This window comes from Eptatretus burgeri, chromosome 14, assembly GCF_056783735.1.
Source record: "Eptatretus burgeri isolate ZD-2024b chromosome 14, Ebu_testis_v1, whole genome shotgun sequence".
NCBI classification, from domain to species: domain Eukaryota; kingdom Metazoa; phylum Chordata; class Myxini; order Myxiniformes; family Myxinidae; genus Eptatretus; species Eptatretus burgeri.
The window spans coordinates 18332634-18404722 of NC_140974.1; the positions used below are offsets into that span (position 1 = coordinate 18332634).

The window sequence follows — 72089 nt, forward strand, 5'->3', positions numbered from 1 at the left end:
TCTTGATACGATAAGCCATCCTCAGGACCAGCATAGATATCAACATTGTAGGTATTAACATCCAACACAATAGCATTTGTTATTGGAGACCAGAGCACGAGGAAGTACAGGGTGTCCCAAAAAAGAGTGGAGCGATTTTGATTTTGAATACTTTATAAATGCTAATGCCAAACAATATTTTTATTCAATTTTTTTTTCCACATTGATGCTCTAACCCTGAAGATTTACCATCAATAGATGGACAGATCAAGAACGTGCTGCAATTGTTGAGCTGTACTTCACAAATGCAAATGCAATTGTTCAAGCACAGCAAGCCTACAGACAGATCACGACACTACTTTTAGGACACCCTGTACTTGCTGGTTGGAAGTGAGATATTCTGATTAAGATGCAACTTGATCTGTTACAGAGAGTTTGTGCTACTGAAGTTTCTTCAAAAGGGTTATACCAGGTGGTTTGCAATTGCCTTTCCAGCACAGTAGTTTGGACAACAATTTGTGATTTGTTCATGGTACCTTCGATAGCTCACCGACTCTTCACGAAGGACACGGTTGTATCTATAACCTCCACAAACGAATGCCAGCAGACAGGATGCCAGTTCAACTCCCATTGGAGGGCGGGCACACATCGATGAATCACCCTGCCTGTAAAACACCAGGATGACTTTATAACTGGGTCAGGATTCAAACCCAGGCGAGGGGATGCGTGATTGTCGTAATCTCCAGAGGTAGTGAATCTCCATTGTTTCTGGGTGTCCAATTATCTTGTATAGCAACATTGATGAGAAAAAAAAAATCTCGGCACGAAACATTACCAGACTCCGACAAGAGTTTTTGCTCTGAGTCTGGGAGGTCGGTGGTCCAATTCCAACCCCAGCCATGTCGTATCATATACTTGTTTTTAAATGGTATGTGCTCCTTCTTTGGTTGGTGCTCAGCATTTAACCTTGCCTGTAAATCACCAACCCGACAGTTTTATAGTTGTTTGAGGAATCGAAGTTAAACTAGGCAGCTCAAAGATAAGTGGAACCACTGCATCATACAGTTGGACAATAACATCTATATAACTAGAAGGGCACTCGGTAGAGTGCATACCTCCTACCCGTAATGCCTTATCCACGTCCACGAGAACTTATCGGGCCCAATACATTTTTGAAATATCATGCTATATATCGTTTTTGGCCCTTTCTCTCAATGGTGAAGAATCACTTTAAATATTAAATAATTCTCATTTTCAGATTTGGATCTTCAGCAAAATTGAATCAGTTCGTCCTCGTCACACACCGAACGTGCCCACAAAATTTCATCTGGATCCGTCCACAACTTTTTGAGATATCCTGCACAAAAACAGACAGATAAACAGACCAAAAGAGGTGAAAGCATAACCTCCTTCACCTTCGGTGGCGGAGGTAATAAAGCAGGAGTGTCTGTCTGTCTGTCTGTCTGTCCATCCCCGAATTACTCCATCAGTTTTGGTGCCAGCCCACCAAACTTTCTGTGGAACCTTTTGGAGTCCCAGTGGATGTCCGAAGTTTCATAAATAAATTCCTCAATACAATTATGATTTTAATTTTACACCTGTACAGAATTCTCTCAGTCTCCCTCTCCGTCTCCGTCTCCCTCTCTACCTCTCCCCACTTAAACACATTCATGGGTTCAGCATTCACAGTTTTTCCATTTATTGCATATGTAAGCATTCTCTCCCTGGTTTGGTAATATCTCAATACAATTGAGATTTTGCAGTTCCACCCATACGACACCAATCTTTCTCCCAAATTTGGAGAAAAAAAAGATGAGGAATCCAATTTATCAAGAAGTTTTGCAGTGAATTGAATTGTCCACGTGTAGAAACATTGGGGGATTCAGCATTGACCGTTTCCATATTGTATCCGTGTGTAGACTTTTCTGTCAACATCACACCACGTTCACTTTCGACTTGTTGCTTTTTTCTGAAATAACCCATTTCCTTCATTATGGCACATAAGAGCCAATCTTCCTTCCCCAATGAACCATCATCATGATCAGCTTCATCATTAAAGGTACAGTATATTGAATTTACACAGTACCACTCCCACATTTTTGGGGCAAACCACACCAAGTTTTCTGTGCAGCCTTTGGAGTCTGTGCACATGTCTGAAAGTGGGTGGGAGTTTTGATCAAAAATATTCAAACCATTTAAAAAAAAAAATTGAGATTTTGGGCTCCCACCTAGGTGTGTCATGGATACCTCACTTATATATGTATATCTTCTTCTTCTTTCGGCTGCTCCCGTTAGGGGTCGCCACAGCGGATCATCCGTATGATCCACATAGTGATTTGGCACATGTTTTACGCCGGATGCCCTTCCTGACACAACCCTGGTCGCCTCTTACGACACAGGGATATGGTACAGCTATTTTCACCGGGGTATACACCGGCCCAGTATACTGGTACTCATTTCGCCGACCTCGGAAGGATGACAGGCTGAGTCAACCCCCTGGTGTATTAATTCAGTGGTCCAACGGGGCTTGAACTCAGGACCTTTTGGATCCCAAGCCACTGCGCCAACACCAGGCTTATATATGTGTGTATATATATATATATATATATATATATATATATATATATATATATATATATATATATATATATATATATATATATATATATATGGAGAGAGATCAGACTGGAGTCCCCATGGACTATGATGTTCGTGGATGACATCATGATCTGAAGGGAGCAGGCTGAGGTGAGCCTCGAGCGGTGGTGGTACCCACTGGAGAGAAGGGGAATGATAGTCAGTAGGAGTAAGACGGAGTACATGTGCGTAAATGAGAGGGAGGGTGGTGGTATGGTGCGGTTGCAAGGAGTTGAGGTGGGGAAGGTGGATGGGTTTAAATACTTGGGATCAACTGTCCAAAGTAATGGAGAGTGTGGTAAAGAAGTGAAAAAGAGTGCAGCAAGGATGGAGTGGGTGGAGAAGAGTTGCAGGAGTGATTTGTGACAGAAGGGTAGCTGCAAGAGTGAAGGGGAAAGTACATAAGACGGTAGTGAGACCAGCTATGTTGTATGGTTTGGAGGCGGTGGCGCTAACAAAAAGACAGGAAGCGGAGCTGGAGGTGGCAGAGTTAAAGATGCTGCGATTCTCGTTGGGAGTGATGAGGATGGATAGGATAAGGAATGAGTACATTAGAGGAACAGCGCAGGTAGGACGGTTTGGAGATAACGTGAGAGAGATGAGATTGAGATAGTTTGGACATGTGCACAGGAGGGAAGCGGAGTATATTGGGAGAAGGATGCTGAGGATGGAGCCGCCAGGTAGGAGGAGAAGAGGAAGGCCAAAGAAAAGGTTCATGGATGCAGTGAGGGCGGACATGTGGGTGGTTGGAGTGTCAATGGAAGATGTGGAGGATAGAGCGAAATGGAGACGGATGATCCGCTGTGGCGACCCCTAACAGGAGCAGCCGAAAGAAGAAGATATGTATGTATATATGTATATGTATATGTATATATATATATATATATATATATATATATTCTTTTGGGGGAGGGGTGCTGGGATTTGGTTGGCAAAGTTTGGTTTAAGAAACAAATTTTCGATCCAATGACAAGTCCCGAAAACGCATTTGTTCATTGTGAGGAGACTTGGGTCAGAAACACTGCTAATGCAGAAGATGGCATGGCGAGCTGGCTTTAAGCTCTCCGAAGGGGTAACATCCTTCAAGATGCACACGAGGATGCAGCACATCCATGAACGGATGTGCATGATGCAGGAAAAGCGAATGAGTTATAAAGAAAGCCACATATGCTTATTTTCTGTCTTAAATAATACATTTAAAGACCCTCCAAGGAAGGAAATGCTCGGAGTGATACTCAGAAAATGCAATTTGTAAACGTCTGCTTAATACGCAATGGGAATCCACAGCACAGCAAAAATAGCCTGAACATCCACCATTCAATCCAATGCCTCCCAAATGAAGGAAGGTGAAAGGAGCCACAGTGAGCATAACATTTAGCCTTTCAAAAAGCCAGGCATTCTCATCCATTTAATACATATTTAAAAGGATTTGAGATACAAACATGACAGCAATCCTGCTGAGTGCACAATTTAGAAACCACAATGCCTGCTGATCTGGCTACCTGAGCACTTAGAGGTTCACCTGTCAGTAGGATATTTGATGCCTCGGCCGAGTGGGACTGGGAACCCGTCTGGCGTCATCGTTAATGTTCCCACCATTCGCTGCGAAAGGTGTTGCTGAAGCGATGTGAGAGAGATAGAGATAGAGATAGAGATAGAGAGAGAGATAGATCACCTGTTTTCTTAAAACATCAGATTGTTTAAAAAAAAAAAAATTAAATCACTGTTCACACTTCCATGAAGTTTCTACACTGGCCACAAAAATATCTCTCAAAATCGAGACAGAAATGTTGAAGTACATAGATATTGTGATGGTTTTGGAAATGCACCCAGGTGAGAACAATCATGGACATGGAGGAGACCTGAGGATGAGTTATTTCAAGAGTTTATGTGTTGGTAGACCTTTGCCCCTTGTCCAAGGGTTTGGGGTAGCATGGCTTGGGGTAAATTTGTATTTTCCCGGTTTTAATATATATATATATATATATATATATATATATATATATATATATATATATATATATATATATATATATATATATATATATATATATATATATTACAAACCGGGAAAATTTGAGATACAATGTAAGGATTCTCTCCCTGGTTCGGTAATATCTCAATACAATTGAGATTTTGCAGTTCCATCCTTACGACGCCAATCTTTCTCCCAAATTTGGAGAAAAAAAAAGATGAGGAATCCAATTTATCAAGAAGTTTTGCGTCTCCCTCTCCAATCACTGTTCAGAAAATGGAAATGGTAAGTCATTAGCAGTTCAGCCGCTAATGGAAATCACCTATACCATTATCTCCGAAACTCAGCAAGCTGTTTGAATTTTGTAGATGTGTACACATATATCTACACATTTGTAAAAATGCAGGTGAGCAACCCGAGACAATGAGGAAGCATGGTAATTTTGCATGCCGATAGACATCAAAGCCGATACACCAGGAAAAAATCATAGAACCATCCAAAAGCATCCATAAATGAAATTATAAATACATGAAAAAATTAATTGAAAATAAATAAATGAAAAATGAAATGCAGGTGTGCGACCCGAGACAATGGGGAAGCACTGTTAGTCTGTGTAAGCATATCCCGCTAGTATATATAAAGCTCATTCTAACCACTCACTGACTGCCTGACTCACTGATATTAATGTTCTATACCTTCGGGGTGACATAGAAAGTTGCAATTTAACGTGCCAATGAACATCGAAGCCAAAACACTGGGAAAAAGTCACAAAACTGTTGGAACGTGTCCGCAAATTAAAATATAAATAAATGGGGAAAAAAAAAATTGAAAATAAATAAATGAAAAATTAAATGCAGTTGAGAGATCCGAGACAATGGGGAAGCACGGTTTTTAGATCCTTGTGGAGGATCTCTATGTCTTACTCACGTTGTTGTTCTTCATCTTCTTCTTGTGGACTTTTTTGTTTCACAGCCTTCAGTTTTCATCGAAACTTCCTGAAACGTGGCATATATATGTAAAAACTCCCTGCGCAGACAGTAACCATCTCCGATTTTAAAAATTCCTCCGAGAAGAAAAAGTTATGACGTCAAAACATCTCCGCTAATGGAAATCGCCGAAAAATTATGTCCGAAACTAGGCAAGCTTTTTGAATTCTGTTTGCGGGAATCGAACAGGGCATTAGCAGAGATGAATTACCGCACATATGATACATCACTATGATGTCATATCAATTTTTATGACGTCATTCCTATTTTTTGTATCACAACACAGAGTTTTCATTGGATCTTCGTGAAACTTGCCATGTATATGCAGAAAGCCCACGCGCAGGCAGAAACCATCTCTGATTTTGGAAATTCTTCCGAGAAAAAAAGTTGACGTCATAATATCACCGCTAATGGAAATCACCGAAACCATTATCTCCGAAACTAGGCAAGCTGTTTGAATTTTGTTTGCAGGAATCAAGCCGGGCATTAGCACAGATAATGTATGGCAAACCTGATACATCACAATGACGTCATATTCGTTTTTATGACATCATCATTAAGAGGACGAGGATCTTAGCTCATTTGAGCTTGTTATGAAGAAGCATACCCCAGTAGTATTATTAAAGCTCATTCTAACCACTCACTGATATGCTGGAATTAATGTTCGATACCTTCTGGGTGACATAGAAAGCTGAAATTTATTGTGCCAACAGACATTGAAGTCAAAACACCAGGGAAAGAAAAGTCACAGAACTGTTGGAAAGTGTCTGTAAATGAAAATAAATAAAATATGTGCAGCCTTGTTGTGCTCACTGCAGGTGAACAATCTGAGATAATGGTATATCCAACAGGTAGTCGGAAATGCTTGCTGATAATCATAGAGCTCCAATTTATTCTGAACCATCGCACAAAGCATGGTTTGTTGTTGCTTGCAATGTGCAAGCATACCCCATGAGTGTATATCATATCCATCTACACTAATAAATGTGTGCGTGTGTGTGTGTGTGTGTGTGTGTGTGTGTGTGTGTGTGTGTATTATCTTTGACCATGGGCGTCGATTGCTTTTGAAAAGTGGGGGGGGGGGCATTGCAAGTCCAGACCACGAAGCCCACTTCGTGCCGGCGTGGACGCAGCAAGTCTACCCTTGCAAATTCTTGATTTTTTACGCTCGTTGACATGCTGCCTTCTGATCACACAAATCCCTTAAATTAATCTGACCATCTATCGACCATCCTTCTATCAAATGTATGCAGACGGAGCAAAATTAATTACACATTAACCATACACATTTCAAAGTTTCAAGTGTCATCAAAGAAATATATATATATATATATATATATATATATATATATATATATATATATATATATAATTGTTTATCAAGCCTCCTTCTTACGACCCTTGAACTGATTCACTAAACATAAACATAAAACTAGACTGACATACAAATTGATATTACACGAGTACAGTCAACTTACCTTAAAACTTGCCAAAAATATGAACCCTCTTGTCTGCTGATCCAGTTAAAAACTTTGTAGCAATGTCTTGGGGGTCAAGTGCAGTCAGACGATCTCGGTGAACATGACAGATCATGAGATGGTTGAGGCGTTGTTGGGTCATTGTGGAACGTAACCAAGTCTTCATACGTCTGAGTGCACTGAATGACCGTTCAACTTCGCATGAACTTGCTGGGGAAACCAATAGAAGCCTAGGCAAACGTTCTACCTGTGGGAACATTCGACGGACTTCCGGCACCATGTCCACAAATATGTTAAGGTAATCCTCAACAGATGAACCACTGAACTGGTTACGGAAGAAGCCAAGTTCTTGCTCTAGGGAATCCGACAGTTCGGGATATCTGTGGACTATTTGTGGTTTGAATGACCCAGACAGGAGCATTTCACCCAAGTCCCTGTACGCCATGAGGTCGGTTGATGTGAAGTACTCGTTCAAGTTCTCGGATGCGCTGTCGATGACTTTGAAAAATTAAACTCTGTATACCTCCTCTGCAGAATTGGCAGTGTATTCCTGCGTGCCTCCATCAAGTCTCTTCGGAAGCTTGCGCTTACGAGGGAGGGTCACTGGATCTAGTTGGCACTGCTGGAGCTTCTGTTGTGCTGCTTCGAAAACCTCCTTAAACGTCTGGTCGGTACAGAGAGATTGGAGATTCTGTGCAATTACCTTTGCAGCAGTAAGCATACCAGAGACGGTAACTTGTGAACCCTGAAGTGCCTTATTGAGGTATTCAAGGGATTCGAGAACGGGCGATGTTGCAAACAGACCGAGAGCACACTTTCCTGATGAAAGACAGCTTCAAATACCGTTGGCTCGCGATGCCGTGTTCGTACCAAAGTCATCATTTGCATGTTGAAGGGCATCCAGTACCGCTTCATAGTTATCCAATATCGATTTCATGGCAGGAGAACGAGTTAACCAACGCGTCGGGCAAATTGGCCTCAGGCGTGTAGGGCAAGGAGTGTCAGCATCGTCAGCGTGGATATTCAAGTACAGATGCTTGAATTTTCCAAGTTGTTGTAGATGTTGCTGAGTACCTGGACATAATCAAGGGCGTCTCTTATGAACGGTACAGATTGTAGGGCTTTGGGTGTAATGAGTTGGTGACATGAGCTCCACAGTGAACATAATTGGCCAGCGGTTGGAGTTTTTTTAGCTGTGCTTGACAGCCCTTGTACTTTCCGGACATGTTGCTTGCCCCATCGTAAGTCTGTGCTCTAAGGTGTTCAATAGGGAGTTGACACCGAATTAGGACATCCTGAAGCATCTTACAAAGTGAAACTCCCGTTATTGACGATACTTGGTCGAGGCCGATGAGATCTTCTTGAACATCAAAGGAATCCGTCACATAGCGCACACACACCGACTCCTGCTCATTACCCTGAATATCTTGCGTTCCATCAGTTACGAGTCCGAACTGAGTGGACATTTCATTCATGTTACTGCAGATATTTCTGAGGATGGCATGACTCATAAATTGTAGAATTTCGTTCTGAATTTCTCCACTTGTGAACGTCGTCTTCCTTGACAGCCATGTCTTGAGGTTTACATCATCCTCGTCCCGCAACTGTAAGAGCATTTTGAAACTCCCTTCAGAGGCATCCTTCCCACAAATTGCAAAACCTTGTCAGGCTAAATATTGCAGTGAGGTGATAATCTTCAGAAGGGCTGACCGTGTAGATCTTTGCTCTTCTAGCAGTTTGCTGCTCAGCTGCACATGGACACCAGGTTGACTTCTGCGACATTTCAGATTTTCAAAGGCAAGCCTGTGTGTGTTTGATCGTTTGTGTTGTCTGAATTTTTCTGTAGCCTTTTTCCAGTTCCAAAAGCCCTTTGAGACAAATGCGTCTTCTGCACAGCGGGAAAGTTGGGTAAGTTTTTCATGAGAAGCATCCGTGTAGGTGTGACAGAGTACACCGCCGATGCTCTGATCAAAATGAAGCCACGGAAAATCTTTGAACCACTGTTGTTGAAACTTCAACTTTCGGTTTGGCAGTATTTGGACTGGGATACAATTGACATCATGAGGTTGAAAAGGCTGATCTGGGAAATTAGGCCGAGTACTTGCACATGCACCCTTTTCTGCTATCTTCTCCTTTAAATCGTCCACCTCTTTCTGGGAACTTGATTGCTCCAGGAGAGTGGTCGAGGATGTGCTTCTTGATGCTGTCGCGAAAAACTCTCTGATATCCATATCCTCTATGAAACGAGAAGGGAATTACATTTCAGTTGAATAAATTTTGACATGTGAATTATAAGGGTTATTTTTGCGTAACAGGGCATTTTTAAGGTCAACATACTTTCGGCTACGTCACTATACCTCCAGGCACAATGTTGACATGTGATAAGCTTTGCGTAGCACATGTATTCCGAAAAGAGTGCCGATATGAGTTCAGTTCTTAATTTAGCATCTGAGCTCCCAATTTAGCATTCCATTACTCGCTTAGTTCCCGGCTACGTGCTTATTACTTTTATTACGTTTGGTTAGGGTCAGATACCCTTGTATTTTATTACCTGGGATTATTAATATTCATCATTTTATTAAATCTGCATTTAATTAACCAATGAGCTAAAGTTGAGTGAGATGATTATGATATTATTGGTTCTTAGTTAGCGTAGTCGTTAAAGATTGTGTTCTTGATTTGCATGCTATCAAAAGGGTTCACCAAAAGAATGAGCTAAAATCAGTTGTAATGTGAACATTTATGTAATTCTTCACCTCTCACAAACCACGAGACCAGGAGACGAGGGATTAAGATCTGTTGCCGTCCGGATGTGCACTCTCTTCTTTCCAATTATTTACATAGTTTGTTGATTTGTAAATAAGTTCATCATTTCCACTAGTGCGTGCCCGTACGTGCAAAAAAAAACAAAAAAAAACACAAAACTTTGAAACCGCGTGCCTTTGTTTAAGTATAGTGCGTGCCCGTACGTTTTGTTTAAGTATAGTGCGTGCCCGTACGTTTTGTTTAAGTATAGTGTGTGCCCGTACGTTTTGTTTAAGTATAGTACGTGCCCGTACATTTTGTTTAAGTATACTGCGTGCCCGTACGTTTTGTTTAAGTATACTGCGTGCCCGTACGTTTTGTTCAAGCTTTAAGTATACTGTGTGCCCGTACGTTTTGTTTAAGTATAGTGCGTGCCCGTACGTTTTGTTTAAGTATAGTGCGTGCCCGTACGTTTTGTTTAAGTATAGTGCGTGCCCGTACGTTTTGTTTAAGTATAGTGCGTGCCCATACGTTTTGTTTAAGTATAGTGCGTGCCCGTACGTTTTGTTTAAGTATAGTGCGTGCCCGTACATTTTGTTTAAGTATGCTGCGTGCCCGTACGTTTTGTTTAAGTATAGTGCGTACTTGTACGTTTTGTTTAAGTATAGTGCGTACCCGTACGTTTTGTTTAAGTATAGTGCGTACTTGTACGTTTTGTTTAAGTATAGTGCGTGCCCGTACGTTTTGTTTAAGTATAGTGCGTGCCCGTACGTTTTGTTTAAGTATAGTGCGTGCCCGTACGTTTTGTTTAAGTATAGTGCGTGCCTGTACGTTTTGTTTAAGTATAGTGCGTGCCCGTACGTGTTGTTTAAGTATAGTGTGATATAAGTTAGAAAGGTGAAATAATCCATTTTGTTCGCTAAAGGGGCCCAGAACCGTTGTGGGGCCGACACGGTGAAGAAGAAGCTGACAATCCTCTATTTTATTTTCAACGCTGCATTTAAAATCTCAAATTTAATCATTCTGAATCACACAGTTTAATGAGACACCTTATTCTGTCGGTCTATCCATCGTCTTTGTCCTCGTGCAAACGGAAAATTATTCGGATGATGGCGGAAGAGAAATTCCTTCCGGAACGTTATTTTTCCTCGTAAAAATTGCAAGCCGCGGCTAAGCTACGAAGCCTAAGCCTTTTTAAATCGGATTTTCGAGGTAATCTCATTACTACCCTGTAGATACTGTATAATCCGAGAACAGAATTCAAAAATAATTTTCCGTTCGTTTGTCCGAACCGCTTAGGTGAATTTTGCATATTTTTCAACAGCTACCTTTTAAAATCTATAATTTAATCCTCATAAGTCCGACGACCGAATGATACCTCTCGTTTTGTAGGTCTATACCTCCCCTAAGTCCAAGTACCGATGAAAAAAATATTTGCATTAACCGCCGCAAAAGCGAGTGAATCAGCGCATTTTATTTTATGTTTTCCAAGTATTCAAAGCTAATTTAGTCGCTAAAATACCAAAAATCCTTCGATTTTCACCCGGTTTTCAACAAAATATCTTTCCGTTGGTTCGTGCGAGCCGGGAGAGTGAAACCGCGTCATCCTGCACAAGCTTCACCATCTCAATCAGCATACCAGGCCGCGAAATCTTTTATTGGCTTATAACTCAACGGTGCAAAGTCACAAAAATTAAACACACACATCATCGTGCAGGTAATAACATCAGGCGATATAAGTTAGAAAGGTGAAAGAAACTATTTTGGTCGCTAAAGGGGCCCCGAGCCATTGCGGCCTAACACTATCCGAGGCGTGGCGCTCCGGGCCATGAAGCCGCGATTTTTTAAACACTCATAAAATGACGATACAAAGTCCGAAAACGTCCCGACATACCTCAAAATGTCCAGGTCACGTTCCCTGTTAGTGGGTGAACAATCCAACGCTTGGCGAATTCTGCTTCGCAATGATAGGAAGAGCCGACATCGAAGGATCAAAAAGCGACGTCGCTATGGACGCTTGGCCGGTGGGAGACCATGGCTTGGGAAGCACGGATTCTCAATGTTGAATTGTTAACCTATCATCTTCAATAGAACTATAAAAGACCAATAAAACTTTAATAGAGATTTAAAATTTTATTCTTGTATTTGAGGAGCATCTCGGCCTGGTTGTACTAGAGCAGCTCGTTTTGTGTTACGTAACTCACGTTCAATGAAAAAAGTGGGGGGGGGGACAATCGATATGTTTCCCCCCCCTTGATAAAAAGTGGGAGGGGGATATGTCCCCCCCGTCCCCCACCAATCGACGCCCATATCTTTGACTCCCCCCTCCCACTCCCTCACTCTCTCGGCTGTCCCTTTCCTGGACCCCCACCCCTCTTCGCTCCTCCTCCTCACTCTCACACCCCAACTCGCTCCCCGTCCATCCTTTCTATCAACTTTCTATCTCTTCTCTTCTCTTCTCTCTCCCATCCCTCTCCTCACACCCCCTTCTCCTGGAGTGTTTAACGATGTGTGGTGAGGTATGGCTCTCCATCCCTCCCCCCTGCTTCCTCACTCTCCCTCTCTTCGTTGCTCGCGGCTTTCCATCCACTGCTCCTTGCTCCCCCGCCCCTTCTCGCTTCCTCCTAACTCTCTCCCCACCCCCTCCTCTCTCCCCCATCCTCCTCGCTCCCACCCCTCCAACCTCCCAGAGTGTATAGCAGCATTTGCTGAGGCATCACTCCCCCACTGCCCTTCCTCGCTCTTCACCTCCTTTCCAAGCTCCCCCATTGCTAAGCTCCCCTCAACCTCCCCTCTCCCCTCCCTTCCCTTCCCACCCTTCCCCTCCCTCCCTTCCTCTTCCTCCCACTCTGCTCTCTCTCCCCTCCCCCTCCATCCCCTCCCTCCCTTCCCCTTTCCTCCTTCCCTCCTCCTCCTCTCTCCTCTCTCTCCCTCCCCTCCTATCTCTCAATAGTGATTCTTCATCATTGAGAGATGGTGCTAAAGTAATATATAGCACGGTGTCTCAAAAAGTTCTGGACTGATTCAGATGAAACTTGATGGACAGTTTGGGTGTGTGACCACAACAAATTGTTTCGATTTTGGTGAAGCTCCAAATCCAGATCTGGTTACGAGAATTGTTTAATCAATCTTAAGTGTTTCTTCACCATTATGTAGAACCAAAAACGAAATGTGGCATGATATTTCAAAAATTTATTGGGCCCGATATATTCTCGTGGATCAGGCATTAAGTGGCGGAGGTATACGCTCTACCGAGTGTCCTTCTAGTGTATAAATTGAATGCTATGCTCTTCCAGCCGAATAATTGGCATAACACAACCATTAAAAGCTACCCTTAGGTAAGCCTTTTGCTGTTTCAAACTGTACCAGAGTTCCTCTACAGATATAAAGACATCCACAAATAGTACACATATGAGAATCACAATACTACACCCCCCCCCCCCCCCCACTCAGGCACCAGACCAATTTCATCGCTTATTGGTGAATCATCAGCGACATCATAGACAGAAACATGCAACACTGAGGCTCCCAAGCATGAACCACATGCAATGGCATTTATTGGGCAAGAAGACCATCAGTCAAGAAGTTCTTTCAGAGGTAATTTCCACCTATTTATGATGTAAGCTGGTATCTTTCAATTCCAAAGCCTTCTATTAAGCCTGTAAGCCTTTTCTTGTGCCTCAAGAGGAGCAACTTCCTCCCTGCTTGGTTTACCTTCCCTGACCGAATTGTGCACACAACTCGCTGAGTCATGTTCCAAACCAAAGTACCAAATTTGTCCTTCGCGGTTAGTGGACAGGTTGGCTTCACCACTCGGGCTGCACGGACGAGGATCTTAAAGGTGGTGTATCACCTACCATATAAATAGGAGTGGAAATGACTCATTGCAGAGAGCATAGCCGATAGCTCTTTACGAATCATGCAATAATTTCTCTCGGGCCGCCTAATGGCCCGGCTGAAAAATGTGATCACTTTCTACACCCTCCTGCGCCTGAGACAAAACCGGTCCCAAGCCATCCTGGTTTGCATCTGTGTCCATGCTAAAGATCCTATTATCTGTGGGGTATGCTGATATGGGTGTGGATGTCAAACACCTCTTCAATTTAAGGAATGCTTCATGGTATTCTCTTGTCCAATTAAACCAGGCTCCCTTCTCCATAAGCCGATGAAGAGGTCTGGCAATTGATGTGAACTTTGGCAAAAATTGTCCAGTAGTTAGAGCAGAGCTCCAAAAACCCCTGCACCTCTGATTTTACCTGGTATGGGCTACTCTTCTGCCACTATTACCGAAACTGGGTCAATCCTCACTCTTTCGCGGCTGATCACGTAACTTAGATATGCCACCTCTTTCACGAACAAAGTGCACTTACTGGGACTCAACTTCAAACCTGCCTACCTATGGTGCCCAAACACTTGGTCCAAATTAGTGATGGCTTGGTAAAATGTTTTAGTGTATTTCACGACGTCATCCAGGCATACCAGGCATGATTTCCATGGCATGCCGCTCAGTACATGAAAGTGGCGAGGTTATTACATAAGCCAATCAGCATCACAGTGAATTCATACAGTCCCTTACCTGTGTTATACACCGTTTTATCCTTCCCTGCCTAGTTCATCTCCACATGTCAATACCCTCTCTTAAAGTCCAAAGAAATGTGTGGTCCCATCCTCCTTTTTAACCAGCAGAACGTGTGACAGCCAAGGAATTACCAAGGCCTCGATGATTCCTGCATTGATCATTTTTCTCACCTGCTCATCATCTACCTCCCCTTTGGCTCACGGGAGCTTCCTTGTGGGCTGACAAACAGGCCTCTCCAGTGTTGATCTGATGTTTCACCAAGCCCACGCACCCAACCTCCTCAGAGGACAAGGAGAAGATATCTAAATTGCCACCGGTTAACTTGTATAAGGCTTCCCATTGGGCCTCCTCCAAATCTACGCCACTACGATCAACCATTTTACAAATGGGATCTGGTCAATTCCTACTAGAATCTCGAGGTTCCCTCTGAGGTCAGTTTGACTGGATGTTCTGTCCCTCATCTCCATGACATCAATAACTGGAGTGTAATCAGCTACTTTTTTCACCCCGGCCTATAATACGTGGTTCCGTACTGACATTAATTACTCTGATGGCCACAACAGGCCCATCAGTTTTTTTATGAGGGTGTGACATGACTAAGCCCTTGATTGGTTGCCCTGCCAGCAGCGCGCACAAGCCACAAGGCTTCCACAAGGTTGAGTGAGCCCACCACTGCACCAGGGACTATTGCTTTGGTGCATCGGGAGGGATAGTCACAGAGTCTGGAGCCTCCAGCTAAATTTCGTCCTCGGTGCACGAGTGCAATTGTAGATGTTTATCATATTGCAAGATTCACGTTAGTTCTTCAAGTGTAATATAAGGTGATCCTGTAATGGAGGTTCAGAAGTTTCTAATTTTATGTGCAAAGGCAAGGCTGTTTATTTTATTTCTTTTGTTATGCAGGACAATAACAATGCGTTTTTTGAATCAAATTTTTGTCAAAGATGCTGGTCGTTTACGTCGTATAAATGTAACTACATAAGATAAAACTTCTAACAATTAAGGCATTTGTTTGTTTAGTTTTTTTATGAAAAAAAAATGTGCAAAACTGTACTGAGCAAGTTATTTTAGTAACAAAGGACAGATGCATCACTAGGTATTGCAAAAGGACATTCACCTATACCACAGGTGTTGTCAATTGTACACTTAATCCCTTGTCGGGAATTTGGCAAGGGTGGGGTTTTTCGGATAGCTCAGGGGGAGCACACTCACTTTTGAATTGTTGAATCTGGATTTGAACCCTGTCCTGACTGTAAACCATCATCAAGGTGCTTTGTTGACAGAGTGTTGGACCAATGATTGACATGACGTTTGACTCGCTGTTCCGTCTCTTAGTATCTGCTTGTAGACGGTAAAAGTCTCAAGGACCCTTCAATCAGAATAGGCCATTGTGTGCCCTGACAGCATTCTAAATTTGTTCCCTTTGGTTGAGTGCTCGTTTGGTGGAAACCCTGATTATGGAGTAGCAACCTGGTCAGGGGAAATGCTGAGCTATGGAAACCTTCAAGATCAGTTGTGGGTGTTCAGACAACCTCAGAAAGGTTTGAATGATTACACCGAAAGGTACACAATGGCCTAATCTTTCTGAAAGACAACGGACAATATTTGAGGGTCACAATATAAATGCAACGGCTAGCTTCACGTCCATATCCGAAGGATTCTCCAAGATCCATCATCCCATGCGAGCATCGCGTCACAACGGCAGGTTTTGGTGAAGTTGAACTCCGTTGAGAGATCAAACCCCGACTAGACAACTACGTGTTGAGTAACCTCATACCTTGCAAATTACAAACTGCCTTTTTAACCTCAATGTTTCAATGAGCAAAGTTTATTTATAAAGTAAATCGCTATGTGGTTTGTTTTGTTGTAATGTGTTAATTTTTCACAATTGTACATATAAAAATGCAAAATAGCTTTTTCAAAATCTGAGATCTCTAAATAAGTTGGAAAGATTTCTAAATAAGAAAAAAAGGTCCCCACCCTCCCCCTGCCCAACTCCCTCACAAGGAGATGCATTGCTCGAACAAATTTAAAACTGATTTGCGAAAGATGGATTCAACAGTTAAAGGCCTGGTGTCGGCTTAGTGGTTAGGGTGGCCGGCTTTGCATCTTGGGGTCCTGAGTTCGAGCCCTGTTGGCCACTGAATTTAACACCAGGTGGGGTCAGGGAAATGAGTACCAGTGAACTCGTTATCAATGGTTGTATTGGCACTGTTCCATGCCTGCAACTGCAGTGTGGTAATCTTCATCCTGATGAAGCAGCACTCATATGGAAGGAAGTAACGAATTGTGTTGATAACCCGAGTTAATTGGAGTGATTTATTATGGTTCAGCAGATTAATGGGGCTTAGGGATTTCCTAGATATTTGAATGTAGTGTTGTGAATGAGTGAGGCTGCAGGCAACCTTTCCGAACGAAAATGCTTCATCAGAGGAATGAAACACATTGAAACGGTTGTCTCTTTGTCTTCCACCCCCGTTCTGGTCTTGCACCATCTACCCTCTCCATGCTTTGTCCCACCATCTTCCCCCCATGTTTCTACAGGGTGCACGTGGTCCATCAACAACCCCCTTCTCGAGAAACTCCCAAAAATGCAGAATTACTGCTCACTTCCGATCATCCGTTCCTCTTCTCTCCCTGCCTATGGAACCAACTTCCACATTCTCTTCAATCTCATTCCTTCCTCCAGGTCTTCAAGAGACGATTCAGACCCTTTCTACACCTGTTAAACCATCTCCCCACCACACAGATTTTGCGTCTGTATCCATCTTATCCACCCCCTGTATTCCCTTCTCCCATTCAACCTTACCGACGCATCCCTTATTGTCCATCTTCATTTCTTTTCTCCCTTGGCCCTGCTGTTGGCATTTCCCTCTTTCTCTTCATGCTGCTCCTAATTTTGTTACGTTGCGTCCTGATCCATTTTGTGTTCTAGCTCTTTCACTCGCCTCAACACTGTATACAAAACAAACAAACTCAGCTCAGCATTTGAGATTATGAAAAGGAAGTGAAACAAATTAATGGATAGGCTTGGAGAGACAATGTTCGCTAAAACAAAGTGTAGACTGTAGTTCGTATCAAATTGAACGAATACATTTACTGTCAGATTAATTAGGATGAAGGCTCCTAAAAGACCTTTAATGAGCAAACTGAAGGAGCAGGAAAGCAAGATGTTTTTTTTCTTCACATTATGGTTTGGTCCTATTTAGTCCCTACGATACTATTCAGTTGGAGGATTTGGGATAGCACTTCCTTTCAATAAGTAGCTATGTCCTTCCCAGTTGCCTTCAGAGCAATAGTGTGATCCGCTAATGGACTGCAGTCTCCTGTCTGCCAGTACAGGCACGGCAGGGGGGGGTTAGACCCTCCCCGAAGGTTATGGATGAGCCAGCTTGATTATCACCAAAACTCCATTGGCAACATGGTAATTTTCCTGAGAATCAGGCAACTTCAGGAATTTGGATGATACGAGTCTTCAAAACTTGGTACCTCGAGAAATTTAGATGATGGGAGTCTTTGACATGTTAGTAACTTAGTAATTCTCCTGTAAGCAATGTGAGACATAAAGAAAACCCAATTAAAAATAGCAATCGTGAAAAAAAATGTCTTCTGATAAATCAAAGCAACATTTCAAATATTTTCATATCCAACAACGTATGAATCACGGCATTGTGGTTTCACTGGCAAGTGATATCTTGCACTTTATAATATGGTAATGTCACATTTCTATTCAAATTTTAATGCTTCTTCGATAGACATCCTGGATAGTGCATAACGTACATTGATTACGGTACATCAATAGAAAAATGAAAATCACAAAATCATGACTGAGGACAGTGGGATGACAAATTAGCTATGTGTGCAAATTTACGTCATCCTGGTTTCACTCCCAGAAGGACAATGTGCTCTGTGATCTCAAAAGATAACAAGTGCTATAAAGCAGACGTGAACTTGCAGTGCTGTTTATTTTAAAATTACATCATCGCCATCAACGCCTGTTAGAGTATAAATTTTACAAATGTTCAGGCTACAGCAATATAGGCTCAGCCTCCAGCAATCTAAATCCAAGCTATTAGAGTAATCTCGGCCCATGCTACAGCAATCTAAATCCAGGCTACATGCAGCAATATAGGCCCAGACTAGAGCAATCTAAATCCAGGCTATAGCTCTGTAGGCTCAGGGTACAGCAATCTAAATCCAGGCTACATGCAGCAATATAGGCCCAGACTAGAGCAATCTAAATCCAGGCTATAGCTCTGTAGGCTCAGGCTACAGTAATTTAGGCCCATGTGACATTGCTGTGCTAATGATATAGTTCTCTAAACCTTTCAATTATTATATTGTTGCATCTGGAATTGTGTTGGCTTATTCCTGAATGAATATTCAAAAGCACACAAAGCATAAAGGCAGGATTACAAAATGTTTTCAAGAACCAGATATTACATTAAATGTAAGCAATTCCCCCATAGTTTGACGTATAGCAGTTATTTTCTGAAATATTGAGTTCCAAGTATGGCAGCACACATTGATATCTCTCTCCCAGGTCCATACTCTTCCTCCACCACAAGAGCCCATCATGTGCTCTCCACGTAGAGACCTTTGGAATCAGAAGATCAGAAACTTTATTTTTTCACCAAACTACTTACATACACTTGTGTTCGCAAACCATTGAATGCAAAACTTCCTTTTAGAAGAGCACAACAATTGTCTGCTTTGATTAAGGGATGTACTTCAATCTATGGAGTACAGGTAAACAACTTGCAGAAAGAAGAACGAATAATAGATCGAGTTGAAAAGAAAGATTCGGTGTTATAAGAGGAAGCACGATGTTAGTATCAAGAGAGGAGAAAAAAAAATATATCAAAAGAGATTAAGTTAATCCCACGTGAATTTCATTGATTTGGAGAACTGAATGTAATGAACTTTGAAGTGTGTTTGAGCTCACAATGCTTTCTGGCGTTATGACCACAATCCAATAATCCTCATGTATTTATATTTTCCCAACTAAATAGCTTGTGGGTCAGTGCAAAAGGGCTGCCTTCAGATGTCGTGTACAAACTGTCGCATTTGATGTTTCCCAGGAATCCCATAATGAGACCCTTTCGGGGGTGCAATAGGACTAATTAATTTTCATGAAAGTGCTAATGATCAAAGAGAAGGAGGAAGAATCATGCATAAACATCATTGCATTATTGTAGCTGATCTTCATGTAAATTGTTCCAGAAGAGTTGAAAACACATTTTATGCTGCGGGGGGGGGGGGGGGGGTTATAAATAACGTGGAATAGGTCTGTGTGTGTTGTTCCATGGCCATTTGTTGTATAAATGAGCTTTCGAGTCGTTAGAAATGAAACATTTTGCTTTCATTGGGCCACATATATTGCACCGAGACACTGGGAGCAGGTGTCCGGGGCACCCGTATGCCTAATGTCGGATTGCTGGTAATTTGGCAGAAAAAAAAAATCAAGGGAAGAAACAGTCACATCAGGAATGTTTCCTCGGCATGCTTTTACTTCATGCTTGCTGGGCTGTGAAATTGGCTTATTGTTTGGTTGCTTTAAAAATCCCACTGAAAAGGCCCAATTTGAGATTGGTGGCTTGGTACAGTCGGTGATGTGGATCCCGTTATGGATATAACTTTTTCTCCTTAAAAGGGTTCTGCCATGCAATGGCACGTTGATGTGATTAGGCATCCCAGAGCCAGTGTGTGCTCTTTCATAAAGTGATAAAAGTTTTACTGGTGATCGTTGTTGCATCTTCCGAATGTTGAGGTTCACAGCCTCTCTCGACTTAAGGCCATTGTCCACCACCTCTACCTAAAGCTACCCAGCCATTATATTCTTGTATCTGCCCATGGTTTCCACAGAAGACAGTGTATATATCAACGGTTCTTAGGCTATCACTCAACCAACTGATCACATCGCAATACATGGAACTACAAGGAACTTGGACACCTGGGAGGATGCTTCAAGAATATCACATTAAATCAAGGCATCAATTTAATTACTTAACTACACTGGTTGCAATGAGGGGGGTAGAGGACTGAGAAGGAGAATGGTGGGACATGCACAGGGACATCACCAGGATTTGGGGTGGGGTAGGGGGTGAGCGGGGTTGCTGGGTGAGGGATGAACAAACACCGACAGTACGGTAACTTTTTGACAAGACCCTCCTTTTTATCTCTCCACAAGAGCGAGGCTCATGGGAGAGCAAATACATCTCAATCACTACACCTGTATCCAATGAGAGAGTTCATAGAACACATTACCCCACGCTGTGTTGAGAAACAAGGACACGGGCAGGGTCTACGAGCGGCAAATTTGATTGGTCCTCATAAAGTAAAATGCTGTATTTTGCACAGGTCCTGCGTAACAGAAAGGTTTTGAAAGTGCCAAAAGGTGATTTCTGTTCTACAGTGTTCAAGTATATATTTCAATCGAAATAGAATAATGATTTTAAAGTTTAGAGAAAATGAAATTCCAGAAGCTTACCACTGTTGATGCAGTGTCTAATACACTACCTAATTGAACACGTTACATGAATTATTCATGACTGTTGCTTGACCTTTATGATGTTCTCAAAAACAATGTTTCCTGTTTGGAATGATTTTCAATATTGTTTCACTGCCAGACAGGCGGACAGAGTAGAAAATATTCTCACACTTCTCTCTGTGCATACATGATCGAGAGTAATTCAGAACCAAAGTACACAAGGATACACAAGGAAGCTAAAACACAGTAGGAGACTATTTTGCCCATTGTGCATGCGCCACATCACACCAGACCAATTTTATCCGTTAAAATGATGAAATTTAATTAGGGGAATGAGGGGAGGAATGTAGATGGAACAATGTGCTACACCCTGGGATAGCCAAACGGTGGCAAAATAAAAAGGGGAAATATAATAATAATAATATGAAAAGATAAAAGCAATTTTTAATGTTTTTTTTTTATTTATTTCCGGTGGGCGAAGGCGGTTCTTGGGTGAGAAGAATTGCTGAACTACAGGTTTGTTTTCCGATTTGTGTTCAAAATAAAACATTCAATTTAAATTTAGTTGTTCCTCGATCATAAACTGACTTTTGAAGACAGGACAGACAGAAATGAACCAATTGCTTCACCCCACTTTGTGCTTGGCATGCATGGGGTAATCACTCATCCATACACAAGCTACCTACCAGTCCTGCCATGCACCCCTATATCTGCAATGCATTTCAAGGTTTCATTGTCTGACTTTTTCACTTTAACCACTTTCATCATTAATTTCAAGCATGGTGGACAGAAAGTCACGTTGCCCCTTTGATTGATAAACCCAAGGGTTTGTTGATTGCATCGCTGTTATCCTGGCAGGAAATGATGTCTCCACATTCTGTGCAATGTCTTTCTAATCATTCCACGGTATTGGCCTAGAACACTGTGATAATAACGCCTTTCCATTTTTCTTCTTATCCAGACTACTACAGTAAATCAATTCTTCTTCTCCTCCTCCTCTTCCCTTTATAAGGGATGATGTCCAATGGCAGTAAGCTTCTGCCCCATCTTGATGATGATGATACACCTCCTCCTTCCTCTGTCCTCAACCGACTCCCTCCATTCTCCAACCACCCCTACCTTACGGATGTCCCTCCTCACACAACCCTCCCATCTCAACCACAGACTACCTCTTTTCCTCCTACCTTGCTCCCTCAACATATCCGCTCTCTTTGCCATTTTCTCTTTCCACATCCACCCCAAGTATCCAGCCCATCTCATTTCACTCATTGGCATTTCATCAATCTCCCCATCAAGCTCATCTGCACACCAATCTTCTCTCTCAATTCATCCATCCTTCTATTCACTCCCGCAATCCTGACCCAGTTGTTCTTGCAAACTTGCAGTCTCTGTTGTCTCTCTGTCAGTGCCCCTGTCTCCAGATCGTAAAGGTAGGCCAGCGTTCGTTACACACGACATCATAACTTTCCCTTTCAATTTCCTTGATATCTTCCTGGCTGCCATTAATCCCTCCACCTTCCTCCATGCATTTGTACCCATCTGAATCCTCCTTCGCTCCTATGCTTCAAACTTACCATCCCGGTCACTGTTCCTCCCAGATAAGCAAACCAAATTCCCTGTCTGATCTCCTTCCCATCGAATATGACTGTGTGAGAGGAGGAAGATATTAATTTATTTTTTCTGCTGCCAGACCCACATAACCTCAGTTTTCTCCATACTCATCTTTAGCCGATGTTTTTCAAAAGCCTACGTCCACTCCTCTCGTACTTCCTGCATCTCCTGCCCACTCTCCTCACTGAGTGGTCTGAGAGTGTTTCCCTGCCTCAAACTGATGTTGAAACTGAACTCCTCAGACATCCCAAGACCAACCAAAACTCTTCCCTTCATTCCCTTATAAATCCTTTTCACCAACATGACTTCTGCTTCTGGCACTCCCATCAATCTCATTGCTGCCATCACCATCTCTCTTGGAACGGTGTCATAGGCCTTCTCCAGGTCCACAAATCCCAATACCATCTCACCTTGCATCTCCATCCTCTTTTGCACCAGCTGTCTCAGCGTGAACATCCAATCTGCCATCCCCCTACCCTTTCTAAACCCTTGCTGCTCTTCTCCAATCTCAATCTCCACACTCTTCATTATCCTCCTGTGCAGAATCCTCTCCAGAACCTTCATGACATGACTGAGGAGCGTAATGCCCCTGTACTTCACCAGATCTTGAACATCACCATTCCCCTTCAATATCGACACAATTAATCCTGTCCTCCACTCTTCTGGAATTGAATCCTCCCTCATACATATGTTCAACAGCCTCTTCCTCCAACTGACTCCGACTACTGCTGTTGCAATTATCATCTCAGTACACACCTCAGCAATGCTTGGCGTTCTTCCCTTCTTCATCCTCTTCATTGCCGTCTGCACTTCCTCCTCTGTGATCTCAACCAACTCCATTTTCACCTCCACATAAACGGAAGCTCCAGCTTGCTGCTGCTTCCTTCCTGGTTCAACAGCTCTTTGACCTATCCTTCCCACACCTACAATACTGCCCCCTTCTCTGTCACTAGCCTCGGGTCACCGTCCTTAATCACTGCCCCCCTTCATGTCCTTACCATCCACATCCCTGTCACGAGCCAATTTATACATCATGTTCCTCCCACCATCCATTTCCAACTCCTTGTACTCCTCCATTTCCATATAATTCATTGCCTTATCCACAGCTCTCCTTGCTGCTTTCTTCTTCTGCCCATAAAGGTGCAGCAACCCTGCATCCGGCTGCCTCTCCCTATCATTGATCTTCTCTATCCTCTTCCAAAACTCCTACTTTTCATCAACTGCGTTCACGACCTCCTCCATCCATCATACCTGTACTGGTTTCTATCCCCCAACGATGCAACCTTTTCCTGACATCCTTCCACACAAAACTTCTGCAATTCCCCTAAACCCCTCTCCATACTTCTTCCACTCCTCCTCCAAACCTTCCGCTTCTTCACTAAGTTGATCATATCTAGCGCTCAACCTCTCCTTGTAGTCGATGAAGATGTTTCCCCTTCACTTCCCCCACCTCATAATCTTCTGAGCCCAGCTTATCAATCAATGCTGTACTTATAATATTTCTTGCTTTGGGAAACGACTAACGATTCAACATCATGGTTTGGATGAGGAAATCCCTATGATTAGGACATTAATATTACAACTTCTGCACGACAAGCTCTGGGCGACACAACTTTGTCGATCCGGTGGAACGTAGAGTAACACATGTCGATGGCGTTGCCTTGGTGAGTGTTGACCTTTCTCCCTTTATTTTTATACTCGTGTGGTGACTCACTAATTTTCTCAATAATTCATTAATTTTTCTAAACACGTGAACTCTGGTAGCCAATCAGTCGCATCTTTCCCAAGAGCCAATCGATTCACGGGATGTTCAAAAGGACGAGGGCTCATGGGAGTCAGTTGTTTGGTGACGACACCTTGGAAGCTCGCCCGCCTTCACGAACAAGCTTTTCTCATCCCGTCATGAGAGTCACGCAACTCGTCATTATTTTTCATGGTGACTTTTGGTTCGACTTTATCAAGACGATTGAGCGAAGTGCATTTCGTTTGTTTGGTTACACAACCACGACTGCTACGAACGAGTTTTCCTCTTCTGCTTGCCATTTTTCGACGCTATTCTGAAGCCGCAACGGCTCAGCGCCATTAAATCTTCCCTTCTTTACCAACCGCTGGAGAGACGCCGAAGGAGTAATCATTAGCCGGACTTCATCTACCATACGTCATTGCATTGTTAATACGAGTGTGGACCTGTACGTGCAAAAGAAAAAAAAAGAGGAACAATTGTGACGTCAATCGTAACGTCATAGCACCATGTACTGTCATTGGTTTGGTAAATAAATAGCCATAACTTGGGAACCACTTGTCCGATTAACATCAAACCTTGAAAAGGCACAACCACAGGGTCCCAGCAATATACCTGGCAAGTTTCAATTAGATCAGACCAGTGGTTGTCGAGAAACAGCGGTCACTCACACAGACACAGACACAGACACAGACACACACACTGCTGGAATTATAGATAAACGAGTACGTGCCCGTACGTGCAAAAAAAAAAAACTTTCAAACCGCGAGCCATAAACAACCATACAGCCGTATATTCGCTCTCGTATAACGACTGGATTGGGGCATTGTGTTTATCTATAAATGCACATAAGAAATCGAGAAATTATTAGAATACTGTTGTGGTTGACGAAATTCGCAAACCACCATTCAGGTCCCGTAGGTGAGATATCTCTGGAAGTATATGTGTAGTTAGCCCAAACCCGTTGTTTAGAGGGAATAAATGTCATTCATTCGGGCTGCAACCCTTTTAGATAGCCGTTTTTCTTTTACTATCTTTATTTTGGACCAACCGCCATTACTACCACCACAACCACCACCAACCGCATCTCGACAACCACAGCCACCTTCTCCAGAACCGCCTTCACAACATCCACCTTCTCCACAACCGCTTTCACACACCAACCACCAACCGCAACGCCGCTTCACAACAACCGCAACGCCGCTTCACAACAACAGCCACGACCCTTGCCGTCACATCTCGCTCTCGCAACCATCGCATCACCGCCATTCCCGCGCCGCTTGTGGGCACCGATCCTGGACTCGTACAGGGCGCGCACCGAGCAGCGGGTGCAAAAACACCAGCCTTTCCGAGAAATCGGATCAAGAACGATTCACGCCCACTTCTGTTCCGTCCTATCAGCGAGCGTGGGGCGATTTGGCCCCGCCTCCAGGTGCGTCGGAGTATAATCGCTATATGCAGATTCGCGGATCAAGGATCATTCACGCCCACTTTTCCTCTGTCCAATGGGGAGCGTGGCTCCGCCCCCGAGCGATTCCTGATCCAAAAATCTGCATATGATTTCTCCTCTCGCACTATAAAGCGCCGAGCACGGAGTAAATCGAGGCAGTTGGGGGGAGTTGGAGAGGTGTGGCAGCGGCAGTTGAGAAGAGTCAGTGAGTTGAGAGAGTCGAGCAGTTGGACGGAGTTGAGAAGAGTGGAGAGTTGGAGAGTTGTGGCGGCGGCGAAGGCAGTTGAGAGAGTGTCTGTCGGGGTCCGGGGAGGCTGGAGAAGCCAAGGATCTTTGTGGAGGTCGGCGCTCGTGTCAGAGTCGGGGAGCTGCGGAGAGGGGAGGCCGGTAACGCGACCGAGGTCGCGGTGGAGTCGCTCGTCGCGGGACCCAAGCCAGTGAGATATCCTCATTCCCCCGAGCATCAACAACCCCCTCCTGTTTCCCCCCGCGCTGAGATAGTGTGAGAAGGGGGCCCCGTTCCCACCCCATTCCAGGCAGTGCCAGCGAGGCCCGCGGAGTCGGGGCGCCGCCGCCATTTTGCGGCTCATTACCAGACGGGTTGGCTCGACGCGGTCTCGGCCCCAGGCCCGTCTGCCCCCCTTATCGATGAGGGTGGCCCCTTCCTTTTTCTTTTGCTTTGAGTATATGTGTTGTCGGCGCCGTCTGTGAAGTAAAACTGTATAAGTGTTGCCGTGTGCTCGGTAGTCGGTAGTAGATCTGCATTGTGTTTCTCTTTTACATTTGCTTCTTGTGCATTATTGTGGTGTTTCTTCTGTTGTTACATTTGCTTTTGTTGCATAATTGTGGTAATTGTATATGTGTGCTTTCCGTTTGCCGCGGAATAAATGTGCTTTATGTTGAACTGCTTTTTCCCGTTTCGCTTCGTCTTTTCTTTTATTGAATCTCCATCTTACTTCACGTAAAGGGTTGGTCGTGGGCTAAATACGCCCAATAATTAATCGAACCGTCGAGGTTGACGATAACACCGCTCGGTTATCCCGATAGTACGGAACGGGTCGCTTAAAGTAGCCCGTGTCCGAAGTCGACCTGCGGCGAGGTGCGATCGCCCGGTCTACCCTCCGTGTGGGTACTTAGGTAGGTCGAATTTGGCGAGCAACCCTATCCCACGCGGGGGGCCGATTGGCACGATCGTGGTGAGGCCGAAAGGCCCACCCGTGACTAGTTCCCGGCGTTAGTCCGAGAGGGTCACGACGGGATTGTCCGTCCGGTGGTGGGCGACGTGTCGCGATTCGAGTTACGTGGCCGCTCGCACGCCGGCGGGCGCGAATCAGCAACACTGGTGTCAGGAGTGGGATACAAACCCATCCCCCTCCTCGCGTCACTGGTGTCGGAGAGCGGGAAAACGGGCTCTCCTGTCTCCAGCTAAATTCACGGGAATCGGTCCAGGGGTGAGAGGAGCGACCCCCGATTCCCTCCAAATTACGAGCGATTCAAATTAACCCTTTACGAGAAATAAGATGACGTCTCAAGGCGAGCGGGAGCCGGGGGTATTAGAAATGTATATGTGTAGTAATGTAGGATCCATGGTCCAGGATGAAAACCCCGTGCAGGAAATGTTGGTTGTGCAGGAACACGAACATCCCCAACTGAACCCAGAGCCCGAAATAGGTGCGGCGGCGGCCGCGGTGTATGACACCTCCCCTCCCCCTCTCCACCAAAACCCCCGATCCTTGCCGAATCGGCTCAGCTGAGTGCACCCGACATGGCCCAGCTATACGCCATGCTGGCAGGAATCAGTGGGGACATGCACGAAATGAAAACAAAAATGGATACAAACACAAACGAAATAAAAGGCATGAACGAAAAGATGGATACAAACACAAACGAAATAAAAGGCATGAACAAGCAAATGAATGAAATGGAAACAAACATGAAGGAAGAAATGAAAGAGCTGCGGGGTGAGACGCAGAACATGGGCCGGAGCCTGCAGGCGGGCATGAAGGCCGTTACCAGGGAGTTTAAAATGGCGACTCCACGTGTGGGAGCGAACGAGCTGGGAGGGAGCGCAACGGCTGTCAGGCCCGCGGTGGAGGCGGGTGACAAAGTAATTCGGGAGACGTGTTGGGCGAGGGTCGTGACGGAAAAAGTGACGGTGACCGAGAGGGAAAAACTAATTGGGGTGACGGAGACGTGCACGAGGGAGATACCAAGGGAAGAGACGGAAATAATAGTTGAGACAAGAGATAGTAAAAGGGAAGAGGTGACTGAGTTGGCAGAGACACGGGAGATGGGAACGATAGAGGGAAGACTACACGATGAAGACAAGGTTAGAGACGCGCACACACACACACGGAGGTAGTGGAGGACAATGGGGGTGAGCTGGCGGACTGGGTCGAGACCCAGTGCGAGCAGCTGGATGGCCTCCTCCAGGAACGAGGGGAGGGAGTATGCCCCCTTGAAGCGAGTCATGACCAGGTGGGTTCGGTCGTGCTTTGCGAGGTTGAGAGGAGGAGTGCTGCGAACAGGTGCATGGAGAGCTTGGGGGGTATAGAGGCCCCGGAGACCCTTGTGGGGACACGAATCCCCAGTGTGGTTGTCCCGGTGTGTGTGGTGTCGAGGTGTGTGCCCACGAGTGTGGCGAAATGCGTGCTGCAACGCACGCATAGCGCGGGTGCAAGGGCGTGTGTGAGAGCGACCGGGTGGGTGACAAAGACCCCGTGTGTGGAAGCGACCCCGTGTGTGAGTGGTGTGGTGGTAAGTGTGCAGAAGATCGTGCTTTCCAGCATGCCGTGTGTGGATGAGGCACCGCGAGCGAGTGCCCCCGCGTGTGTGAGTAGTATGGTTTGTGTGAGGGAAATGGTACGAGTGAGTGAAAGGCCGCGAGTGAGTGGAGCCACGTGTGCAAGGGTAATGGCATGCGTGAGTGAGCGGCCGAGTGTGAGAGAGACAGCGTGTGCAAGGTCGCTGTGTGTAAGGGAGATGTCGGTGGGCATGTGAGAACATGCAGCCGCCTCTCCCGGGGCGAGTGCAATGGAATGGTGTGTGAGCGTTGTGACACGCAGGAGTGCGTGTGTTGAATGGAGACGACAACGGCGACAGAGGGACAAAAGCCGAGTAGCGGCTGTAGTTGTTTCGGGGACCGTGCCGGGTTCACCCAGCAGCGAGCGCGAGGTCCGTGCTGTGCAACGCACGAGCCCCCCACGTGCTCGCTTGCGAGAGTGAAGTCCCGGTCCGGAAACGCACGCGGTGAATTTGCCGATCCCGCGGACGGACAAATTTAGGCAGGATTATGGATTTGGACCGGACGGGTTCTCCACGCGGGCGTGTGTGTTGCGCTCCAACGGGCAGAGCATGTGTTCGCGTGGGGAACCCCTCGAGACGTGGGGCTTGTGTTTTTTTTTATGCGCACGGTGATGTCATGGCTGCACGTGGGGTTGGAATCCGGCAGGAGGGGTATCCCTGCCGGATGGTACCGTCCAAGGAGGGACGAGGTACACGTGCAGCTGCATGACGTCACGGGCAGGTGCAAAGTGCGCGAGCTGTGAATTGCGCGCTGGTGCTGCGCATGTGGGAAAAAAAAAAAGCAAGCCTCACTTTCGGGTGCACAGGATTCCCGGGCAAGGGGTGGAAGACCCCTTTACCAGGGCACAGGATGGAAACTAGTTAGGGGGAAGGGTTAGCATAGCTAGACCGGCTCCATGGGGCAGGGGTAAGTCCTCATGGGGCCCGTGGAATGGATTAGTTAGAGGGATTGTAGCGAGATTTAGGTTGGGAAATTGATTAATGGGATTATTTGGAGACAGTGACTGACAGTGAGTGTGTAGAGGGGACGTAGTTTAGCTACGTAGTGTTAAATGGAACGTGCTTTAGTGTAAGGGATGACGTGGGAGCACGAGTTAGTTAGGGGATGTAGATAGAAGGATGGCAGAGTTCAGCGGTGAGTGTGTCGAAGAGTTGGTGAGTGAAGTGGAAGCATGTGCTTGGTGAGTGAGTGAGGCCAGCGGGTCTGTGTGAGTGGAGCGAATGGGGAATGCATGGTGCGATGAGTGATTGGGGGGAGGAGTGACTCCCGCCCAAGGGACCCCGGGGTCAGTGTAGAGTGAGTTAGGGGGTTAGTTAAATTGAAAAATGGAGGTCGTTTTGTTGTTGGTGGGAAAGTAGGCTCAAAACCCATTTGGAGGGGTGCAGGAGCCCTGTTGACGGGCTCGGAGCGTGGCTGCGAAAAGTGAGTATCACTGAGTGGGTACCCCGGGCACCAGGCTAGTCGGCCGTGGTAGGCCAAGGGCCCATGGGGGGCCGGGATAGCGTAGTGGGCACGGGTGCGCCTGTTTGGTGCGGGGCCCGGGGCGCCATTAGCCGGGTGGGCAGTGTTGTGGGCACGGGTGACCCTCGGAAAGGGGCCCGGGAAGCCAGCCTGCCACGTGTGCGTTTCAGGGGAGGTGCCATGGGGGGCACTCCCGGTGTTAGGGAGCTGGTAGGCTCGGAGGCAGTGCAGTGCCCGGGGGTGCCATAGCTGGAGATTCAGCAGAGGGTCGTGCCTGCCAAGGGGAGCCACACGTCCCAGCCATGAGACCGTGTGAGGGCACGGAGAGAAAATTGGGGGGCGAGGCCTGAAATTGTGAGGACACCAACACGGGCGACGGGAATCTGGGTTGTTAGAACCAATAGTTTAAGCGAGAGGCGCTTGTTGAAGCCCCGGGGTAGTTTAACAGTTAAATGGTTAGGGTAGATTAGGAGATGTACCCCTCCGCACCATCCATCCCCTCGCTCTCGTTGTGGGCCGCTGGACCCACTTTGTGTTATAGATCGCTGAACTCTGGGGAGGCCATCCTGAGGCTTCGTTGGGCCTCGACACAGGACGCTAGCTCCCCCTTATTCCCCTCCGGGAAGGGAACGTAGGGGTTGGGAGTAGGCTAGGAGACAGGATAGGTTAGTCGAACAAGGACAGTAAAGGGGGTTAGGGGACGATTTATAGTGGAGAAGTAAACATAAAAACAACAACAAAAAAAAGTTGGGGCTAAATTGGTTTTGGACAAATTAAGGGAGTGGGTATAGACAGTGACAGGCAAAGGCGATAGGTTGGGAGGGACACCGTAGGGTAGGTCCGAGCCCGCCTTCCAAGTGGCCAGCACCACCGCACTCCCTCCACCAACCTCCACTGAACGGCGAAGGCTGGCCAGCTTCATCGGCAGCTGTTGTTTTGCTGCAAGGCCTGTGCCGGCTGGATCGGCTGCAGCTGCTGTGCTGCAAGGCCTGTACCGGCCGGATCGTCTGCAGCTGTTTTCTGCAAGGCCTGTGCCGGCCAGTTCATCTGCCGGCTGTGTTTGCCTGCAGCGGCCTTGTTCTGCAGGCTGTGTTTGCCTGATCACCTTTGCCATGCCATGCCCACTGCCCCTGTTCACCAGCCCTGTTCAATTTTTGCTTTCCCCCCCCCTGTTCATTGCCATGTGCGCCAGGATCAGAAAGCAACAGTTTGCAAGCTGCGAGAACTGCCCTGTTGGCAGCTGCAACACGAGGCTGCAGTGGCGGCCCGTGCACCGTGTTTGCGTCCATCCATTCATCCATCCATTCGTTGTGTTCATTGCGTGTGCCACTTGAGCTGGCACGGAGACTGCGTTTGTGCAGCCCATGCACCGTTGTGGTTCACTGCGTTCAGTTCAAAAGGGAAGGCCTTGGACTGCGAGTGAGCAGCCGGCCACATTCCCCGTCACCTGCATTGTTTGAGCCAGAGACTGCATGCGAGCAGCCTGGCTCCCTGCTAACTGCTTTCTTTTTGCAGAGTTCATTGATCCTGGGCCATGGTTTAGTGTAAAATTTGTAAGTTAAGGTTAAGATGTACTGTAAATATGAGTGCGCCCCCGGCATGTCTGTCCTAGCGCGGCAATTTTATTTAAGTCGTCTGTGTGAGTGAGTTTGTTTAGGTAGTTACTCAGCCCTCAGGTTATTTATTTTGGGGACACGAATACCATGAATGTCGCACTCAGGGATCCGTAGGTAAAATGTACTAGGGGAGAACTACACATGATGGCACACGAAAATTTGACGACTCGGGACGAGTCTGTAAAAAGGGGAGGGGGTAGTGTTGTGGTTGACGAAATTCGCAAACCACCATTCAGGTCCCGAAGGTGAGATATCTCTGTAAGTATATGTGTAGTTAGGCCCAAACCCGTTGTTTAGAGGGAATAAATGTCATTCATTCGGGCTGCGACCCTTTTAGATAGCCGTTTTTCTTTTACTATCTTTATTTTTGACCAACCGCCATTACTACCACCACAACCACCACCAACTGCATCTCCACAACCACAGCCACCTTCTCCAGAACCGCCTTCACAACATCCACCTTCTCCACAACCGCTTTCACACACCAACCACCAACCGCAACGCCGCTTCACAACAACCGCAACGCCGCTGCACAACAACAGCCACGACCCTTGCCGTCACATCTCGCTCTCGCAACCATCGCATCACCGCCATTTCCGCGCCGCTTGTGGGCACCGATCCTGGACTCGTACAGGGCGCGCACCGAGCAGCGGGTGCAAAAACACCAGCCTTTCCGAGAAATCAGATCAAGAACGATTCACGCCCACTTCTGTTCCGTCCTATCAGCGAGCGTGGGGAGATTTGGCCCCGCCTCCAGGTGCGTCGGAGTATAATCGCTATATGCAGATTCGCGGATCAAGAATCATTCACGCCCACTTTTCCTCTGTCCAATGGGGAGCGTGGCTCCGCCCCCGAGCGATTCCTGATCCAAAAATCTGCATATGATTTCTCCTGTCGCACTATAAAGCGCCGAGCGCGGAGTAAATCGAGGCAGTTGGGGGGAGTTGGAGAGGTGTGGCAGCGGCAGTTGAGAAGAGTCAGTGAGTTGAGAGAGTCGAGCAGTTGGACGGAGTTGAGAAGAGTGGAGAGTGGGAGAGTTGAAGAGTTGTGGCGGCGGCGAAGGCAGTCGAGAGAGTGTCTGTCGGGGTCCGGGGAGGCTGGAGAAGCCAAGGATCTTTGTGGAGGTCGGCGCTCGTGTCAGAGTCGGGGAGCTGCGGAGAGGGGAGGCCGGTAACGCGACCGAGGTCGCGGTGGAGTCGCTCGTCGCGGGACCCAAGCCAGCGAGATATCCTCATTCCCCCGAGCATCAACAACCCCCTCCTGTTTCCCCCCGCGCTGAGATAGTGTGAGAAGGGGGCCCCGTTCCCACCCCATTCCAGGCACTGCCAGCGAGGCCCGCGGAGTCGGGGCGCCGCTGCCATTTTGCGGCTCATCACCAGACGGGTAGGCTCGACGCGGTCTCGGCCCCAGGCCCGTCTGCCCCCCTTGTCGATGAGGGTGGCCCCTTCCTTTTTCTTTTGCTTTGAGTATATGTGTTGTCGGCGCCGTCTGTGAAGTAAAACTATAAGGGTTGCCGTGTGCTCGGTAGTCGGTAGTAGATCTGCATGTGTTTCTCTTTTACATTTGCTTCTTGTGCATTATTGTGGTGTTTCTTCTGTTGTTACATTTGCTTTTGTTGCATAATTGTGGTAATTGTATATGTGTGCTTTCCGTTTGCCGCGGAATAAATGTGCTTTATGTTGAACTGTTTTTCCCGTTTCGCTTCGTCTTTTCTTTTATTGAATCTCCATCTTACTTCACGTAAAGGGTTGGTCGTGGGCTAAATACGCCCAATAATTAATCAAACCCTCGAGGTTGACGATAACACCGCTCGGTTATCCCGATAGTACGGAACGGGTCGCTTAAAGTGGCCCGTGTCCGAAGTCGACCTGCGGCGAGGTGTGATCGCCCGGTCTACCCTCCGTGTGGGTACTTAGGTAGGTCGAATTTGGCGAGAAACCCTATCCCACGCAGGGGGCAGATTGGCACGATCGTGGTGAGGCCGAAAGGCCCACCCGTGACTAGTTCCCGGCGTTAGTCCGAGAGGGTCACGACGGGATTGTCCGTCCGGTGGGCGACATGTCGCGATTCGAGTTACGTGGCCGCTCGCACGCCGGCGGGCGCGAATCAGCAACAATACATTAAGTCATCACTATCCGGAAGTGGTGCGTGCCCGTACGGAATGTTCACATGCATTCCACGAATTATCACTTATATTGAAGTGACAACTGTTGTGATACTTCCACACACAGAGTTAATTAAAATCCAAATTAAAATCAAGTTTACCTTCCTGTCTTTGCTTGCCATGACATTTGCTGCCATTGACCATTGCCACTCCTACGCCACGGGAACTAAGGTGCCGATCCCCATCGTAACCGGCACGGCACGTGACGTCATCATAGGCCGGCCGCGCATCGGCCTACGCGAAGTTTAGTCCTCACTGTCCGGAAGTTCGCATATCGCAGTTACGATTATTGGCAATTAAGTTTTAATGGCCAATTATTCAATTAGCGCCAACGTATTTTGCCTTTTTGCAATGCCATCGCAAGGGAAAATACAAAGAGAAGAGAAGAGAGAGAGAAAAAACATACGTACAAAAAAAAACGTACGTACAAAAAATAAATTACTTTCAAACAAATACACAGCCTGTTCTTTCGCTCTCATAAACGACGACTGGATTGGGGCATTGTGTTTATACATAAATGGGCATAAGAAATCGAGAAATTATGAGAATACAATCATCTCTATCCAGAAGTCCGTACGTTGTAACCTGTAGTGGGGAATGTGGCTGAGGTTCTCCTTCCCATCGGCCACGCCCACGCAGCAACGTGTCTTCTCATTGGTTGGTAAATAAATGGCCGCATCAACGTGTCTTGTCATTGGTTGGTAAATAAATGGCCATAACTTGGGAAGCACTTGTCCGATTAATATCAAACCTTGAAAAGGCACATCGTCAGGGCCCCAGCAATATACCTGGCAAGTTTCAATTAGATCGGACTTGTGGTTGTCGAGAAACAGCGGTCACAGACACACACACACACACACACACACACACACACACACACACACACACACACACACACACACACACACACACACTGCTGGAATTATAGATAGATGAAAGAGATTTCTCTTATTCTGGTTTAAGCATCATCATCATCATCTTAACCAACATGCTGAAAGGGTATACTCACCACACTCACTTTATGTCCACATGGATCTCATTTCAACAAGCTTATTTATACTGAGACGTCCGGGCATCAGACGGTCTTAAGGAGATCGTGCTTTGGACATTCTACTTGTTACATATGCAAAACTAGAACAGCACTCGGTAGAGCGCATACTTCCGACAGGTTCAACAGTTTACATTTTGCATCCCACTGAATTGTTGGATCAGCATTCGAACCTCAACCAAAATCGAATCGGCTTGTTCTGGTCACTTACCCCATTCATCCACCAAGTTTCGTCCGAATCCATCCACAACTTTTTGAGATATCGTGCTACATATCGTTTTTGGCCCTCTCTCTCAATGATGAAGAATCACTGAAAACATTCTAGTATCTGGATCCGGATCTACTCCGAAATCGAATCGATTCGTCCTTGTCACACATCCAACCTGCCTGTCAAGTTTTGTCCAACTCTGTCCATAACTTTTTGAGATATCCTGCTCACAGACAGACAGGGGCGAAAATATCCATCTTCGGTGGAAGAGGTAACGAGGAAGAGTAGTTGGGAGAAATGTGGGAGGGCTGATGAGAAATAAATAATATAATTTATAGAAATAATGGTCAGTAAGGAAAGGAATTGAAGTTGGAGCATATGGAGAAGGGGGAGAAAATGGAATGAAGTTTGAGAGGAAGATGGATATGGACAATTTATGGGACATATAGATGGAGATTCCTTCATTTATCAGACATAATATGTAGATTTTTGCCAACTCCTGCTTTATGTTCACATATAAACTGTGGTATCCTGTGGTATTGCAATAGCACAAAGTAGAAAAGATTTTGTGTGTGTATTGATGTTGTGGATACAGCTACAGGTAGTCAGACAGGATGGTGGAGAGGTCTATTCTGCGTTCCACTCTCGAACCGACTATGAAACCGTCAGATCGGTGCTTCGCAGGTAAGGCGTTGCATCACAAAGAACGCCATACCTCGGACAGACGTTAAACCGGGTGTCTCACTCGCTCGCATCAGTTGATGTATTTTAACATCTCACAGTATCCCTTGCGAAGAGGAGAGTTATCTCTTTGGAATCAATCTAATGCTACTCTTACCCTTTAGCAATGGTCGGAGACCCTAAATCTCATATGAGAAGTTGACACCATATCCGTGGACTAGGGCGTAGCCAGGCTGAGGCAGACGAGGCGGTTTCCTCGTCGCTCATTTCCTGAAATATGATCTGGCCTGAGCCCTCTGGCCATCTGAGCTCCCTGGGGAGTAAACTCTCAAAGCTACCCGGCAGTGCTCTGAATACTCTTATCTCCACTCCTATGACAACACCAAAGTAGGACAGTTCACCTCTTTTCGCCTCATCGCCGTTGGACCTCTGGCTACACCCTTGCAGTGGACGTATCTCAAGCATTGAACACAGTTTAGCATCCTACTCTGTTTGTCAAGCTTGCAGACTGGCACACAAGACCGCCTTCATACCCATCTCTGTGACTTCCTCCTCTCACAAGTCATCCATGTGTCAATTCAGCACTCTCCTATTTCAGAGGAGGCATGAGTGCATCAACGTAGTGACTGCCGGGGCACTGTCTTGTTCCTCAACCACATGAAGGACCTCTCCGATGCTCTGGGAGAATCCTTTCCTTTTTGTGGATAACTCCACAATGTGTTAAACAAAACCCTATCCCACTGACAGGCAGAGGGTAACTGCATCATTCTTTGCTGATCTGGATTCGATTCAATGTTCGTCTGACAATTGGAACAGCTTTCAATCATGGCAAACGTCAGCGTCACCCTGGAAGGACTGCTAAACTAACCCACCTAACTATTTACGTGGTCAGCCACTGGAAGAAGTTCAGTCTTTTGAATTGCTCGGCCTCACCATCAGCCATGACCCCACTTGGGCTGACCATATTGCAAAGCTGGCATCCATCGCCAGTCACAGACTGCTCCCGTGCCATCTACCACCCTACCCACAATCTTTTCCCCCCATTAACCCAGCCGCCACTGCCTCACTGTCAGTTCGTTGCCTTCATATGCTATGTCACCTTTCTCTTCCATGTGTCTCATTCTTGTTTCGTTTTTATTTTCCAAATCTTCTTTGTTGCAGCTCTACTCAAAGGGCTCTTCTCTTTTTTTGATGTCCGCTAAACCTCGGACAACCTCCAATTGTCGCTCATATGTCGTGACATTTCCAGTAGGTGTCAATTTCTCTGCAACTTCTTTCCCACTCTTGTTGCTCCGACGATATCACTGGTGGGATGTTGATTTTATTCAGATCCCAGGCAATCTTCCTTTCATATTTCTAGGTATTTTACCACTTTAAATGTAGTTCTAAATTACTTAGATCAAAGTCATTCGATACTGACCCTTCAACTAGCAATGCCATATTTTCCTTCATAGAAACTTTCTGATTACTGTCTGGTTGGAATATTCTTTCTTGGTTTTTTTTGTTTGTTTGTTTGGATAAAAAGTCGAGGCTCGTGGAGGAGCAAAAATATAGACCAGACCAAGGACGCAACAGAACAAAAGGAAAAGAGAGAGAGGGGAAAACACCAACAGTCGCATTGAGGGACAAAATGGAGGGAGACTTGGACAAAAATATGAGATGTGGGGAAGATTTGAGGGGTAGGGGAGGATGCATGTGGTGGACAAGTTGAATAAAACGAAAGTAATTTTCCCATGAGAAACCATGTAATCGGTGGAGGTTGTGCGTCAGGACTTGGGTGGATGGGAAACACTGACAGAGGGGGAGAGAGAGAGAGAGAGAGAGGGGAGAGAGAGAGAGAGAGAGAGAGAGAGAGAGAGGGAGGGAGAGGGGGGGAGAGGGGGAAGGAGAGGGGGAGAGTGAGGGGAGAGAGAGGGGGAGAGAGAGGGAGAGAGAGAGGGAGAGAGAGAGGGAGAGAGAGGGGGAGAGAGAGAGAGGAGAGAGAGGGGAGAGAGAGGGGAGAGAGAAGGGTGGGAGAGAGGGGGGATAGAGGGGGAGAGAGAGAGGGGAGAGAGAGAGGAAGAGGGAGAGGGAGAGGGGGAGAGAGAGGGGGAGAGAGAGGGGGAGAGAGAGGGGAGAGAGAGAGAGAGAGGGAGAGGGAGAGGGAGAGGGAGAGGGAGAGGGAGAGGGAGAGGGAGAGGGAGAGGGAGAGGGAGAGGGAGAGGGAGAGGGAGAGGGAGAGGGAGAGGGAGAGGGAGAGAGAGAGAGAGAGAGAGAGAGAGAGAGAGAGAGAGAGAGAGAGAGAGAGAGAGAGAGAGAGAGAGAGAGAGAGAGAGAGAGAGTCACTTATACATTCAAAGAAAATAAAATTAAACCGTAAGATGGTGATATAGCTCGCTTACTTTTCACAAAATAAAATTAAACCTTGAACCGTAAGAGCCATTGTAAGGAGGAATGGTCAGTTCGAACCAAAAATTTCCTCCCGTACAAGTATGGGTGGAAATGGCTCACAGCAGACAGCATGGCCAATAGCTCCTTGCGGGTGATGTAATAATTTTGTTCGGGCCTACTCATGGTCCGAATGTAATTCGTGATCACTCTTTCCACGCCCCCTGTGTCTGAGACAAGACTGCACCCAATCCTTCCTGGCTTGTATCCGTGTCCAGGGTATACATCCCGTCATCGGTGGGGTACGCTAACAAGGGTGTGGATGTCAAACACCCCTTTAATTTGAGGAAGGCCTGATGGCATTCCCCCGTCCAATTAAATCTCGACCCCCTCTCTGTAAGCCGGTGAAGGGGTCTGGCTATGTCCGCAAATTTCGCCACAAAGCGCCGGTAGTAGGAGCAGAGACCCAAAAACCCCCGTACCTGCTTGACATTACGAGGTACGGGCCACTCCTCTACCGCTGTAATTTTACCTGGGTCGGTTTTTACTCCATCGCGGCCTATCACGTGTCCGAGATAGGCCACTTCCTTTGCGAACAAAGTACATTTCCCCGGGCTCAACTTCAACCCTGCCTGCCTGAGGCGCCCAAACACCTGGTCCAAATTAGCTATTGCCTGGGAAAATGTTTTAGCATGTACCATGACGTCATCCAGGTACACCAGGCATGATTGCCATGGCATGCCGCCCAGCACATGCTCCATCAATCTCTCAAAGGTGGCGGAGGCGTTGCACAAACCGAACGGCATCACAGTGAACTGATACAGTCCCTTCCCTGTAGAAAATGCCGTTTTATCCCTCCCCGTCTTATCCATCTCCACCTGCCAATACCCACTCTTGAGGTCCAAAGTTGAGAACCATTTAGAGCCTGCAACGGCGTCGAGGATATCGTCAATTCTAGGCAGGGGATAGGAGTCTTTGAGTGTCACGTTGTTAAGCTGGCGATAGTCCATGCAGAAACGCGTGGTCCCATCCTTCTTTTTTCCAACATAACCGGTGACATCCAAGGACTTCCCGCGGGCTCAATGACACCAGCATTGAGCATCTTTTCTACCTGTTCGTCAGTTTCCTCTCTCTTGCTCCAAGGGAGCCTTCGAGCGGGTTGACGGACAGGCCGAGCCCCATCGGTGTGAATCTGATGTTTCACCAGGCCCGACGTCCAATATCCTCGGTTGACAAGGAGAAGATTTCTATCTGTCGGTTGACCAGTTTGTGTAAGGCTTCCCACTGGGCGTCCTCCAAATGTACACTACTCCGATTTACCATCTCGCAAATGGAATCGGGCCAATTCCTATCAGACTCTGGAGACCCCCTCTGGGGCCGGTCCGACTCGATGTTATTGTCCCCCAGCTCTGCGACTCGTTCCACTGGGGTGCAATCTGCCACCTTCGTGCCCCGTCCAATAGTGCATGGTTCCGTGCTTACATTTATTACCCTGACGGGCACAATAGGCCCGGGATAACGTTGTGGAAATGCACAGATCAGGGGATGGGTATAAAAAATATTTCAATGGACTTGAATATCCCTTGGAGCACAGTCAAGACAATCATTAAGAAGTGGAAGGCGTATAGTACCACCAAGACCCTGCCTCAATCAGGCCATCCATCAGAAGGCGTATGGTACCACCAAGACCCTGCCTCGATGAGGCCGTCCATCAAAATTAGATGAGAAAGCAAGGAGGAGACTGGTCAGAGAGGTCACCAAGAGGCCAATGGAAACTTTGAGCTGCAGGCCTTTTAATATGGTAAAGACTGGTCACTGTGCATGTGGCAATAAGATTCCAAGCACTCCACAAGTCTGGCCTGTGTGGTAGGGTGGCAAGAAGGAAGACATTACTCAAAAACGCCCACCTAGAGTCCCGTTTGAGGAATGCATAAAACCTCTCCAGAGATTCTGAAGCCATGTGACAAAAAGTTTTGTGGTCTAACGAAACCAAGATGTAACTTTTTGGCCTAAATGCAAAATGTTACGTTTGATGCAAACCCAACACAGCACATCATCCAAAGAACACCATCGCTCCTGTGAAGCATGGTGGTGGCAGCATCATGTTATGGGGATGTTTCTCATCAGCAGGGACTGGGGCACTTGTCAGGATAGAAGGGAAAATGGATGGAGCAAAATACAGAAAAATCCTCTGAAAACTGCTGCCTTCTGCAAGAAAGCTGAAATTGTAATGGAAATTCACCTTTCAGCACGACAATGACACAAAGCACACAGCCAAAGCTACACTGGAGTGACGAAGGAACAAAAAGATCAATGTCCTTGAGTGGCCCAGTCAGAGCCCCGACCTAAATCCAATCCAAAAGCTGTGGCACGACTTTAAGATCGCTGTCCATAAATGCTCCCCACATAACTTGACTGAACTTGAAAATATTTTGTCCAGAAGAATGGGCAAATATTGCCCAATCAAGGTGTGCAAAGTTGGTAGAGACCGATCCCAACAGATTCACAGCTCTAATTGCTGTCAACCTTGCTTCCACCAAGTATGAACTCAGAGGGCTGGACACTGATACTACCAAGATATTCTCGTTTTATATTTTTAATTAATTTTCTGAAATTTGTAGAATTTGTGTTTCACTTGGAAGTTGTGGGTTATGATGTGTCAAAGTTTAAAAAATTCTGATTTCATGCAATTAATTCCAGGCGATCAGGCAACAAAATGGTGAAAATTTTGAAAGGGGGTCAGGTCAGGTCAGGTATGGGAGCATGTGCCAGAACAGCGCGTCGCTGCGTCCACTTTCCGCCGGTACTCCAGGGGCCTCCGTCTGGCCATCCCCCAGGCAGATGCCAGGCCCATCCCCATCTCCTTGAGATGATGGTCAACCTGTTGCAACCAAGAGGCACGTGGTCGACCCACTGGCCTCCTCCACTCATGAGACTCCCTCGCTGAGAGAATCTGGTGAGCAGGATCAGAGTCAGGAAAACGAGCCACATGTCCATACAGCCGCAACTGACGCTCACGGACTATGCAGGTAACAAATCTGATCCGAGTCTCTCTCAGCAACCGCTCGTTGGACACAAAATCCGACCAGCGACAGCCAAGGATTCTCCGAAGAGACCTGGTACCAAAGGAATTAAGTCTCCGTCTCAGATCCTTGGTCAGAGTCCAAGTCTCGCACCCATAGAGCAAGACTGGAAGTACCAAGGACCTGAAGACTCGGACTTTCATCCTCCCGCACAGGTACCGGCAGCGCCACACCCCATGATCCAGTGAATCCATGACTCCCCAGGCCCGACCCAGACGTCTATTGACCTCTGACTCGCAGCCAGCAGAGACATGAATATCACTGCCAAGGTAAGTGAATCTCTCCACGACCTCAACATCCTCACCACAAACAGACACAGACAGGACAGCAGCATCCAAGATGTCACCGAAAGCCTGGATCTTAGTTTTGACCCAAGAAACCCGTAATCCCAACAGCTCCGACTCCTCATTCAGCACCTCGAGGGCCCCCAAGAGGATGTCTAAAGTCTCCGCAAAGATGACTGCATCATCTGCAAAGTCAAGGTCCGAGATCTTGACATTCCCAAATGACGCACCGCAACTTGATCTCTCCGACATCCTCCCTAGAATCCAGTCCATACAAGTGCTGAAAAGTGTGGGGGCAAGTACACATCCCTGACAAACTCCAGTAACAACTGGAAATAAGTCAGAGATGGTACCACCACACTTCACAGCACTCTCAGTACCAGAGTAGAGTTCAGACATCAGATCGATCAGTTTTGGTGGCACCCCACGAAGACCAAGAATCCTCCAGAGGACATCCCGAATTCACTGAATCGAACGCTTTACAGAGATCAACATAGGCTGCAAGCAGCCCCTGCCGAAACTCTCGTCTGCGTTCGGTGAGGACATGAAGTGCAAGGATACGGTCAATCGTTGACCTCTTTGGTGTAAAGCCTGACTGCTCTGGACGCTGGTGCTCAAGCAGATGGTGGCGAACCCTATCGAGAATTATCCGAGCAAAGACCTTGCCCGGCACTGAGAGCAGCGTCACCCCTTGGTAGTTGTTGCAGTCTTGGCGATCACCCTTCCCTTTCCAGAGGGGGACAACAAGGCCCCTCTTCCAGTCAGTTGGGATTATGCCTGTGTTCCAGGCAGAGTAGAAAACTGCATGCAACGACACGAGTGCAGCATTTCCACCAGCCTTGAGAAGTTCGGCATGGATGCCACAGATCCCTGGAGCTTTGCCCCGTTTCAACTGGTTCACCGCAGCCCGTGTTTCCACAAGCGTAGGTGGACTACAGTTGATTCGAGGGTCAGCAACAGGGATTGTAACACCCTTGACGTCCAACTCGACAGTTGAGGGATCAGCCTGGTACAACCGCTCAAAGTAACCGGCCCAGCAGGCCTTCACTTCAGACTCCTCTGTCAAGAGCTTACCACTCTCTGCTCGAACTGTAGTGCTCCGAGGGATGAGCTTGGATGAACGTAATGCGCGAATTCCCCTGTCATCCACAGGTGATGCTCTACCCCCTCACAGATTCCTCGCACATAGGCCCCCTTGTCCACCCTCAGTGCACGTACAGTTTTACGCCTCAGCTCCCTGAACAGCTCAGCTCTGCCATTCAGCCTGGCCCTGCGACTCTGGTCAATGGTATTCAGTGTCCCTTGAGAGACAAAATTCTTCTTTGCCCTGCGGTGAGCTCCAAGGCATCCACCGGCAACATCAAGGACGGTGGTCTTGAAGGCGCTCCACAACTCTTCAGGACCCCCCAAAGCACCCAGACCCCCCAAGTGTCCACTCAGCCTGTTCGCAAACTCCTCAGCTACTCTCTCATCCCTGAGCTTGGCAACATCCAGCCTCGGCTGGGATGGTACCATTCTCCAGGATTTAAGGTGCAGCTTTAGAGTTGGTACAACAAGCCTGTGGTCAGTATTGAGGAACCGGTAGACCCTGCAGTTCTGGATCATCCTCCAACGACCGTCAATGAGGACATGGTCAATCTCCTTTGCCACACTGCCAGCGTTGGAATACCAAGTCCAGCGATGAGCTTGTGGGCGCTGAAACCATGAACCAGCCACCCTAAGTCCATGACTTCTTGCAAAGTCAAGGAACTTAGTGCTATTCTGGTTCATAGTTCCTGACCCATGGGGACCAACACACACCTCATAACCGTCCCTATCAGTTCCAGTCGATGCATTGAAATCCCCCAAGACTAGAAGTGTATCTCGTCTGGGGCACTGATCAACCACAGACTCGAGTGTGGCGTAGAATGCATCCTTCACGGTGAGATCACTTGCCTCAGTCGGAGCATAAACAGAGACCAGGGAAATGACACCTAAGGAGTGACGAATCCTTAATCTCATAATACGCTCGTTGACCGGTGTTACCTCAATTATCATTGGGGTAAGCTTATTGGACACAGCTACAGCAACTCCTTGGGTATGGTAACCATCAGAGCGACCAGACCAATAGTAGGTGTAACCACCCACCATTATCTCGCCGCAATCCGGTTTCCGAACCTCAGAGAGAGCTGCAATCCCGATGTCCAAACGCTTGAGCTCAGATGATAACAGAGACAGGTGATCATCCTCTCTTAGGGATAGGAAATTCCAGGCACCCACCCGAAGGGACCGCCTCAGGTTAACCCAAGGAGACCGCCGTCTGGTGGACGACACCTCAGCACCACTCCGACACACTCTCCCGCAATCTGACCCAGGGATGTTACCCCATGGTTTCCCTCCTATCAAAGATTGGGGGTCCCGAAGGCTTTGCCCCAATCCCGTCATCCGGTGAGCTGCCCTGCGAAGGGAAGCTGCACAGGAGGTACTCCCACTGAGTGGGTTTTCAGATTTTTTTGCGTTTTTGCGTTTTGCGGAATGAAGGGTTTTACGGTGGCCGGAGTGCAAATCCTGCCACCAACCTCCTAATAAGAAGTGACCCAACTGCAGGAGGACGTCCGCAGACACAGTTGGGCACTAGATATGGATGGCCGTTAGCTCACAAGGAGCTCCTCCGCCCTTTGACAGGTTTTGTTTTTAATCCTGCTGGGTGTCCATATCCAAACACCCTCCTCACCAGAAAACCTGGTGGGGGAGACGGTTTAGTCGCCGACAACCCGACCATGGAACAGGTTAGTACAGGTTTACATGGTACCTGTAGCAGGTCACAGATCGAACCTGACCTGACAGAATTTGTAGAATTTGTGTTTCACTTGGAAGTTGTGGGTTATGATGTGTCAAAGTTTAAAAAAATTCTGATTTCATGCAATTAATTCCAGGCGATCAGGCAACAAAATGGTGAAAATTTTGAAAGGGGGTGTAGACTTTCTATCGACATGTCACCCCCACCTTACTCTATTGTTTCCCTAATGTGCCATATTTGATAAGTTGGCCCATGTTATTGTTTTGAAGCATGGGATGAGGTTGCTAAGCAGCATTTACACACAATTTGCTGTTTAAACACAAAACTGAGATAATTTCTGCATTCCCTTTGCTTTTCATTAATGCTTGCATCATATGTATTTGCATGTCAGATGAAACTGCAAAAGGTTACAGTTTGATGTTATTGTGCTGCGGATGTGCAGTGAATTGAGAACTACATTACATGCCTTAAATGATAAATAAAATAAAAAACACACACACTTTGAGACCTGGGAGAGCTCTATTCCACTTTCTGAAACCCACATATGGAGATAACAACCAACGACACACACACACACACACACACACACACACACACACACACACACACACACACACACACACACACACACACACACACACACACACACCCTCTTTCAATGGCCCCAAGTATTCCCACCTTCTTGATGAGTCGGCTGCAGAATCTTTTTGACCAAAGACTGTCACAAATCAGCTTGCCAGGCATGACGTTCGACTGGAACCGATTTAGCCACGAATTTGAAATTTGTTCAGGTTTCTGGTGATTGGTGATATAGCTCGCTTACTTTTCACAAAAGACAAGATGAGATCTTTAACATCTGCCAAATAATGCCAGCAGACGAGACACTCCAGCTGAGGTCCATCTGAGAGATGGTGTCTTGCCTGCAAAACACCAACCTTGGAGATGATAGTCACATCGCAAATTGAACCCAGACGAGACAGTTCAAAGGTAATGCACTACCTCTTCGACTGGAGCTGATTCTTATGATTTCCTGCCTCGTTGGAAATACAAATTGTCAGCCTATGTAGTTGGCTACCTCTTTTCTTCGCAGGGATTTGTCCAGGCAGGTGGAGCCATATCAAAACGAGTTACGCTCTTGGAGACATGGGCAGGTGTACGAGTGACCCTTGATGGTTGAGACATGCAACTTGTAAAATGCGTGAACCAGACAGGAAGATGGGAGAAGACGTTGACGGACAGAGGAAGCAGATGAAGGTGAGAGGCGTTGGTGGTCAATTCATTGGGATCTGACTACATCACATTTAGTCGTGCTTGAGGACATTTCAGATACTAGTGTTGAACCCCACCGGTGGGTTCTCTCTTCAAAATGAAGCCCCTTTCACATCCCAGGCATTCATCCCAGCTCCAGCTTCAATGGGACTGACTCAGCTATCTGGGGGTATCCTTTGTTGGCTCGCACTGTTCTAGAAATGCTTGTGAGCTCATGTCGGGTTGTACTTTGTGTAAATCAAAGGTTCGTGGAAGAGCTGGAATACTGAACGGATCAGGACACAACAAGACAAAAGGAATAGCACACATCGGGGGTGGGTGTACACTAACAGCTGAGTTGAAGGACATAATTGAGGGAGAGTTGGACAAAATAGTAGGTGTGGGAAGGAATAATGGGTAGGGGAGGACACATGAGGTGAACAAGATCGATGCAGAAGGAAACTCTCAGGAAGGAAAAACTAGAAATTTGGAAGGAGAGTTTGGGGGGATGGGCAGTTTAAAAAAAGGTGGACAATAGCATGCTTTTCAATTGGGGATGATCTGACATGGTGGTGAACAGCCATCTTGAATACCTGGAGGGAAAAATGAGATTTAAAAGAACGTGGAAGTTGGTTTCACAAGTGGGAAAAATGAAAAACAAATGAGTGGAGATGAGCAGTGATCCTGGATTTTGGGAGTTTCACCAGAAGGGGGTTGTTGGTGGACCGGGTGGGTCCTGCAACAACCTGGGAGGGGGAGTTGCAACGAACTGAAAGGGCAGAGGGTGCAATATCAGAAAGTAGGTGGTAGAAGACAGAGACCACCAACCTGTTTGCGATGGGAAGGTAATAGACCCATAGACTCAGCTTCATCGTAGGAGATTCCAATAATTATCTTAAAGGCCTTGGTTTCCACGGTGTCAAGCTGAACAAGTTGTGAGGCAGGGGAGCTTGCCCAGAGGAGAGAGCAGTGCTCCACCAAGCTATGGATGAAAGCCTTGTAGTTGGATAGATAGGATGGCAGGTGTACCAAGGAAGGACTTTGTATGACGGAGGATATCCAATCGGTGACTGGCTTTCGAGGCCAATTTTGAATGATGCAAGGCCGATATCACAAATCCAAATGGGTACGCATGCATAGACACAAGGTTCCGCACAGCAAGGCTTACATTATTGAGTTAAACTGGTACTCTTTGCAAAGAGACACTAAACAAACTAGTTTGTTTGCATCACCGAGCTACACAGAACCTATAACGTCGACTTCTCCTCTTGTTTTGTCCTCTTTTACAATTGCTTTCATGGTAAAATGCTTGTGGTTCCCTCTATTATTTGCTACACCATCAAGTCGACCATACACTGCTTCATTATAAATCAGTTGGAACTACATCCAGTGCTCATTGTGGATCATCACGTGGTCAACATAACATCTCAACTTGCTCACGTACTTGGGCAGTTTCCTTGGTTTCATAATTTGGAGAGTATGCCAACACATTTTGATGAACTGTTGCTGTGTATTTGTTTAGTGTAGGATAGTTTTATGATAATAGAGGTAATTTGCATTGGTAAACTCTGTAATTTGTTCATAAAGATTGATATTACCAACATTGTAACACAAGTCCTGTTTCCTTCATATTTGGTTAAACAGCCTCTTTATTCCAACCGCTCGGAATCCCGCCGCAAGCAGCTCTCTGACATGGGGTGTGAATACTGCCTTTTGGGGCGCGGTCATCTTACTGCACCTTGTGGGTGGTCACGATTGGAGCCAGTGCAGTGTGATAGTGCCCTCTTGTGGTGGAATTTGGTAGGGTGCTCCACTACACTGTAGTGACAAAATCGTTTTTCCCTATTTTTACATTAGCATAAAATGGAAACGTGCTCTGCCGTGAAATTTGGTCGAAGAGAGGAACGAGAGGATGTTGAGCACTCTTTGGGTGATACTAAGAGGGAGCAATTGTCCCTGAGACAAAACTGTTTTCAATGATGCAATAGCTATGTCGACTAACATAAATGAAACAAAATTATAAATTGAATGTCAAGTTAAATGAACAAAATGTTGATTTGAGAAAACATTTAAATACTTGCAGGGATGAGCAAAATCGATAACTTGTCAGTGCAGGTTGTGGCTAAGTTCAGAGAACAAATGGGGAAAATTAAGGAGTGAAGTGAAGCTGATGAAGCCAGCCAGCAGCATGATGAACATGAAACAGACATCTGATGAGCGAACCATCGAAATAGCAAAATAGGAGAAAAGTTTGTCACCCATAAACAGTTGGGTCAAACTTATGTAGAAATTAGAACTGAAATAATACCCGAAAAGTTGATCTCCAACATAGTGTGAGGTCATTAGTGGAGCAAAAGATGGTGGGCTGAAGGGATGAAGTAGGAAGGTAAGAATGGGAATTTAAGATATCAAAAATTTACTTAAAACAACTAACATCTGGAGCCCTGATAGAGGAACATGCGTTCGTGAAGTCGAATCAGGTGTTAAGAATGGAGTGGTCGGATCCCCCAAGGAGGCATCACAGTCAATGTTGGAATAATAGGGCCATTCAAGTAGTAGTAGTAGTAGTAGTAGTAGTAGTAGTAGTAGTAGTAGTAGTAGTAGTAGTAGTAGTAGTAGTAGTAGTAGTAGTAGTAGTGCTTTTTGTTAGAATTGCCACAATTCTATTGAATGTTGCTCACTTTCCTCATCCCTGCTAGTCCATGTTCAGGGCTGCAGTGGGCAAGGTGGAACATTTTAAAGAGAAAGCACTACCAAGACAGAAGGAGAGGTAAAAGATCACCAAAAAAACAAAATTACACATTTACACAAATAAGATAAATACTACAAAGTACCTTGTGGGAAAATACTACAAAGTGCATCATTTATGGTCCAGGTTTTCTTTAACTTTTGGACAGTGTTACAATATTTTGCCGCCTTATACTCTGCAACAATGTATGAGCATATTGAGGCCTTCAAGCCTTCAGAGTTGTTACGCCGCATTTCTCTCAATTTTTGCCTTCCTTGTTTTATATATTGCCATTTTTTCACAGGTAGAAACACAGTTAACAAGGAGATCGCGTGACTTTCTTTGTTTCTTGAGCGGGCGCCCAATGATAAAAAAAGTGTTGGAGAGAAGTGAAGCCAGATGTGGAATAGCAGGTTTTTCATCAGTAAGAAAATTAGTTGAAGATGGCAGCATTGTAGGTACTAGCACGGGCCCGTAGGGGCGTGCCCGTAGGTGAGTGCCAGTATGTGCAGCCCTCTCTCGCCCCCTCTCTGTCGCCTCTCTCTGTCGCCCCCCACTCTCATCCCCCCTCTTTCTCGCCCCCCACTCTCATCCCCCCTCTCTCACCCCCTCTCTCTCGCCCCTCTCTCTCCCCCCTCTTGCCCCCCCTCTCTCCCGCTCTCTTGCCCCCTCTCTCCCCCTAGTCTCCCTCCCTCTCTCCCCCTCCTCTCTCGCCCCACTCTCTCGACCCCACTCTCATCCCCCCTCTCTCGCAGATATTGGTCGACAGATAAATGACCGTAACTTGGGAACTGCTTGGCTGATTAATATCAAACCTCGAAAAGGCACATCCGCGGGTCCCCAGCAATATTCCTGGCAAGTTTCAATCAGATCGGACCGTCAAACGTGCAAAAAAAAAAATAAACAATAAATAAATAAATAAACATTAATTGTGACGTCATTCGTGATGTCATAGCACCGTGTCCTGTCATTGGTCAACAGATAAATGGCCATAACTTGGGATCCGCTTGTCCGATTAATATCAAACCTTGAAAAGGCACATCAGCGGGTCCCCGGCAATATTCCTGGCAAGTTTCAATCAGGTCGGACCGTCGATCGTGCAAAAAAATAATAATAATAAATAAATAAATAAATAAATAAACAGTAATTGTGACGTTATCGTGACGTCATAGCACTGTGTCTTGTCATTGGTCGACAGATAAATGTCCGTAATTTGGGAACCGCTCGTCCGATCGATATCAAACCTTGAAAAGGCACATCCGCGGGTCCCCAGCAATATTCCTGGCAAGTTTCAATCAGATCGGACCGGCGGTCGTCGAGAAACGGTGGTCGCAGACAGACAGACAGACAGACATAAACACACACACACACACACACACACACACACACACACACACACACACACACACACACACACACACGCGCGCGCACACACACACACACACACACACACACACACACACACACACGCGCGCACACACGCGCGCGCGCGCGCGCACACACACACACACACACACACACACACACACACACACACACACACACACACACACACACACACAGAGATTGCTGGAATTATAGATAGATATGTGAAATCTAGTTTTCCTTTCACCACAAAAGCAACATTTCTCTGGAAAGTTCGTGAAGCGCTGCATCGAAGCTCCCGAGCTCATTGCACCATGTGGCAACCTCCAACTTCAGTCCGCCATCATTCTTGGCATTGGATTGAGATAGGGTGAACCCGAACATGGATGAACTGGCAAAGGAAGTTGAAGAATGTCATGCCAGGGAATATCTTTCCGGGTTGCAAGACCTATATAATGGAGTGAATAGATAACCAGCAAGTATACATCCTTCCTTGAGAGCCCACAGAAGGGCATTTCAGCTGTGTCAGGCACCTTACTCATATTGTGTGCGAGTGGTGGCTGAGAGCTCGCAACATCGTGGTCCAATTTTAAAGTCCATGTTGCGACTGATGGACATATGCACCCTCGTCACCCTCTAGACATGCCAGGTCGGGAGGAATCAAAGAGATTTTAACCTCTTCCGGTATCCAGGAGGGGATTGTGATTGTCCGTAGGCCCAATTTCATTGTGAGTTCTTCAGGTGAAAGAAAGCCTCTGTTCCTGTCATTCAGAAGGATATATTACCAGTTGAGAGCTTCCTTCTTATTGAGAAGGAGGCCTGGGTTGGGCCCTAGAGAAAAGGGTTGAGAATGAGCGGTTCTTCTAACAGGTCCTTGCCTGGATGAGGGTCTGTTCTTTTTATGTCGACTACATGCCAAGCCTTCAGCATTTCTTGATAAAAGAGAGGCAATGTAGCACTAGACAGGCTCTGTGAGGTCATGACAAAAATATGTCTTTTGTATTGTGGAAGAAAAATAATTATTTTAATGTTTTCTCAATTAATTTCACTTGTTGTTGGTACGTTATAAATTTAGTTGTTGTACTATAGTCGAATTGGCTGTCAGTAATGTTTCCCTTTTCCTGAGTCTTTTGACCGACATAGTGATAAATGAATATCTTACGATGAAAAAGTGTCTTGTTCGCTGCATAGAAACAAGTCACATATTGCGGTTCTGAGTTCTTTCGCCTAGTGCCTATCAGCTTATCCCGTAGTTGAATTGGCAAATGTCTCACCCTCCCATTTTTTTGGATGTCGAATGAGTATAAGAGGGATTTCTTCGGGATTCCAGTTAGTGAAGTTCATTTGAATGTTTCAGTGAATCACTGAATGTTCTTCCTCCGTATATACGAAATGAAAGATTCCGTTTTGGTACGCTGATCCATCGTGTGGAAATTGAGTTATTTTCCACCACGGTACCCAAGATTGAGCACTTTTCTGAGGAACTATTGTTACGAATCCGGAAACCATTCGCATTCACACATACAGTTGATCCAAAGTTTAGTTATTTCGTTAAGTACATGTGGATAGTTAGAATCTCTCCCCTCTGTCTAATGGGAATTTCATGTGTGCGCTGTGAGTTTCTTTCTAGTTAGTCTTCTGCATTAAATTCCCCTCCACTCCTTCAGCGCCATTACGCACGTGTTCGAGGCCAAGGACATAGGCGGGGGTGAGATCACCTCGGGGCCGACTCCGCCCCAGAAAGATGGAATGTTCCCCTCGTCCAATCGGGGGTGAGATCACCTCAGAACCGACCCCACCCCAGCCAGATGGAATGTTCTCCTCGTCCAATGAGGGGAGGACACCGATCACCCGATGCCCCCCCCAACCAATCCGGAGGCGAGTTACCTCAGAGCGGATCCCTCCACCCACCCGGGGGGAGGGATAAGAAAGGTGGTGAGCTGTCTCAGCAGGGTCAGGTCTTTTGGTCTCTTGTCAGCGGTTTTTTTCGGGGTTCTTTGGTGGTCGGTGGTTGTGTTGGTGCTCGTGGTGGTGGTGGTCATGGCAGAGGTGTTTTGTGGTGCTCCTGTCATCGATCGTCGTTCATGGCAGCTAGGATCGTGGACTCGTTGGCTTCTGGGTCATGGGTTCAAGTCCCACCGTGGAGGGTTGGAGTCGATAAAACCGCATGAGGCGGCCAGGTACCCGGCCAGATTCTGACCCTCAGCTCGCCTTCCATCCCGAGCTGAAGGACCAAATGAAGACCCACGAGGTCCATTTCTTTTTCAGTGTGTGTGTCTGTCTGTGGCCAGTCTGATCAGTAGAAATCGTTTAAGTGATTGGATCATTGTAAATACTTCCTGCATATTCATGATTAAGTCTGCTCTGTGTTTCCCTCCCTCTTACATTGTAAATAAATAACTGTAAAATGTTCCAGTTCGTTGTCTGTGCTTTCTTTCATTGACCCAGTATGGTTCGGACTTGAGAATTAGGGAGGCCGGTTGTGCCGTAAATTGTCATTTGGGCCGGCACGACTTTGGTAATTTCCGCTCGGTTACGCCGGATCCGAGTCGGTAACAGTGAGTCGGTTGGGACAAAGCCGGCCGAGGGTGTGGTTTCCCTGGTAGCTAGACCGCACGGCTACTTAGGTAAATTGGAATCAGACAAAAAGACCCTAACCGCGCGGGTGAAATATTGGCGTCCACGGTCCATTAAGCGACCCGTCGACTTCGGAGTTATCCGGAGTGGCGACCTTCAATTCCGGAATTCGGAGGGGAGACGGCCCAACTGCTCCGTCTAGCGGTCATCCTCGCCAGCGAACCCTGCACTACAACAGTATGATGCCAGTGAGCACAATTGTGGTGCAGGGTTCACAAAAAGGTAGTGTTGAATGGTCTTCAGCCTGGATGCGTGGTAGTGTCTTCGAAGGCTGGGAAAAGACTTTCCACCTTGAGCCAAAGGCAAGCTCAGAATGCCAGAAACCCAATGTTTGCCATTCCAAACGTAGTCCAATAACTTCCACTGCATCGTGACCAGAAACTCCTCTGAAATACTTATGCAAGAGCTTGAATACTAACTTTGGAAGGATTAACTGTTTAATAAGGAGTGTTTTCCCTCTCGGAGACAGGACTGTTCGTAGCCACTCCAGTCTTTCAACTTCGCTTCTATCTTGTCCCCGAAAGTGCTCCAGTTAATGAGTGGTGAGCAACCACTTGAAGTGGGCATATGCACCTTCAAATGCTTAAGTTCAATGTGACTCCATGTTAATTTCTGAAAAAGTGTTGGGAACTCCATGATCTACATTGGTCGAATCAGAATCCCAGAGCTTTTTCTCCAATTGATTGTCACAGACGATGCCACTGAATACACTTGCTGACAATCATAAATGGCTTGCATATCTCTTACACTTCTCCCAAAAACTACGATGTCATCTGCATATGCAGAAAGTATGAAGGAGACCCTGTTTTGTGATGCCACAATGCCTGTTAGCCTCCGCCTCATCAAACAAAGGAAGGGTTCAATACATAGGGGGTAGAGTTTGCCAGACAGGGGGCATTTTTGTCTTATTCCTTTCTCAAATGGAACGGGGAAAAGCAAGTAACCATTGACTTTAACTTGGCATTCTGCTGACATGTACAACATCTGGATCAAGCCTACATATCTCCTCCCCAACCCAAAAGTTAGCAGGGTCTCAAAGAGGTAATCATGGTTCATCCGGTCAAAGGCTCTCTTGATCCAAGGAAAGGAAAGTGTGGTCAGGCATTTCTCAAGATGCAGCAGTTCCTTGGCCAGCATTTTGATCCCTTTCTTTGGTGTTTTGCTCATGCCATATGAGTATTCCTGACATAGCAATTTCAATTGTATCTTGCCTACATCCCACCAGTCCAAATGAGCAAAAGTCTCTTTTTTTAATTACTCCAGGTGTTCAGGTGTTCAGGTGCCAGCAGTTACATTGTTCAGGTGCCAAAAACTGGGACCTCACCTTGTTTCAGCCAGGGGAAACTTCATCTAGGCCAGATTATGATGTGCGAAATGGGCAACCTTTATACCGGAGTCATTGACACTTACACCAACGGTGAGACACGTAAATTCTATCCAACCGGAATTGTGAGATAGGACCACCTCTGATACTCGTACATGTAAAAGACTTGTCTGCAGGGTGCTGCATATGCCAAGTATCTCTCAAGTTTAACAGTATTATCATTTCTTGTCATATTCTAACAGAAGGATTGTGTGGCTCCTTACCTATTCATTCAAGGGAGGGATTTAGAGTGCAATTAAAGTCTCCTCCGATAATTATGCCCTTTTCATGAGGCAAGGTGAACATGAACCTCTTCATCCATCCATCCATTGGGATTGGGACCATACTCTGTGCAGAGCGTTGGTGCTGCCGAAGCAGTCTCCTTGGCTATTGGGTACAATCCTGGACGGGTTGCCATTCCGACATAGGATACCAGCAAGCTGGTGCTCATTTTGCTGACCTCAGAAGGATTACACAGTCAACCCTACCTTATATTAATTCAATAGCTGAGTGGGATTTGAACTCAGGATCCTAAGATCCCAAGCTCACCACCCTAACCATTAAGCCAACACCAGGCATGAACCTCTTCAAATGGTTGAAGAAGCGACCTCTTGCAGCTCCTACACATGGTGCATAAATGTTGATAAAATTTACAACAAATTCTTCAAACCTTGCTTTTATGTGTTGCAACCACCCCAAACTGACTTCGTTGATGACAAGTATTTCAGCCACTCCACAGGATGTGTCCATGAAGTGACTGTAAAAGGCCAAGCCTATCCATTGGTTTTCCCATCGGGATGCAGCCTCTGGGGTCATGTGGATTTCCTGTAAAAAGGTTATTTCAAGTTTTTCCTTGATAGAGAAGGACAATACCTGGTGCACATGAAATGCATCCTCACTACCACTGACATTCAATGATCCTGTTCATAAATTTGGTATCGTCATTGCATAGTGAGAGTTCTGTTCCTGCGAAGGTCACCATTTTTGAGCTATCTCATATTCAGACCCGTAACTCAACAGCTTTGCTCGAATCTTTCTGAATCGGGCTTGCTCAGCCAAGCCTGAAGTCTTTGGTGTATATCCCTCTCTCTCTCCTCAGTATATACAAGGAATGCATGGGCAAATCATAATCTTTCCACTGTTTTCAGTGCATATTCTACTTTCTTCCTGCTGTCGAAGCTGGGAATACAGGAATGGGAATTTTTCCTGGCTGGGAATACAGGAATGGCTGTGAATCAGTGACCTTTGATCCTCTTCCCCGTCGCCAATGCTCTCCTCATCTTCGCTGTCTGGAAGTTCAATGCCTTCTCCTTTGGTGCACTTATACCATATGTCAAGTCTTCTGCCTTGTCATCTCTTAAGGGTGACTTGGCATAGTCTTCCGGTGTCGCAGAGAAAACTTTCTTCGGTGCTGGTGCAGCAGTCATTGGTTCACCTCGAAGTTATGCTGTAGGGATGAGAGCATCTTCATCAGTTTGGATAGGAGATCCATCCTTTTGGTGTGGTACAGTAGAAATGTGCTCATCTGTTACCTTTTCTGCATGAACAATGCATGAAGTGACATGACTCGAGACTTCTGGTAGTGCCAGTCTTTGGTACTTGCATGTATGGTACCATCTGTCTGTCTGTCACGCCAACGAACGCTACTTCAGCATCTTTTGGAACTTCAGTATTACTCCTTTTGGTCAGAACTGCTATTGCTGGTGTTTCAATCGTTGGTTCACTTCAAAGCTTTGTTGTCGTTACTATTTCCTCTGGATGTGTTGACTTAGCAACCGACATCTCAGTAGAATTTGGTTCTGTCGAGTCAGATGCCTCAGGGTCGTTCATCTTTACCGTTCTGGGTTTACTAATTGATGGTCCCTCTTTCTGGTCATTCTTCGACATGTCTTTGGGTGGATCTGGGAGCAAAAATTCCCCATATCCTGTTGTTTGAGGAACAGTTTATTTTTCTTCTTCGCCTTCTTCTTCCATTTCTTCAAATTGGGTTTCAACTCTTTTCTCTTTCAGAACACTCAAACTTATGAATCCCTTTGACACATTATTTTCTGTTTCATCCTCAATGGTACCAAAGTGCTCCTCGGTCTCATCCTCCGAGGTCCTGATTTTCTCTTCTGCGCTCGCTTTTCCGTCGCTAGTCCCACTTTCTGCCATTGATTTATGGCAGCCGAAGAGCTAGAATGAGGAGACTGTATTAAACTTTCACTCGGGGAATCTGACCTTAGGAACAAAGGAGCAGATGCATCTCTTAGGACACCTGGGGTAACATTGGAATCTTCTCTGGGCCTACCCAGGTGTTGAAGAGCTGCAACCTCTTTAATGATGTGGGAGCAATCTACCCTGATGTGATCCTTCGCTTTGCTCACGTAATAACGAGGCTCATTTGTCATATAAAACACCTTGTGGTTCTTTCCATCAAAAAGAATTACAAAGGACTCCTCACATTCAGCGTAATTTTTTTCATTTCAATATGTCGGGGGTATACGCACACCTTTGGGTTTTCCTTCCCTTTAATGTACGTATGTCGTTCTTGATGCCGAACCCAGCCCACTCTCTAATGACTGAAATCCATGGTTTGCACTTCATGCATCTGAACGATCATACCGGTCGGCTACCACTCGAATGGATCTTTGTCAGTTGGTGTGTGTGACTTCTGAGAGGTGTTGCGGTGATCACATCAACTGCGTAACGTTTTTGGAACTTGCATTTCAAATAAACAGATACAAAGTCAAATGAGGAAGTTCACCATTACATGCAATGCAATGTCCAACTCTGATTCCCACGTTGAGTTGTTTCTGCCACCCAGTGTCCCAGTTCTGCCAGCACAACTCACGTGTGTTCACTTCATCCACCGAGGCTGCTGAACCATTGAGTCCTGTCGTTATTCCCTCTCGTACGCTGGCCCGTTAAGGATGATTAAAGAGCTCAAAGGAATTCTTTCCCGATACACAATCTTAATGAGTTTTAATCAACCTGTTTATAATAATTGGCTCCACACGTTAACAACCACTCTGGACATTAACACCTCGTTCACTCATCAGAGTTAAATCGAGCACTGGACAATGGATGCACACATCTCGTCGCATGTCAGCCATCTCCCTACACCTCCTTCTAGTGGCTTTATATATTATCACAGAAAAATCTCATGCTTCCAGTAACTGCGATTCTCGTCCATCCTGGAAGTTTCATCTGAGAACGTTCCAGCACCTTCAAGGATCTCACTCGGCAGTTTACAGTACAATACCGCCATCTACAGTCAAAATTAGCTCATTATATCAAGCAGTTTATATTACAATTTACCGATCCATGCTACACAAAACATAAAATGTAACCATCAATTTTAATCATTCATTTACAGGCATTTACTAAGTCTGGTGTTGGCTTAGTGGTTAGGATGGTGGCTTGGGATCCTAGGTTCCTGAGTTCAAGGCCTGTTGGCCATTGAATTAATACACCAGTACACCAGGGGGTTGACTCAGCCTGTCATCGTTCTGAGGGTCAGCGAAATGAGTACCAGTGTGTTCTGGGAGAGGGGCACTGCATCAATGACACAGTCATGCTTCCAATAAATAATACCTACCCAGCAGCTAAGCTGCCATATGTAAGAAGACGAAGACAGTCATTTACTAATGCTTACTCACAAATACCACATCGTCTATCTTTTAACTGACACAATAGAGACTTGGCTTTTAAAAGACAAGACATATTGTAGGGATGGTTCATGACAACCTAAATACACAGGCCTAATGGGTAATCTTAACACTCCCAATTGTTCTAGGAAAGACACTACTGCATTATCAAGCAAATAGGGGTGGGGTATATTCGATATAATAATCGTTGTACCAAGATTTGAGAGCAGCTCAACTTGTACAAAGAGCCCTCACACACCAATCCCTTCCTCTATCATCATATTTGCTGCAGCCACTGAGTTAAGAAAGAGCACAGTTTGTCCATACATTTTTGAGGCTGCAACTTTAGTTGATGGATCGACAACATTAGCTGTGCCTTTACATATACCTCTATTTGGGAAATTTGTCCCAACTTGCACTTCACACCGTACTTCCTTGTTATGAAGCCTTAAACAGGTGTGCAGGGTGGTTCACACCTGCTCTGGAGGTCGTCATGGCCATTGTTGGCCATGCACTATCCAGAGGCATGATTATTAACAGTATATTATCTATCAAACGGAACGTTAAATGAAATTATATTATTTAGCTCGTTCACGAGGTTATGCTTATTTTAGCACTGCACTGAAGATTAACTTGAAAGGATAATCAAGCGCTCCTAGAGAAAATAACTTCTCAGCCCAATCAACAAAACGATGCAAAATTAGAAACAGGAAAGTAAAGGGTGAAACAGCAAAAACAAAAGGAATTAAAAAAACTATTTTGGTGATAATGCCACAAATCAGGTGTGGCAAAACTAGCACCATGGATAGGCCTCAACAAAAACAAAGCTAATTAATCACCAAGCCACAAGACAAAAGAAACATACAAATGAACCCACTAGGTTCGTGTAACCAAAACAAAACAAAAATACTCATAAATCCTGAGGATATGTAGCTGAAGCCGAATGGAAGAGCAATTCAAGGAGCAGCAAAATGGCAGAGTAGCAGTGGCAGAGTAGCAGTAGCAGTAGCAGTAGCAGTAGCAGTAGCAGTAGCAGTAGCAGTAGCAGTAGTTATATTATATATTTTTTTCAATCAATTCTTCATTTTCACAGCAATCACAGCACAACATAATGATAATAAATGTACTTTTTACTTTTTCAACACGTCGACATTGCTTCCTGGGAAGCAAGTCCGTTATTACTATTTGCTTATTCAAAATGGCAAAGTGATGAAGGTCACAGCTTATGAAATTCAGATACCGGGTGTGGGTGTACAGTGGGGGTGGGGGAGGGGGGCTGTCAAATGGATATTCTGAGTTAATGAAAGTTGTTCAGAAAGCTCACACAGATATCACAGATTACTTTGACCTCAAACTGACTGAAGCCTTCGGAGAATAAGTCGATATCTCCATAATCTATTCTCTCTTTCACCATTGCAATGATCGGCAAATCACTAAGTCAATAAATTATGCACTCTGACTTTATCAATGAGTCTCATCTCCACTCCAATGTGAATTAGCTCATGTGACCTGGGATTCTACTGAATCGGACTTGCACAGTGTTACATTATAAGATAAGGAAAGATTTACATAAAGTTACACTAAAACCAATAACGGCTAAAAGATGAATGCATGACAGCTCAGCAATATGTGAACATAATGAGGTCAAAGTGGATAAAGCAAAATTATTTAATTATCTTATCGGATAATTCGATGTTATGAAGATTGATAATTATTAATTGCCAAACTGAAAAGCTTCTTTCATCCTTTTACCTCCAAAGAAGGTGCGGACAATGCTGAACTCGCCTCATTTTCACAGGGTTACTGGGAGTGATTTATTAATATTTAAAGAGAAATCCATTAAAGGGGAACCTTGTAATGTCCTGGAAAAAAAGAAGAAAAAAAAACACTTTCTCAGATCATACCTTGTAAGTGTCAAATTGCTCTTTTTGTATACCGAATGCTCTGATCAGCGGTTGAAATGTCACATCAGGTTACGCTCACTAAATGAATGAATTATTTAATGACCTGAGAGTTTCACAAAATAATGAAAACTTTAACACAGATCAAATATTTACTGATTGAAAAAGCCCAAGGTTTGGATTTATTAAACAATGTTTTATATACTTTATTAGAATGTGGAAAAATATAATGTTATTTGGTTTCAGAACTGTCACCGTGAGACCCGACATGTCATTTTGCATTTTTCGGAATCAAGGAATTATTTGTGAATTTTATTTTATGTTTTTTGATTTTTAATTCACTATCCTGTGTGTCTAATTCTACAAATAACTGTGCAGGGTAATCTTGTTGGGTATTTGGTAAGGGGTTATCGATAAAATAACATACACAAGGAAGAAGGGGGATAATGGATAAAAACAAATGCGGGAAGGAGATTGGAGCGAAAAGGTTCAGGATATTTGGAGGATGTGATAGTAAGGGAATGTGGGAGATTTTTGTTTGGAGGATGGAGGGGGTGGGGGACCAGGGACAGAAGGTTTGAAGAATGTAATAGTTGGGGATTTGGTTGGAAGGTGGGGTTAGAAGGAGAGAAACAAGGGCCGAGAGCTTTGTAGGATGTAATAATAAGAGAGCGGAGATTTTGTTTGGAGACAAGGGACGTGAGGTCGATGTGGATATTAAGAGACAGGGGAAGTAAAGGGTGTGGTTGGTGGTTAAAATTCCATTTTTAAAGAGTGAAATGCAGATGATCATTTTCCTCCTTCGGAATTCCAATGATAATATAAGACAATACTTACACTGAAAATTGATGTTAATAAACATGGGATAGTTTAAAGCTTAAATTGAGCATCAGTTTCAAGATTGTTGTTACGTACATTATAGAGCAGTTTGTACAAATATTTATGGAAATTTGAAATGTAATTTAATTTATTGTGTGGGAGACAATTTATTTCGAGATATGTATTCATTTCAGAGAAAGGCGAAAGGAAAGTGACATCAAGGTCCAATTTCTAAAAAAACAAATAAATAATAAATACAACAAAATGGTACGTGATGCCGTACTGTACCATACAGGTGTAGCTTTCATTGTACTATTGCGTCTTGTTTTTACAACAAATTAAATAATGCTTGTGTCCTCGTTGTACAAGGATTGATATCGGAAGACTGTAGTCCTTGTGAGTGTCCTTTATGTCACGTCATGGATTTCATTCCCTGCACTGCCTTGGGGGAAAACAGGGATGAACAACACAGGAAGACAGGATGTGAGAATTACAGTCGAAGGTGAATGACACAAATTTCTTCTCTTTAAATCAGCAGTCAAGCACACTCAATTATACTGTAAAGAGGTCAAATCTTCTCTTGTTAAAACTAAGGTCAAACAGCTAAGACGAGTTACTCTTGTTCCTGCATTAAATGTTCTCCTGTGAAGTTGATTCTTTCTTAATCTCTCCGTAAGTGGTTCCTAGAACCAGGTGGGAAATGGGGACAACCAAATAATCTTGTTACCCAAGCAACGAAGTTGTTGAACTTTCTTTCACAGGCCCGTTAACTTTCACATGCACGAGCAACTTTCATATGCTTCTCATACATAGGTCATGAGCTTCATCAAAATGACTGTTTGTTGTTTTCGAGTATAATCCCGAAGTTTGCTGTGCCATACAATCAAGGATCTTACAAAGATTGAGCATCAAGGTGTCATCAGGTTTTTATGCAAAGAACGTTCCAGCTCCAAAGAAATCCATGAACGTGGTGGCAGTGTATGGTGAAGGTCGCTCACCATACACGGCCACCACATTCGTGGATTTCTTGCACGGATTTGCAACATTTGCAACATTTTTCTTTTGGTCAAGAAAATAAATCAATGTAGCTTTAGATTAATAATTTAGACATGAGTGGAAAAATGAGGAAATTTAAACTACACACAATGGAAAGGTGAAGTCATAAAGTGTTATGAAAGAACCGAATGCCAAACAGTCATCTATTTGCTTGACTATCGCAGTAAAATCGTTTGGATTCAATCTTCTAGTCCATTAACCTACAAATGGTGTTAAACGAATTAACTCTCCCCAAAGAATGTAGAAATTATCCTTGAAAAGTTAAAATAGAAAGCATTCATGGCTTATCAAGGTATGATCTAAATTCTAAACAATTATCACTCACCTGTCCCTCCCCTATACTCCCCACCCCTTCTGCATAGCAAGAGATTGGGATTTGGCAACTGCTTCTGTGTGTCTGTCCAGACCAGAATTTTTTTTTTACCATTTGAGCTTTTATCATCAAATTTTCAACAAATCTTTTTATTAGAATATGGACAAAGTAATTATAAATTTGGTCAAAATGTGAAAGGACAAAGTCAGTGACTTTGAATAGTCCTTATTAGCCCCGTTAGACGTCAAGCGTGAGACGCCCCGCTATTTCTTTTTTCTTTTTATCGCTTCCGTGTGTATGGGTTGGTGGAACCCTGAGACCCATAGCGTTTTTACCAATTGAGTTATTGCCATAAAATATTCATCAAACCTTAATTATGAGAACAGGGAGAACACAAATTAATAAAACTAGCAGAGTACCCGCCTGACGAGCGATCAAGTTCCAAGCAATGCAATATGTTCTTCCGACACATCCCTTTATTTGGGAAATGTGTAGGCAGCTGACAGCTGCCTCTATCGCTCCTGAAAATAATAATAATAAATAACTCAGGTTACATGCATGAAGCAAAAACATACCTACTGCTTATAATTCAAAACACCTCACAACACTGGAAAACGTGGGGACAGGAATACTGTACTGTAAATGGTGGAGACTTGTCATACCCTCCCCTACCTATAGGCGGCGCTACACGATACACATTTACATAGAGAATTTGCGTCACCCCACCCCCCCCCCACACCCTCACACCCCGCAAGCAGTACCGGATTAAGCCTCGGCTGGCCCGAAGGCACATTTTGAAATTTTAGAGAATGGCCTGAAAATTTTAAATTAGATCTCAGGCTCATGGAAATGGACCCCAGACAAAAGATGAACTGATTCAAGAACAAAATATTGTTACGTTTGAGGGGGGGGTATGCATTCAAAGGGTAATTAGGATGTTTAATTAGGTATGCCATGCTGTTCGAGTTTACCAGGATCTCGATGTAATAAGTAGCAATTCAGTGGTGATAAGTTGTCTAGTAAATGTTCATTTCTTCAAGGGGGAAATGATAATTGTCACGTAATTAGATAGGGACACGGGATAGGGTAAGTGTGTCTGCGTAAACCCCTTTTGGTATTCTCTGGAGGCTGGTCGTGACGTCACAGGACAGTGCAGCGGATGGCTCCGCCCCGTGATCACGATTGGCAGAAGGCGACAGCGGTGGGCCAATAAAACGGCTCGATTGGAAGTGACGAGGACGGGAGGATAAAAAGGTTCTGTTCGGGGGTCGAAAAAGAAGAGGAAGAAGATCGGGACAAAAAAGATCGTGTTTTTTTGGTGTAGAGGCTGTTGCGCGGGAAGGGTACTTGTTGTTGTGCTGATTCGATCGTGTTCTTCATAGTGTCTTGGAGCCTTGCTGAGCCTCGTGCCTCACCTTGGTTGGCTCTGGGGTTCTGCTGACTCGGAGTACGGGGTCGAACGGCGGGCGGACCTGCCTCCCTCTCCTGCTCGCAACTTGGCGCCAGAACTGGTTCCCTGGTGGCTGTGAGCGGACTTGGGCCAGGACCAGGAGGTCGACAGCACCACGGTTTCTCCTGCCCCCCTGACGAGAGCAAGGCCAGCTCATCCGACGCCGATCCAGGGACAGTTGCGTCCACACCACGGTCCAGCCTGACCACCAGAAGTAGCTACGTTTTGTGTGTGTGTGTGTGTGTGTGTGTGTGTGTGTGTGTGTGTGTGTGTGTGTGTGTGTGTGTGTGTGTGTGTGTGTGTGTGTGTGTGTGTGTGTGTACTTGGCGCCTTAGAGGGTTTGAGATCTATATATTCATTGGAATTGTCTGTGTTTTCCCCACGCCCGATCCCACACCATCCCGTCGAATCGCCCCGATCCCTCTTCTTGCCGAGTCTTGTTATTTCTGGTTAATAATAAAAACAAATAAACATCATCAACTCAGTGAAAAGTGACTCGTGCCACCTTCCTCGTCCCGTTTGCGGAAGAGCGATTAGAACCGCCATGTTTGGGTTATAAATAAATAAACCGCCTCCATCGTTCCGGCTCATTCTACGTTGGCGGGACTGTTCAAGTCCCATGGACGTCACAATATTGAATACAAAAAAAGACAAATATTTAATGTGAAAATAATTTTTGGCCCGAATTTTTGGCTGGCCCTAAGGCACATGGCCTTGTCTGCCTAATGGTTAATCCAGCACTGCCCGCAAGACCACTGGCAGAGACAAAAACACCCCTATACATTAATTGGGGTTATGCTGATCCTACGTAACAAGTCTGTAATGTAATTGGGCTCGAAGTTTAGGAGGAATAGCACGACAAACACACAAACAAACACCGGTCTGTGAATTCTAGTGAGGATGACCAAATTTTTTTAACTGTCGTATTCGTCAAGTTTAGTTGACTCAGCCTGTCATTACAAAGTGGACGCAAACGAGCTTTGCATTTTGAGATGCTTCCTAGTTCTAGCTGCATTGGTCAAGGAAAATAGATACGAAAACAAGAAAGGTAAAGCAATGAATGAAACGAAGACAAAAGGTGTAAGATCTATTTATTATCTCCTGGTAGATTGTACATACATTCTACAAGCAGATAAATATAGCAAAAAATGTAGGAATGAGTGAGCAGCATGAGCTCGTTATTTATGAGCAGTCCAACCGGCAAACAAGCTGTTAGACATTTACATGACAAGTAACAAGGAATGACAAGCCACGGGTGGACTTTCATTTCTGGATAGTTTCGTTTATAGACAGTATTGTGATTTTGTAATGCAATCGTAACTTTGAGTTGTATCAATATGCAAAGCTTCAGTTTTCTTGCCCACTGAGAAAGTACCAAACATTGATATGAGTGAGTCAGTATGTTAGATAGTCATTTTTAGCAATCATTTGTGGTATTTGCCTGGTGTTGGCTTTAAGCCAAGGGTGATGGCCTTGGGATCCCAGATGCCTGAGTTCTAATCCTGCTTTACTGTTGAATTAATACCAGGTGGGGTTGACTCAGCCTGCCATCCTTCTGAGGTTGGCAAAATGAGTACCAGCTTGTTGGGATGATTGAGCCATTTGAATATCCTGTGTCAGAGTGGTGACCACCTGTTCAGGATTGTATCCAATAGCCCAGGAGACTGCTTTGGTAGCACCAATGCTCTGTACAGAATATGGTCCCAGTGGATGGATGGATGGATCTGAGGGATTCAAAGTACATTTGAAAACACAACTTAAGTTCTATGCGAGGGTTAAAGCTGCTGGAAAGGCATAAAGGTGTGTGAAGTCAGACTCTGGAATCAAAGCACAGGTGGTATGGCAAAGAGCTGAAAAAAAATGTTTTTCAAAAATGTAAAGTTTTAATAAGCTTGTGGAAGAGAATCGTGTGGGTAGTACAAGGGGAATGCATGCTTGATATCCCAGGATAATGGGATTCGCAAATTTAAGAAGTAATCTTTTCATTTCATGCAGGCTTTCGACTTTTGAAGCCAAGTTTGTGCAGAGTTCACAAACCCGAATTTTTGGATGCAGAAAGATGATTCCACCACTTTCTGCAGAATTCCTCAAGCATGCCTCTTATCCCCCAAGATCTTTGAAACTCCTCAACCCGTGGAGCATTCCTCTGTTTTGCACTGACACAAAACACAATTCAAAGCAAGAGTTTATATTTCCTTAGTTATTCCAACACACTCTGCCTTGATGTTATTTTGTGTACCACAAAACTCATGGTGGCCCCATAAACGTTTTGTTTATTTATTATTTCCACAATTTATTTGCAGGTGGTAAGCAAGGATTGTTTCAGCACCAAACATCGTATTATATATTGTTGCTGGCCGGGGGTCGGATGAGAAGACCACTAGGTGGGGGAAGCTATCTCGGCTCCCACCAGACTCCCCGGAATTGTAGGCCATCGCACATGGATAATTCCGTGACGCGGCGGGTCGCTTAACCGACCGTGGATGGCAATAACTCAACTGGGTGACCTAGGGTCCTCCCGTCTATGGGTTAATCGGGTTACCTAATTAATCACATGACTTAATTATCGGGGAACACGCCCTCGGTACGCCATGTACGAACCGGATCACTCTACCAGACCGGATCACTTTACCGGATAGGATCACTTTACCGGTTCGGATGCAGCCGGGTGACACTGCCAAAGACGTACCGGCTAATAGGAACGGATCGTTGGGAATAAAGTCCGGGCTAAACTAGGATTCGGACCATGCTGGATCAATGGATGAAAAGACAAAAACGAGCAGGATACATTCCAAATAATGATTTATTACAATGGGTGAGGAAAGGTATGTGGCACGATCACGATTTATTGGGGTGTGTTGTGCAGACATAGGGGAGAGAGGTGTGGTGCAGAAAATAAACAAGCAACTTACAAAAGCAAACACAGAGCAGACTTAACGTGAAAATAATAACAATAATAACAATAACGATCTTCTGAACTGGACAGTCTTACTGAAGTCTTACTGAACTGGACAGGTGCCAGGACACACACACATGCACACACACAAACACAGAAAACCAGATAAAGAGAAGGTATTGAAACAAAAAGGGAGAGGAGTTGAGGCTAAGATCTCCGTACCTTTGCACTTGATTGCACGACGCACCACCAATACGTTTCGGGGGGGGGGGGGGGGGGGGGGATGCTCCGTGGTGCGGTGCCCAACAGCTGGCGCGTCGTCTCTGGCTTCAGCAGCGCGTGTGGAGACCGTGGGCATGAAGGAGGGGCTTGAGTGGAGAAGGGGCGGAGTCCAGAGTGCGTGGATGGAGTGGTCGGCAGTACCAGGTAGGCGGGTGGGGGCGATGCCGTGTGGGCGGAGACGAGGAGGCGGAGTCCAGGCAGCAGGAGGTGGGTCGTGGCGGTGTCGACGAGGGTGAGGCGATAGAGAGGCGGAGTCGAGGCAGCAGGAGGCGGGTCGTGCAGGGAAAAAAGGGTGAGGCGAGAGAGAGAGAGGGAGAGAGAGAGAGAGGGGCGGAGTCCAGGCAGCAGGAGGCGGGTCATGCAGAGAGACGAGGGCAAGGTGAGAGAGAGGTGGAGTCCAGGCAGCAGAAGGTGTCATGCAGAAAGACGAGGGTGAGGTGAGAGTGAGGGGCGGAGGCACCGCTCCGACTTTTATAGGACCTGCAACGCAGGGTGGGAGACCACCCCGAAGGGAAGCGTCATCACCTGAATCGGGCACTCCGATTGGTCCCGACCCCTCACGTGACCTGATAACTTTGGCAGGAAACCGCACCACTTCGTTTCTGGCAAGGTCATCTCGGACAGCGGAAATATTGTGGTCTGACCACACTACATGACACGAATCGCCCATACTGAAATTGGTGCGTGAATCGTCCCACAAAAAACCCCGGGCCGTGCCTGGCGATCGGCCGAGGGTCCCGCATGCCTGCTCAGGCATCTGACCAGCGCCGATCAATGAGCCCGCTCCGTGCGCACCAACATGGCTCACACTGTACAACACTCCCTGGCTCGATCACAGCTTCGCTGGCCGTCGAGACGAGAAGACGTTCCAGATCCGTGGGGAATCTGCTGCTGCCAGCGAGGGCTGAAGGTACATCGTTATGGATAAATCCATGCATCCGTGCATGTTTACATGTGTCTGCCTTCGAGCAGATCTATACAGTGCACGGGGTTCGGCCATTACGCACGTGGCCAGCACCCACGTCCGCACGACTCTGCTCGCGTGTGCGCGGGGCGAACACCAATGTGTCAAATATTTGGTTGAAAAGGAATGCACCACTTCTTACTTCGCACATTCGTATCCTGCCCAACGTGGCGCAGAGTCGCCTTTATCAGGCTCCGTACGCGTTTCGTGCAGCATAGGCGTCGTGCTGGCTGTTTCCTGTGTTGTGAAAAACACCATTCGTGCAGCCTCTTAAGAGATATTCATTCGTGTGCCTTTCGTAATGCAACCGGCAATCTTCTCCAGATCATTGGAAGCTCGAGTCGACAATCCCGCACTGCCAAGTGCACTGTATGACTCGCCGCACACGTTGGGTTGAGGGCTCGCTTGGGAATGAGGGCCCTGCGCTGTTAATGCCCGCGCGTCATCGTTTCCTTGCAGCAGCGCCGAGAGCCCATCTCACAGCGAAGGCGCACGTGGCTCAGATTTACCTCAAGAATAATCAGAAAAGAAGAGTAGGGACGAAATGAAGAAAAAAAAATGATGTAAGCAAACCTAACTATGAAATCATCCCAACGCACGCCCCTGTTGTCCCACTAGACAAAAGGGAAGGGACTATCTACACGTATATTATTGGAATAACTGTCTTAGGACCACTATCTGTTGGATGCATGCGGTTCCGAGAACCGCAACAATATCAAGAGAATATTGTGGAACAACTCTTCAGTGAATTTAATGGACACGGCGACTGAAGGGCGTCTATCAGAAGAAGTAATGCCAGACAATGTTTATAGATGCATGTTGAGACGAAGAGTGCGACTTTGGTGGAACGGAACGACAATTCAGATACTTATTTGGATTCTTCAACTTCAACACAATTCTTAAACTTCACAGAGTAATTGAGGAATAATCGGTCCACTGTGTTTGGACCGAAGAGGTCTCGGCAACCATCAGCATCTTCACCAAAAAGGAGTTGAAGTGCTTTGAGCCACAGTGAATCGCAGTCCCAGAGCATCAACCACAAAGGAAGAATATCAATAAAAATATAAACCAACAAAGCATGTTCTTAACAAAAAATAATCCTCCAAAGAATATTATTCAGATTTGATGACTACATTTTGTTGCTAATTATACAAATCAAAAAGTTCCAATAGCAACGATCAACGAGATCCAGTGAAATGGCAGTTGGTAAGTAATGAATCTGATTATTTCTTCATGCACACCAGGTTTTTGTTGTTGACATATTAGAGTCCTTGTTGTGCCTCGTAGTCATGATAAAAGTTTAGCAAGATGCTGACATAACAAGATGGTGTTATGGAACCTCACCTGGATCAGGTGAGGTTCCGCTCAACTGAAAAGGATCACTCAATTATTATTATTATTTTCTTGTTAACAAGAAGAAGATAAAAAGTTTGGTACCTGATCATAAATAAGTAAAGTCATAAATACATGTACGTGTATGAAAAATTGTTTTGGAGCATTTACGTGACGGACTTCCATCAATTCTCTGTTATGCGTTAAGTGTGGGTGAAACGGTGCGGTACTCACTCAGCTCACTGAAAGGGGCTTGCTGTATCTTTTTATACCAACTTCATCAAGACTTGAAAGTTTTTATTCTGGTGTTGACCTTCCTTGTGTGAAAATAATTTTGCCCAGCAAATTTGGGGGAAACACGCATGTGCAGTCAAGCTCTGCCTCTGCCAATCATTAGCTCACCTGGACTTTAGTCAGGTGAGCTTATATGAGCGAGCAGTGTCCGGAGGTGAGTCAGTGAGACAGTCCGTAAACACTTCAGTCATTATCGCTTGAACCAAATACACGATTTTGATGAAACTTGGCCACAAGCTTCACATCTGATGCCTAACGAAGTTGTATTGACCGCATCAAAATCTGCGCTCATTAAGGGGATTTAAGGGGGCGGTTTGGATCCCTCCCCCCCCTCCCCAGGACAGGCCAGATTAGACCTGTGACTTGCTGCAGGTACTAGGTAAAGCTGTACTAACCTACCTGTTTCATGGTCGGGTTGTCGGCGACGAAAGCGTCTCCCCCACAACATTGCCTGGTGAGGAGGGTGTATTGATATGGACACCCAGCAAGATGAAAAACAAAACCTGTCAAAGGGCAGAGGAGATCTTAGCGAGCCAACGGCATTCCAGATTTAGTGCCCAACCGTGTCTGCGGACGTCCTCCTGCAGTTGGGTTACTTTTTTTTTAGGAGGTTGGTGGCAGGGTTTGCACTCCAGCCACCGTAAAACCCTTCATTCCGCAAAACGCACCACAAAGAAATCTGAAAATCCACTCCGTGGGAGTACTTCCTGTGCAGCTGCTCTCCGCAGGGCAGTTCACCGGATGACGGGATTATGGCAAAGCCTTCAGAACCCCCAATCTTTGATGATATGAGGAAAACCACAGGGTAACCTTCCTGGGTCAGATTGTGGTAGTGTGTCGGGGTGGTGATGAGGTGTCGTCCAACAAACGGCGGTCTCCTTGGGTTTACCTGAGGCAGTCCCTTCGGGTGGGTTCCTTGAATGTCCCACCCCAAAGAGAGGATGATCACCTATCTCTGTTATCATCAGAGCTCAAGCATTTGGACATCGGTATTGCAGCACTCTCTGAGGTTCGGAGACCGGATAGTGGTGATATCATGGCGGGCAGTTACACCTCCTTTTGGCCTGGTTGATCAGATGATTGCCATGACCAAGGAGTTGCTGTAGCTGTGTCAATAAGCTGACTCCAATGATAACTGAAGTAACACCGGTCAACGAGCATATAATGAGACTAAGGATTCGTCACTCCTTCGGTGTCATTTCCCTGGTCTCTGTATTTTCTCCGACTGAGGTGAGTCACTGTAAAGGATTCATTCTACGCCACGCTAGAGTCTGGGGTTGATCAGTGCCCCAGACGAAATACTCTTCTAGTCTTGGGGATTCCAGTACATCAACTGGATCTTATAGAGATGGTTATGAGACATGTGTTGGTCCCCATGGGTCTGGAACTGTGAACCAGAATAGCACGAAGTTCCATGAATTTGCAATAAGTCATGGACGTAGGATGGCTGGTTTATGGTTTCAGCACCAATAGGCTCATTGATGGACTTGGTATTCCAACACTGGTGGTGTGGCAAAGGAGATTGACCAATTGCTTGTTGATGGTCATTAGAGGATGATCCAGAACTGCAGGGTCAAGGAGAATGTTCAGTTACTCAATACCGACCACAGGCTTGTTGTAGCAACTCTGAAGTTGCAGTTGAAATCTGGGGAAATGGTACCATCCAAACCTCAGCCAGATGATGGAAAGCTCAAGGATGAGAGGGTAGCTGAGGAGTTAATGTCAGGTCAGGTTAGATCTGTGACCTGCTACAGGTACCATGTAAACCTGTACTAACCTGTTCCATGGTCGGGTTGTCGGCGACTAAACCGTCTCCCCCACCAGGTTTTCTGGTGAGGAGGGTGTTTGGATATGGACACCCAGCAGGATTAAAAACAAAACCTGTCAAAGGGCGGAAGAGCTCCTTGTGAGCCAACGGCGATCCATATCTAGTGCCCAACTGTGTCTGCGGACGTCCTCCTGCAGTTGGGTTACTTTTTTATTAGGAGGTTGGTGGCAGGATTTGCACTCCGGCCACCGTAAAATCCTTCATTCCGCAAAACACAAAAATGCAAAAAAATCTGAAAACCCACTCCGTGGGAGTACCTATTGTGCAGCTTCCCTTCGCAGGGCAGGTCACCGGATGACAGGATTGGGGCAAAGCCTTCGGGACCCCCAATCTTTGATGACAGGAGGGAAACCACAGTGTAACATCCCTGAGTCAGATTGCGGGAGAGTGTGTCGGAGTGGTGCTGAGGTGTCGTCCACCAGACGGCGGTCTCCTTGGGTTAACCTGAGGCGGTCCCTTCGGGTGGGTGCCTGGAATGTCCTATCCCCAAGAGATGATGATCACCTGTCTCTGTTATCATCTGAGCTCAGGCGTTTGGATATCGGGATTGCAACACTCTCTGAGGTTTGGAGACCGGATTGCGGCGAGATAATGGTGGGTGGTTACACCTACTATTGGTCTGGTCGCTCTGATGGTTACCATTCCCAAGGAGTTGCTGTAGCTGTGTCCAATAAGCTGACCCCAATGATAATTGAGGTAACACCATTCAACGAGCGTATTATGAGATTAAGGATTCGTCACTCCTTAGGTGTCATTTCCCAGATCTCTGTCTATGCTCCGACTGAGGCGAGTGACCTCACCGTGAAGGACACATTCTACGCCACGCTCGAGTCTGTGGTTGATCAGTGCCCCAGGTGAGATACACTTCGAGTCTTGGGGGATTTCAATGCATCGACTGGAACTGATAGGGATGGTTATGAGATATGTGTTGGTCCCCATGGGTCAGGAACAATGAACCAGAATAGCACTTAGTTCCTTGACTTTGCAAGAAGTCATGGACTTAGGGTGGCTGGTTCATGGTTTCAGCACCCACAAGCTCATCACTGGACTTGGTATTCCAACGCTGGCTGTGCGGCAAAGGAGATTGACCATGTCCTCATTGACGGTCGCTGGAGGATCATCCAGAACTGCAGGGTCTACCGGAGTGCTCAGTTCCTCAATACTGACCACAGGCTTGTAGCTACTCTAAAGCTGCACCTTAAATCTTGGAGAATGGTACCATCCCAGCCTCGGCTGGATGTTGGCAAGCTCAGGGATGAGAGAGTAGCTGAGGAGTTTGCGAACAGGCTTAGTGGACACTTGGGGGGTCCTGAAGAGTTGTGGAGTGCCTTCAAGACCACCGTCCTTGATGTTGCCGGTGGATGTTTTGGAACTCACCGCAGGGCAAAGAAGAATTTTATCTCTCAAGGGACACTGGATACCATTGCCAGAGTCGCAGGGCCAGGCTGAATGGCAGAGCTGAGCTGTTCAGGGAGCTGAGGCGTAAAACTGTACATGCACTGAGGGTGGACAAGGAGGCCTATGTGTGAGGAATCTGTGAGGGGGTAGAGCATCACCTGTGCACAGGTGATTCTCGTCCCGCTTACAGGGGAATATGCGCATTGCGTTCATCTAAGCCCATCCCTTGGAGCACTGCAGTTAGAGCAGAGAGTGGTAGGCTCTTGACAGAGGAGTCTGAAGTGAAGGCCCGCTGGGCCGGTTACTTTGAGCGGTTGTACCGGGCTGATCACCCAGCTGTCGGTTGGACGTCAAGGGTGTTACAATCCCTGTTGCTGACCCTCGAATCAACTGTGGTCCACCTTCGCTTGTGGAAACA

The 72089-nt window shown here is 46.0% G+C and overlaps 1 protein-coding gene and 1 long non-coding RNA gene across 2 annotated transcripts in view; both read right to left on the reverse strand.

Moving 5' to 3' along the window:
* The window catches only part of LOC147012726 (uncharacterized), a 35551-nt gene extending 34687 nt beyond the window's left edge, over positions 1–864 (reverse strand). The window contains exon 1 of the transcript XR_015051044.1: positions 516–864. The gene's annotated coding sequence lies outside the window, so the exon portion shown is untranslated. The remainder of the gene's footprint in view (positions 1–515) is intronic.
* Positions 865–18325: 17461 nt separating this feature from the next.
* LOC147012728 (uncharacterized) lies at positions 18326–58884 on the reverse strand. The gene is made up of 2 exons (XR_015051045.1): positions 56343–58884; positions 18326–18976 (listed from the first exon to the last, which is right to left on the reverse strand). It is a non-coding gene; the product is annotated as an uncharacterized LOC147012728 (long non-coding RNA).
* Positions 58885–72089: the final 13205 nt, after the last annotated feature.